Source organism: Pecten maximus, chromosome 13 (assembly GCF_902652985.1).
Source record: "Pecten maximus chromosome 13, xPecMax1.1, whole genome shotgun sequence".
NCBI lineage: Eukaryota > Metazoa > Mollusca > Bivalvia > Pectinida > Pectinidae > Pecten > Pecten maximus.
The window spans coordinates 15,501,826-15,573,914 of record NC_047027.1 but is presented as its reverse complement, the minus strand read 5'-3'; the positions used below and the strand labels follow the sequence as shown (position 1 = coordinate 15,573,914).

General features: G+C 36.1%; 1 long non-coding RNA gene across 1 annotated transcript; it reads left to right on the top strand.

The window, feature by feature from the left end:
- Positions 1-20,222: 20,222 nt before the first annotated feature.
- LOC117341321 lies at positions 20,223-49,253 on the top strand. The gene is made up of 2 exons (XR_004535611.1): positions 20,223-20,357; positions 48,938-49,253. It is a non-coding gene; the product is annotated as an uncharacterized LOC117341321 (long non-coding RNA).
- The last annotated feature ends 22,836 nt before the right edge of the window (positions 49,254-72,089 follow it).

Sequence of the window (72,089 nt, the reverse complement as noted above, 5' to 3'; positions counted from 1 at the left end):
AATACTGAAATGGGTACTAGACCTATGTAATACTGAAATGGGTACTAGACCTATGTAATACTGCAATGGGTACTAGACCTATGTAATACTGAAATGGGTACTAGACCTATGTAATACTGAAATGGGTACTAGACCTATGTAATACTGAAATGGGTACTAGACCTATGTAATACTGAAATGGGTACTAGACCTATGTAATAGTGAAATGGGTACTAGACCTATGTAATACTGAAATAGGTACTAGGCCAGGCGTATGTAATACTGAAATGGGTACTAGACCTTTGTAATACTGAAATGGGTACTAGACCTATGTAATACTGAAATGGTACTAGACCTATGTAATACTGAAATGGGTACTAGACCTATGTAATACTGAAATGGGTACTAGACCTATGTAATACTGAAATGGGTACTAGGCCTATGTAATACTGAAATGGGTACTAGACCTATGTAATACTGAAATGGTACTAGGCCTATGTAATACAGAAATGGGCACTAGACCTATGTAATACTGAAATGGGTACTAGACCTATGTAATACTGAAATGGGCACTAGACCTATGTAATACTGAAATGGGTACTAGACCTATGTAATACTGAAATGGGTACTAGACCTATGTAATACTGAAATGGGCACTAGACCTATGTAATACTGAAATGGGTACTAGACCTATGTAATACTGAAATGGGCACTAGACCTATGTAATACTGAAATGGGTACTAGACCTATGTAATACTGAAATGGGTACTAGACCTATGTCGGTTGCCAGGAAAAAGATAAATCGATCTCACACAGGAGGTAAAGACGGTTGACAGGCGCTATATGACGCCGCTCACAATAACGTAACGTTATCATTTCACGTTGAGTAGCCATGTTGTAAATGATGACGTCAATAATTTTGACGAACATTCAAAGGAGCATTGCAGATGGCGCGTTGAAAAACTTCCATAAAAACGTACATTTGTTTGCAAGTATGTGAGAAAAATAATCAAACATGAGGCTTTTCCGCGAACATGGGTTTCTCCACCCTCGTGTAAAAGTTTGGCTGGCCAGCACTCGGCAAGCCTCGTATTGTCTGGCCAAACTCTTAAACTCAGGTTGAGATTAATAGAATATTTCCCTACCTTGGGGGTGTAACAAAGAAATCTCAACCCAAGGGGAAATTCATGAATGTGCGACCCGAGGCTTGCCGAGGCAGGGGATGATTTATTTTTTTCCCCACCATTTAATTAATTGCATATCAAATCGGTGGTCAATGTATGTTGTTATATATGCACATAATTATTTTTTCTTTGTTTTCATGGTAAATACTCAAATCTGATTGGTCGAAAAATTCTTTTCATTCTTCTATAAACGAAATTCCGAGAATGGCGCGAAAAATGTGACGTCACAATACGACAATTGACTTTGCGTATTGATTTGAGAAAAAGAATCCCATTTAAAACCAGTAAAATTGTACATAAAACATGTTTTGAATTAGAAAATCATTTTCAAAAATTAATTATAAGCGTTGATGTCAATTATTTTGTTTGCAAACTTCTGTAAGAATCCGCTACGCGGATTCATACAGTTTGCAAACAAAATTTGTTTCATACCCCGATGAAACTAAAAAAAAATGACATCAATGGTCGGCGCATAAATATCTTCATTTGAAGAAATACCAATCACAACCCTAAAAAAGTAATCCCAATATCATTACACAAGAAAACAAAGGTCTAAGATTAATTCAAAATATTTATTCAAACACACACCAAAATACGGTATCAGTGATACTATTATAATGTTAACAACATCACATCTTTTCATTTCATAAAACTCTGTGTTTCATTCGCATATTTAACATTAAATAACAACGCGGAAATTATTAGTGACGTCACTCAAAAACTACTTCTTTAAGTACTTCCGGTTTTTGAAGGCTAGCGCGTGCAATCTGTCATACCCTAGGGGTTGACAGAGAAATCTCTCGCATCTAAAACTGGAGATAAACCGGTGAACTGTGAGAGAAATCACAATGGCCCCACTTGCGCACTCGCGAAAAATATCAAAATATTAGCCGAACTCGTGAAATACATTTGGTGTTTCTGAAGACACTGTTAGATATATTTCTATGTGTTTGCCAACGTGACAAAGGGTGACTTACCATCACAATTCGAGAGTGGGTTAATATGCATGTCACCCAAGGACAACGACGATATACAGATTGCATACCAGTGCTCTTTTAGGACAGAACGGTCAGATGATGTTTTGGGGTTTTTTTCCCGTAAAATCGGTTATTTTTGCGGGGATTATATTTTCGTTATTTCGCAACGGATTGACGCGGTCGCGAAAATGTGATCCGTGACATAATAAAACACATCCTATTGTACTTTAGCCGTCTCGGAATGTATGATTTCCACCTGAACGGTGTACAGGTTAACACATACAAACAAACATAAACGTATTAAACACTTGGTTATTTGACACCAGGAGCAATGCTCGCAAAAACGAGATATCATCTTTTAGCAAGATTGCGAAATCTTAATTCGTTTAAATTTTGTTGTTTGGTTTTATATGAAAACCGCGAAAAAAAATATACCGCGAAAATAACCGGCTCTATGGTATGTATACTTTAATATTTAACGCACTGAGGTATTTTTACGTTAGCACACATACAACATACTGTTCATTGTTTCAAATGTCTATTACGTTTGGTTTTGTTACAGATATGCCATACATTTGTACAAAGTTTTAATCTTGATATATTTACCATTGTATGGCACTACCACTATATAACCCTACCAATTCAGTTGCGAGTTCACCAGCTTATGAACTGCCAACCGAAATTTGAATTTGAAAATTAAAAAAAAAAAAATCGCTAGCGCGCTTCATGGAATTTGCCTCTGTCCAGTTGGCATTCATATTGACTATGAATGCCAACTGAAAGCCGTTCAATGCTTAATTAGAACAGTCATCACTGGATATTTATTCTATGAGAGTTGGCGACATTGCATGTATGTTTCTGCAAGTTGGTGGCATTGCGTGAACCAGTATGTCTCTGAATGTCTCTGAATGTCTCCGACAGTTGGCTAATTACATCAACCGTTGTTTTCTCTGACAGTTGGCAGATTACATCAACCGTTGTGTCTCTGACAGTTGACGGCATTGCATGTATCGAACAGAATTTAACATGTCCATGAAAACGTCCTCGAATACATATCCCACTATATATAACTTTCGTTGACTTCACCGAAATAATTCCTATTATCCCCGCTAGGAGGCGATACAGGTACATGCTGTATTTCCAGTAGAAATGACCCACATATGGCTTTTAGATGCTTTTCCTGTTTGTTCGCATATTTCTTATTGAACCAGCACAACATTTTTGACATGCGTACTCGGCATTCCTGGAATCTCCATACGTACAACAACGGATTGATTATGGTCGTCATCATGAAAATAATATTGGTAATGTTTAGGATATTTCCAGTTTTTAACAACAAGTCTGGTTTGAAATATATCACAGTCCGGTAGATACCCGCCGGGGTGTAGCATACAATGTACACCAACATCAGAAGGCACAGAATCATAGAAGATCGGAAAAGTCCACTCTGATTAGATTTTGTTGATGGATTTAAAGCTTTTGTTCTCTTCATGTGACTTCGAACATTCAGAAATACGCCCGTATAAGCTACACTGATAATTATACAGCACATCACACTAAAAACCATCACAACGATGAACCCTGTTGATTGGTTTTCGTTGTAGCAACCCACGCTGATAGCTAGTCCACTTTTGTTGATATACGTAACAATGGCAATTCCTGACGCTATCGTCCCACGTACTCAGTGATATCAACAATATCAGTCGTTCACTCACAAACTTCAGGTACAAGTTGGAAAAGTACAGACAAACAAACCTATCTACTGCAAGTATGGACACTGAAAACATTTTACAGAATGTTAAAAGACGAAACAGTATTAAATGAGAGTAGCAACCTACAGTAGTGTATGATAATCCAAAATCGCCAATAACAGCAATTACAGGAGAAAATCCGAGGAAAATGTCGGCCAAAGTGATATTCCGGACCATCATCCGGATTCGCCTGTCTATCCGGACACACTGTGACAATATGACGATCGACAGAACATTGATTGTTACAGAAACACACGAAATTAATATTGCCGTTGTTAACGCTGTCTTCAGTGAGTCGTTTGAAAAGTCTGTGTCGTTCATGTTTTCCGAGGACTGAAAAGGCAGCCTGGTCGACGAATTAACTCGTAATGAGAATTACATTTCTTTCTTCGCTAAATATATAGTTCCGTCTGTGATCTCTTTAGATCTGACCACCTGACCACCGTATATATTTACACTGTACTATACTGATTAGTCTTAATTACCATGTCCCACTCAGGAATTGAACTCGCTTTGAATTCGCCCTTTTATACACAATATCACCAGTACCTGAACGTCTACACTAATTAGATGACTGCCAGGAAGGTAACTTGAACATCCATCGGTTTTTCCGATTCTCAGGTTTCTCTTCATCTCCTGCGTATACTGACAGCAGCCAGGGTCGTATGACGATTGATTTGGTTTTCAATGTAGAATCCATCAGCACAGAAATCAGATTTCGCGCGGTTGACTATAAGGAATGAGCGCGAAATAGTTGCCCAATAGGTGGCGCACCTGTATGAGCATGACAGGCACGTGCAGCTGGTGGGCTAGCAAGTCAGTTCAGGACAACGCATCGGTCAGTGCGGACGGTTGAACAAATGTCCAATGATATTGTAATTTACAGTTTGTCCTTTTTTAGGTTATTTTTGTACATCTTTTAGGATGTTAATCTATTAGAAAGATGTTTCTTTGTGTGTTACATGTATTGAATTTGATAATTAAATCGCATCACTGGTACAGAGGCTGGTGTGTTGTGAACAGCCTATAGGTGTTTGTTGTTGCCACCTAGGGGTCGGTCACAGCACAAACAATTCCTGGGAGAAGGGAAACAACTCCTGCAAACACATCAGTTATAAAATCCTAAGAAACTCGTTATTCTGGAGGTTTGGGTTTCTGTGTAAAGACGAACCTTGTTATTCTGGAGGTTTGGGCTTCTGTGTACAGAAGAACCTCGTTATTCTGGAGGTTTGGGTTTCTGTGTACAGACGAACCTCGTTATTCTGGAGGTTTGGGTTTCTGTGTAAAGACGAACCTCGTTATTCTGGAGGTTTGGGTTTCTGTGTACAGACGAACCTCGTTATTCTGGAGGCTTGGGTTTCTGTGTACAGACGAACCTCGTTATTCTGGAGGTTTGGGTTTCTGTGTAAAGACGAACCTTGTTATTCTGGAGGTTTGGGTTTCTGTGTAGAGAAAAACCTTGTTATTCTGGAGATTTCGGCTTCTGTGTAAAGACGAACCTCGTTATTCTGGAGGTTTTGGTTTCTGTGTACGGACGAACCTTGTTATTCTGAAGGTTTGGGTTTCTGTGTACAGACGAATCTCGTTATTCTGGAGGTTTGGGTTTCTGTGTAAAGACGAACCTTGTTATTCTGGAGGTTTGGGTTTCTGTGTACAGAAGAACCTTGTTATTCTGGAGGTTTGGGTTTCTGTGTAAAGACGAACCTCGTTATTCTGGAGGTTTGGGTTTCTGTGTACAGAAGAACCTTGTTATTCTGGAGGTTTGGGTTTCTGTGTACAGAAGAAACTCGTTATTCCGGAGGTTTGGGTTTCTGTGTACAGACGAACCTCGTTATTCTGGAGGTTTGGGTTTCTGTGTACAGAAGAACCTTGTTATTCTGGAGGTTCGGGTTTCTGTGTAAAGACGAACCTTGTTATTCTGGAGGTTTGGGTTTCTGTGTACAGAAGAACCTCGTTATTCTGGAGGTTTGGGTTTCTGCGTACAGAAGAACCTTGTTATTCTGGAGGTTTGGGTTTCTGTGTACAGAAGAAACCTCGTTATTTTGGAGGTTTGGGTTTCTGTGTACAGACGAACCTCGTTATTCTGGAGGTTAGGGTTTCTGTGTACAGAAGAACCTTGTTATTCTGGAGGTTTGGGTTTCTGTGTACAGACGAACCTCGTTATTCTGGAGGTTTGGATTTCTGCGTACAGACGAACCTTGTTATTCTGGAGGTTTTGGTTTCTGTGTACAGAAGAACCTTGTTATTCTGGAGGTTTGGATTTCTGCGTACAGACGAACTATGTTATATTTGGAGATATTTTAAATAATTTGTATATCACTTATATTTTATTGACAATCAAACATTTCCTGTCTAGATTTAGCTCCTAATAGAAAACCCTATACATAGTCATAAGTTTTCCGTTCTTTGGCTGTTACACAAACATAGTTTTTAACAGTTGCCCGTTTACTAGATAATAGGTGAGAGTTACTTCCCTTCTCACATGTTTGGCACATTGAAGACATTTCTTGATTTATCTATATCAAGCTTTGATCAAAAGTTATTGATTTTAAAACAATTGCGAAATAAGTTACATAAACTTGTATAATGCTTGTCGATCCGGATGGAAGGGCTGAGGGGTGGAGGATGGTGTGACTTACGGTGGTTTTTCTCCGGGTACTCCGGCTTTCCTCCACCTCCAAAACCGGGCACGTCCTTAAATGACTCTGGCTGTTAACAGGACGTTAAACAAAAACAAACAAACAAACAAAATTCTACTGTTTTGTGTCACGTGGTACTCGGCAAGGGGATGTTTATCCCAGTTCAGGTGCTACTCGGGAAGGAAACTTGTTAGATGACATCAGACATAATGTGAGATTGACATCTAAATGGGTTTAGTATGATATAGAAAAGGGGAAAATGAAAAATGATTATAGCCTGGTTGCTTGTCTTCTTTATGAGTGGGTAAATGGTCGATTCTCCACACAGTTACTTAGCAGATCGTAGCTAGTCAAATCAAGAGGCGCTCATTTAGGGATACTTTATCGCTGACAATTTATATTTGGTTCGAGAACGTGTTTATAAAAGTTTCTGAAACATTTCTCGATTTTTGCTTATATGTGAATAGATTTTAAAACCTACAGAAAAAAAAGTGGGAAATATTGCTTTGAATTCGGTGACATTGTACATATGTAAAAGGAAACCGTTCCAGCCTTGTAGCCGCTGGTAACTGGGGGAAATAACATAGTTTTTCTCGCATTTATATGTAAATGGCATGGCCATTTTGATCACTAATGGTTAATAAATTTGATAAAGTTCACAGTAAATGTTTCCCTGGTTCACGTGAAATGGTTCCATATTTACATACAGTTTAAATTACACAGCCGTATTACCTATATTTATCACAGGACAAACTTCAATCGCCATATAACTAGATTCATCTTTACTGTCCCTGAGATAGACCAGTTACTCCTGTTGTTGACTCGTCCATTTATAAACAAGACACACTTTATATACCGAGAACAGCTTTCTGCTTCATAATATGTTTTTTTTATTTATATCATGAAAGGAGTTTTGAAGAAAAAAAAATGAAATCTCCGACAAAATGAAATTTCAAGTTCTTTACATTTTTGAAAAGATATCACTTGCACGGGAATTTATCTATTGAGTTAACAATTTATATTTCTATTGAGTATATTCATTTGTTTAATTATCTATTTTCCATTCATTAATATATTTGTTTATTTATCTATCTTATTTATTCACTTGTAGATATGGTTTTTACTGTGGGGGGGGGGGGGGGGGGGGGGGGGGGGGGGTGGTAATCAAATTTCGGATAACAGCATTTTATAAGAGAACATGCCTAAATAACTGCTGTATAGTAGTGTAATTGCTGTCACGTGGTTGTGTCAGTGTAGTCCATCAGGAAAGGATCTGAATTGTCTATAGGTGTAAATAACTGTTACCCTCTATCTTTCTCCAGATAGTAAATATAAATCTGAAATCCTCCTATTGTGTTTGTGTTCTACGTCATGAGGAGTAGAAGAGTATTGTTGTTTTAGATCCTTTGTCTAAATGAAGTCCTCGTCTTAACTCATTCAGATGATGGCCACTCGCTTCCCGAGGACTCCGTCATTTGCTTTTCTCGAAGTCGAGGAGAGGATATGAATTAATGAACAAACTAGATAAGACTCGTCTCTCTTTTTATTATGATGCCATAGTCTGTTGAATTATGCCTTGTATTTTTTAATTTGTTTTTTATTGTATGGATGGATGGGTGGATGGATGGATTGGTGAGTGGTTGGGTAGGTATGGTTATCTTTTAGGATTAGTATTCCACGCAGACCTTTTTTAAAAAACTTTCTAAATTCAGCTTTGATAAACAAAAACTTTGTTAAGCTCAAATATCTTATGATGAGTTGTAGCCATAGGGTGTCTTATTCTTTTAGGGACAAATTATCATAATCAAATCTTTACTTATCTCGCGTTCAATCATATGTTCATAGCTTGTACGCTTTAATCTTTTAGGATTAGTATCCCATGTAGACCTTTTTAAAAACTTTCAAAACCGAACTATTATTAAAAATTGTTCAACTCAAATCTCTTATCAACAGTTGGAGCCATATATATCTTACTCTTTCAGGAAAAATTAGCATAATCAAATCGTTACTTATCTCCCAGTTCAATCACCTGTTCATAGTTATATCTCATCCTGATGATGACTTTTCTAAGAAAAACGTAACTCGGTCCTTTTTCACTTTTTATGAAATGATAAAAAAGATAAAGTTAAGAGAGAGGTAATAATAAAAACTTAAATCAAAAGAGTATAAAATGGTTCATGTTAAGAAATATATAGAAGCTCTAACATAGGATGGATCGGGAGAAATTCACAAATTTAAGCAATTAATAAAACAAAATAGAGACATGTATATATCAATAAACCATACACCTATTTGTCGGTAAACTTTGTTACATCAACCTAATATTAGACGTGTTTCGCGTTAAAAAAAACATGGTTATTTTGAGGCAATGTCTTCTTGTAGTAGCTGGTGACTACCTCACAGAACACCATGCGCGAGGCTCGTCGCATTCAGAGTAATCGGAATAAAATGTCTGTCTAGAAGACGTAACGCAACAATAGACCGGTCCGCGATCTCAGCTCCTCGAGAATCCCATACTGTGTGTTTTTATTTGTTGTTAATTATAATCAATAGCTTTTAGACTGATCAGAAAACCAAATGGCCAACAGCCGGCCATCTTGGATTTTAACAGTTATTTATCACTAGATTATCCCTTTTAAAGTAATGGCAGAGTTTTTCTTAGTCATGTGCAACTTTCCCTTCTAGCTGCGTATCTTTAATTCTGAGTCTTGTCAGTTCAATCAAATGGCCGACAGGCGGCCTTCTTGTAATTTGACAGTTGAAGGTTGTCGCTGTTTCTCAAGCTCGACATGTCAATTCCTATCATTCGAGTTGAAGTTTGTTACATTTATTTCTCAAGCTCGACATGTCAATTCCTATCAGTCGAGATGAAGTTTGTTACATTTATTTCTCAAGCTTGACAAGTCAATTCCCCTCCTCACAGTTGAAGTTTGTAAGTACTATTTCGCAGAATATTGTCAATGGATCCTTCTCATACATGTATTACATTTATAGGTTGTTTTCACAGATCTACTTGAGAATGTTTTTGAGACAGGAATAGAGAAGGGAAACAAGTAGCGAGAAACAGGTAGCCATCTTGATTTTCAACAGTTGAAATTTGCTATTGCTATTTCTCAGAAAGTTCGCCTGAGAAATTTACTAGATTCAATATGAGGGTTCCTGTCTAGCTTGTTATCAGATGCTAAGGATCAAAAGGGAATAGTAGATAAAAAGATAAGTGTGAAATAGAACCAATAAAGATCATTAGATGGTGGACGTCTAGATTACTCCGGGTTTGTATCTGTATTATATACACGTTTCGACGTTTATATTATATCTTTATGATCATTGATTTACATTTTTATCACATAATTGGTCTGTTTTCCAGTAAATTCGCCCATGTATAATTTTTGCATATATATGACACTAGTGTTAATACCATGGATTGTTTTTCATTGGTTGCACCAGTCAGAAATTGATTGTGACGTCATGACAACAAAATGGCTGTCTCTTTTAAATCCTCGATGTTTTTACTTTAAAACATGTCAAAATGTAACTTCTCTTAGTTATGCGATAGAAAATATCTAGTTTTCCATATGAGATTTTATGACACTCGTTTTGATAAGTCAATGATCACAAAAAACTTCGAAGTAGCGTTTCTTAAAATCGAAATGAAATGAAAACCTATTTTAATCTCATAAATACTCCATGATTAATAGTTGTATTGTAAAAATTTTCTGTTATTAATGTTTTGTATTTATATTATAAAAAAACATTTCTTTATCCGTTATCATTATTGTATACTGCTACGTCTGACGTGTCGTGTCACGGCCTTCACTGATTACATCGATGATAGGCGAGAAGTATGTGTATAAGTTTTCCTTCTATTATGAAAACAAACACACGTGAAATAATGATGTTATTCCCCCGTTGAAGCCCCATAAAGCCTACGAGGTCTAGGCCTGATACGTTTTATTCTCCCGTAGGAGCCCCAGGAGGCCTAGGCCTGATATATTTTATTCTCCCGTAGGAGCCCCAGGAGACATAGGCCTGATATGTTTCATTATCCCATAGGAGCCCCAGGAGACATAGACCTGGTATGTTTCATTCTCCCGTAGGAGCCCCAGGAGACATAGGCCTGATATATTTCATTCTGCCGTAGGAGCCCCAGGAGACCTAGGCCTGATATATTTCATTCTCCCGTAGGAGCCCCAGGAGGACTAGCCTGATATGTTTCATTCTCCCGTAGGAGCCCCAGGAGACTTAGGCCTGATATGCTTCATTCTCCTGTAGGAGCCCCAGGAGACCTAGGCCTGATATGTCTCATATTCCCGTAGGAGCCCCAGGAGACTTAGGCCTGATATGCCTTATTCTCCCGTAGAAGCCCCAGGAGACCTAGGCCCTATATATATGCTTTTACTCGCACGTGTGAGATCCCCAAGGCCTACATACACCAATTTGATTTTTCCGCAGGGGCCTCACAGGGCCTAGGTCTAATGTGTTTCTCCCGTATGGGCCCCACGAGACCTATGCCTGATATGTATCCCCGTAGGAGCCCCACGATGCCTGACATACTTCCCCGTGGTAGCCCCGCGAGGCACGCATTTGATAATCTTCATATTGAGTTACACTTCCCATTAAACACAAGTGTAATATGTAAATAATCTGTAAAACGACCATTTTGATAATGCATAAGAAGAAACAAGAGGGTTGTTTTCCTCCCGGCAAACCCTCTCAGTCCACTGGAGACGTTTAGGCGTATATACAAAGCTTGTGCATATATATTTAGACCCTTAGCCCAGTTTTGTAATTATACATCTTTAGAATCCATTTCTTGTTTTAAAGTCGGGCAAATTTCCGGAGCGAACACAAAAATTAGAAAAAAAACCAGTTAATTAAATTAATCAATATAATTATATATGATGTATAAGTTGTACACACCTCACCTACTTTAAGCTCTTCCTTTCCGTAATTGATTTTGATTTTATGTTTCCCCCAAGTAATAAACGCTCTTTCCCAACACATGTTCTGATAAAACTTGATTGATAAGGATCACTCAATGATGAAGAAAACAGTTACGGTATAACGAATACATACAATAATTATACTAAATATAGACAGTTACGGTATAACGAATACATACAATAATTATACTAAATATACACAGTTACGGTATAACGAATACATACAATAATCATACTAAATATAGACAGTTACGGTATAACGAATACATACAATAATTATACTAAATATAGACAGTTACGGTATAACGAATACATACAATAATTATACTAAATATAAACAGTTACGGTATAACGAAAACATACAATAATTATACTAAATATAGACAGTTACGGTATAACGAATACATACAATAATTATACTAAATATAGACAGTTACGGTATAACGAATACATACAATAATCATACTAAATATAGACAGATACGGTATAACGAATACATACAATAATCATACTAAATATAGACAGTTACGGTATAACGAATACATACAATAATTATACTAAATATAGACAGTTACGGTATAACGAATACATACAATAATCATACTAAATATACACAGTTACGGTATAACGAATACATACAATAATCATACTAAATATACACAGTTACGGTATAACGAATACATACAATAATTATACCAAATATAGACAGTTTAGTGAATATTTTTTCCAGCTAATGCTTTTGTTTTTGCTTTTATTTCCTTTGGTTTTGATTTTGTTTTAGTTTTTACAAAGCTTGTGTGCAGTGTATGCTTGATCGGAGGATCTGTCATGAGTTTCCCTTCGTATAAGATTTATGATCCGAGGTTTCAATTTTGATATTTATGCGGACCTTTTGGCGATTTCCACATATGCTTTTGTTGCTATCGAAAGTAATATGACAGCAGTCTTATCGGGAAACGCAAATAAGGAAACGCTCGACGATTGTCTATTGGATAACAGACCGGCTGTGTCGTATTTGAATCTGCATTGAAATGGCCTTATGTGTATGTTTCCGTGTATACGTGTTGTAACTATTACATTGTATGGTATACGGATATATCTATATCCATTGTAACAACTCTACAATAATATCAGACATGTACGTATTATGAAAAATTAAATGGTATACTATTTTTTTCGGCATAGCCATATAATTTTCTTTTAACCCCGGATATGACGCGACTGGTCAAGAAGAAGTATGTGATTGGTCAATGCAGCGGTCAATGCAAAATGAAGATATGCAGTTGAAAACGAAACAAAGTTAGATTGAATGTAAGTTGAATATTAAAAAGTGGATGTATCTTTTCAAATGACCCATTGATAACATTTAATTCCTGATTAAAATGCAGTCTTATAATCACCAAAATGATTCAAACTGATAAAATTTTGTTATCCATGCTGAAACGCATTGCTCGTTAATTTATTTCACCAGTAGTTTTACAATATAACCACCAGCATTAAAACTATGTCGTTTATCTTTTTTTTAAAAGAGATTTCTTGTTATCATTATTTTTATTATCTAACTACAATTTATATATTTCTATATTAAAGAATAACTTACAAAAGAAACCATTCGTACTATAATACAAAGAAAATTATCAGTTTTATTCACAGAAGACCTTTCACATGAGTAGTGTAACATGTATATTGAGAAACCTCGGTATACTGCCATATACATCTCCTGAACCCTAGTGTTACCTGGTTATTATATTAAACGTGGATGTTCCATCTCGGATGGAGGACTTGGTCTGAATGATTGTTCCATAGTTTCTATTGTGGACAGACTATACGTTCGATATTTATCAGTTTTGTTTCTGCTTCATTTGACCGTATTAAACATTTTCATTTAATTTTGTTTGTCTTTTTTTAACATATTAAATTTATAATTTATTTTACAAAAATTGCGAAAAAAGTTCTATCAGATCAATATCAATGTATATAACACTATCTGTATACGTTTCAGAGACTTGGGATTTGGAATTTACTTAATATTAGCAATCTGTTTAAAAGAAATAAAAAAACAAAAACAAAAACAAAACAAAAAGTATTATATTTAATAGATATGTATCATGGTTCCTCGCTTCTACTTTTCCGGAAATGGAGCGTGATGTAAACAGAAAAATAGACGAAACACCAACAAATGTTAAAAAAAAAATATATATGTACTGGAAGAGTGAAAAGAGATCCTGTTTGAGAGGAAATCATTGATACACGAACCCAATAGAAAATCAATGCAAGATATCAATATGATATTACAATCAATAAACTTATCATTTATATAACGGGCAAAAAGACGAACGTATCCACACGGACGGACTGACAAACAGACTGACAGACGGACGGACGGTATCAGCCAATGCTTCAGATCACTGTAATGACGGGAGCGAAAAATTTGAGAATTTGACAGCAATATTATAAATACAAAGATATGTTTGTAACCGGAATTTTATTTGATAACGGTATTTGGGTTCTTTTTTTATAATTCACCCGGAAACGCAAGTACATGTATATGCGCGTCATCATTAATAGTGACAATTGCATGCCTCGCACAAATGTGTTTGATCGGTGTTTGCAGTTCTAGATTGTGGGAATCTGTCGGTAAGATATTAGAAATAGTTTTTATAACATTTTATCGACAGTGCTACTGTTGAATTATTTACAAATCCTGTGGGCGGAACACTAGTTGAGGCTTCAGAATATTTCAAACTTCACGTGCATCAGCACGAGAAAGATCGCACCAAGATATATAGAGCAAGGGTACGTAATTTCGCACAGTACGTAAATTCGCACACCTGACATTTTTTTGCGTTTTTCCTCCAAGTGGTCGAGGGCTGTGTTTTTTTGTTTACATGTTGACTAATGTCAACCTTTAGTGGAACATTTGCCGTTTTAAGTACATATTTTCAGATTTAGTTCGTTTTGAAAACAAATTTTAACTGATACGACTCTCGTCCGATAAAATGGATACCGGATGATTAAATATTTTATTTAAAATAATCCTAATTGTTGATTGGCATGTGAATTTACAAATATTTAAGGAAAATATCATTTGATCAGATTATAAACAAAACTTATTACAAATCCACCAAGTATAACTAATAACAGCGCTGACCTGCAGACACCCCGTCATTTTCACCGCCTTGTTTACATTACCTCCGTAGGGAGCGGTCATTATCTAAAGCTAAAATGGCGGTAAATTGACACTTTCCAATTTTACATTATTTTGTTTTTAAAGATATTTTTAATCATGGCATTGGGCTTAATCTTAGTTTAGGATGTTGTTTGTCTACAAAATGGCTGAAAACTATTTTTACCAACAAAATTAAAGAAGTTAGATGGGTGTGCGAAATTACGTTCCCGATCGTCTTCAAACCCAGCAATAAACACAAGTTAACAACAGCTCCCTTGCGCAGTGATACGTGTGCGCATATCAGGTTGCACACTTGTATGTTACGAAGCATTTGTACATCTAACAATGTGAGGTATTCTTTCTTGCTTTGAAATTGATTTGATGGAAATGTATTTAAATACATACCGAAAGTGTGCGAAATTACGTACCCCCACTCTACTCTCTGGAACGAAAATATAATATAAAGATAAATAAATGGAAGATACTTGATGTTATGAAAAGTTATAACAAATTTCATGAATAATAGAAAAGAAAAAAACGTGTTGATGTCAGGAAGCCAAGTTTTTCCTGGGGACGACCCCAAAACATAAACTTCATGTCCATTTCCGTGTAAAAATGTGGTAGTCAAAAATATAAAGTCTGTTTACAATGGGTAATGAAAATCGAAATGTAAAGGAATAGAATGAATCCAATTGTATGAGAATTGATTAATAGTTAGACTATACATCTGTACTTAGTGAAAACACATTTTTACTCTTTTAAATTTTGTATTAAAATGTCTCGGAAATCACTAAGTATTGATCTATATAAGGTTCTAAATTAAGTTTATACTTTTTTTTCTATACATGATATAGGAAATAAATCTTTTACTCTTTTTAACATCTGTAATAAAAATGTCTCAAAAATCAATATAATTACAGACTTTATTGATATAATAAAATTATAAATAGAATTAATACTTTAATTTCTATACATGAGATAAAAAATAAGTTTACTTATAACAGGGACATATGTCCCTGCTTAGAACAGCACAGATATTTTTTTTTCTTTTTAAATTTGATTGAAATAGTCTTTCCTCTAGCTGTACCACATGAACTGGAGTTGCTCATGGAGAGGCGGGCCAAGGTGGCTGACATATATATGGACCTACCTTTAGGTGTGGAGGATACATGTATATAAAGGATGGGCACCGATACTGGGGAGATACCAGAGCAATGGATGGCGAGACAAAATTATCTGTTAAAGTTAGTATATGTTTATTTGTATTACGTCCGAATAGAGTTACCTCCCTTAGTTAAATTCTCTTAAGTTACAAACCTGTCTAGATCAATCAGTCAGTCAGAATTAAAAAAAACAATTTTCAAGTGAAATTGAAATAAGTCACTGGCACTGGTCATATTATATCCCCCTTTGGTATCCTATTACCCTTTAGAATAGAACAGCAAACCCATATAAATTCTTCCTGGTTCATGTAGTACATGGTAAGTACTTTTTTTGTATATTATAGTATGTAATTCAGAATTATCTCCCTTATTAAAACTTTGGTTTATTTTTGTTTAACGTCCTATTAACAGCCAGGGTCATTTAAGGACGTGCCAGGTTTTGGAGGTGGAGGAAAGCCGGAGTACCCGGAGAAAAACCACCGGCCTCATTCAGTACCTGGCAACTGCCCCACGTAGGTTTCGAACTCGCAACCCAGAGGTGGAGGGCTAGTGATAAAGTGTCGGGACACCTTAACCACTCGGCCACTGCGGCCCCCCATTATTAAAACATCTAACTTTTGGCATTGTATAAAAAATGTTAAACATAAGCGTATTGTTGTTTCCATTCCATCTTTGTCAGAGATGTGGCACATGTTAGTTTGAATGAGCAAGTATAATTAAAAAAGATATGGTAATTTCTGATCTGAGCATTAATTTAATTTTGGACAAAATGAGGACAAGTGGCAGTATATCACATTTTTTGACTCCAACTCTGATGGTTGTTACTGGATAAACATGGTGGAGCGTAATTTAATAGTCATTTTTTTATTTAACTTTTCAATTTTGACACTTAGTACTTGGGGCATGGGTCCATGTCATTCTAAGTAAATGGCAAGATGTACTACAAACAAGAAAATTTGGTGTACACTTTTAACACAAAATATGTATCACTGTCTTTGTCAGAACACCTAGCATTGCTATAATCATCAATTTTAAGAAACACATTTGTATGTAAATCAAATAAAAAAAATGTGGTCAAATACCTTTAAAGATGGATGAGATTTTTTCTCGCCTTTATTGTTTCTCTTTATAAATGTTTTACCTCGGATCTCTGTTACATGTTATCAGTAAAATGTATGACTAAATGTATAGGGGATGACTTATGCTAGTCTTTCTGCCCATCTGTTGGGCTTCTTCTCCGCTTTGTTATTCAGTAAATCATGAAAATTATCATTCTGACATCAAACAAACGTCTCCCACAACCAGGTTAGCTGATATTTAGTGTACTCGTGGGGATGAAAATATATTTGTTATCAAAAATGGTAAAATGTGATAAACGGAACTCTTCTATCTCTTGAGGACAATAAATCCTGTCTCACTAGCTGACTTAATCTTGTTTTTGCTCCCCAATGTTTTTGTTTATATATTCATAAATGTCAACTGTCAGGATTGAAGTCAGCTTGTATTTTCATTTCCATGTTTCTTAATTTTGGACCATTTTTATCGGGAATTCTTCATTGGTGCAATAAGTCCTCCTATATATTGTAACCCTGGTAAAATACTGGCCGTAATATATCTCGGCTACAGTGAAGTTCTCTTATTTTAGCTTGAACAGTTGAACATCAGACTTGTAATTAATATAAGCCAGAGGTCCTCGGTTTGATCCCTATCTGAGGCAGTGATTCAAATTTTATTAATAATGCGCTCTGTTATATTGGCACCAATGTACAGAGAATTTTACTTAGCATTACTTGTGAAACCTTAGCTGTAACCAACGAAAACATGGGTGAGTTCAACCCCTGGTAGACTACAATATACAAATGTACCTCAGGGCTAGAGAACTTCTCTTTAGCTTGATTTGATTTGTAAGATAAATTAGCAAGAATTAAATTTTCATTGATGATCTTCAAACACATCACTCTATATATATACCCTATCAAAGTTTTAAGAGAGAATTTTTCTTGGGATAAGGTATTGTCTGTATTGGCTGTCTTAAAATTGTTTGCCCACATATCTAGCACACTCAAATTTAAGTGATGTCAGTGAGTTTCCAAGGCATTTTGATTCAACTATATGTTTTAAAGATTTTTTCAGTATTAAAACTTACAAGTAGTATTTTAATGGAACAGTTTTTGCAAGATTTATTGCCCCTTTTCAGGGTCCTAATCTTGTCAAAGAATCTCCTTAATCAGATTCAAATCATGTCTATAACACTTTTTAGACTTTGTAACCTTGCTGTGTTTTCTGAAGCAACATTTCAATTCAGCTATTCATCTTATTATTTTTAGCTCACATGTCAAAAGGGCAAGTAAGCTTATGCCATTGGGTGGCTTTTGACATTGTCTGTTGTCCAGGGGGCAGTCCTGCTGTTTACATTGTGTGTTGTCCAGGGGGCAGTCCTGCTGTTTACATTGTGTGTTGTCCAGGGGGCAGTCCTACTGTTTACATTGTCTGTTGTCCAGGGGGCAGTCCTGCTGTTTACATTGTGTGTTGTCCAGGGGGCAGTCCTGCTGTTTACATTGTGTGTTGTCCAGGGGGCAGTCCTGCTGTTTACATTGTGTGTTGTCCAGGGGGCAGTCCTGCTGTTTACATTGTCTGTTGTCCAGGGGGCAGTCCTGCTGTTTACATTGTGTGTTGTCCAGGGGGCAGTCCTGCTGTTTACATTGTGTGTTGTCCAGGGGGCAGTCCTGCTGTTTACATTGTCTGTTGTCCAGGGGGCAGTCCTACTGTTTACTTTGTCTGTTGTCCAGGGGGCAGTCCTGCTGTTTACATTGTGTGTTGTCCAGGGGGCAGTCCTGCTGTTTACAATGTCTGTTGTCCAGGGGGCAGTCCTGCTGTTTACTTTGTCTGTTGTCCAGGGGGCAGTCCTGCTGCAACACATAACAAAATAAAATGTTTGGAAACAAAATTTAAATGATAAAAAAAAGCATCATATTTAAAATGTAGCGTTTCTGAAACACATCTCAAAGCCTTTCTGTATTTATCATAGACCATTAAATAGATAAACATATTTTTCAGTAGATTGTGTTCGGAGATAAAAGGCTATATATGGTGATAATTATCGACCAAAGGTATGTATGTAATCCGCGGGAGTCGTACCTGATGGCTGGTAACATAAATCACTATATGTTACAGTCGTGAACATTTTGTGTGATTCATTATTCACAAGATTTTAAATATTTAATTTAGAAGTGTTTAAAGAAATGTTTCTGGATGTGGATGTAAAAATTTACATGTAACAGGTGTAGGCCGGTACATGTCTACGATGATTTTATTATGTATGATTTTGTAGCGTATCTCTATTCATGCTCAGGTGCTGTAATGTGAAAATTATACAGAATACTTGGCCATCACAAATGCCTATCTGCATATAAAATGTCCCACTTGTGATTCCAGATGCTTTGATTGTACAATGATTACAATACCGAAATAAAACCTTGCAAAAACCAAGCAATATCTGCTCACAAAATTTTTGCAGTTGAAGTTTTGAAGATAATGGGAAATATTGAAACGTACTCTATGTAGTGAAGATTAAGTCAGAGATGAGTTCTTTACTGAATTTTAAATTGTCCAGAAATTCATGCTGACAGAAAAAAAGTCATGAAATTTGGAAGGGATAAATATTTTGAAATTTTCTTCAGAGTAAGACTTTTTTTATGATGAATTTTGAACAGACTGAATAAATTGGAAATTATAGGAAATTTCAGTAAAGTGGATAGGTACAGAGAATCTTACACTTGTAGATTATAATGACACGGAATATGCTATTGAACAAGTTCAGTTATTTGATATGTAACAGTCCTTCAATAGGTGAGTGACATAATGGAATTATTTAAACTACTTTAGAAAATTTAATATGAAATAGCCATAAGTGTATGATTCTGTTTATCACGTATAACTCATGTTTACAAGAATATAACTTTAAACTTAAATTCATTTCTGCATAAGATTGAACAATTTCAAGTCCGACAGTAAATTTTCTCTACAGATAAAAGTATGGAATGTCATATAGTAATTGTGATGTCATCAGTTATCTATGACGTCACAACAGTGTGGTCAGGTAGCTGACAATGGTATACGTAACACAATTGCCCTTTACCTCGACACCCAGTGTCATGTGAGATTTATATCCCCCATAAGATAATCATCCTCTCATAGGAATCAAATCCTACCAAATATTTATTATAGGGTAACAATGTAAAAATTTTGATAATACATTTTCTATCATTGATATGCTTTAGAAAGTTAAAAAAATGAAGTTTTATTATTTATTTTCATAATTGATTGATCTTAAACTGTTCAATAAAATTCATGTAATTATTTCAAGAAAGCAGAATATGTTAGTAATGAGCTTCATTGATCTGTTTAAAAGGTTCTTAATGACTGGCAGCAGGGGCTACACTCAGCAGTGGCCTTTGTAGTGTCATCACACCGAAATGTCACAAACTTGACTTGATAGTATGACGTACCTCACCAGTGATGTGGAAGACCTGAGGGAAGACTTACAATATAGGTATGTCTGTCAATCTTGGTTTGCTTGTTTTGTTTATTTGTTTATTTTTGCTTGGGTGTACTGCTTAGTGTTTAAAGGTCAAAGTCATTTCAAGTGAGGGTTACCATTGTAGCAGCTGACAGGTACCTCACTGAAAAAACATACTAGAGACCCCTCTTATATATACTATACAGAAAAATGAGGGCCCAAGGATTAAAACAGGACAGCACAGGATGTCTGTGATTAATATACCTCGGTAAGATGATATACCCCGGTAAGTTGTTTCACAATTGTTGAAATAAAATCAAATTTCTTAGAAGTGCAATTCAAACCCCTCTTTTATCAATAATCCTGAAATTATGGAAATTACTTAGCTTCAGATTTTCCATAGCAAAGCATTACAGAAAACTTGAATTTAAGGAAAGTTCCTTATCTAAGGTTTGTGCTTTAAATTCAACAATACTTTCATATAGTGGAAAGTTTTCAGTCAAGGAATTTTCATATAAGGAATGTTGATAAAACGGTGGCCAGCTGTGGTAAGAGGAACAAACATCATTCCTGGGGTCTTTATCTGTGGTTATTTTGTGGGATTTTTCATAATAGAAATAGAGGCTTACAATAGAGTATTATTAGATTTACTACATCAGTGTGGATCATTTAGGTTTATCAGCTTTCATAGATTTCTAAGCTTCAGTTACTTTATGTATGCCATACATAATCTACCTATTTCCAGGGAATTAACTCAAGCATTTATTGTATATCATACTTACACACTTAATTTATAAAATGACAAAAAGTGTATATATATACCAAAACAAATATCATACTGTAGGTAGCTTATGCCCTTAAAGAATGAAATGACAAAATATGTTTTTTATATTAGATTTCTTAGAAAATTTCTTGAAAAATATAAAATAGCAAAAAATGTATACACAGTATTAAAAATAAAAGTAGGTTGATCATATAATTGTATGTAGGTTGAACAATAAACTACTGTGGTATGTGTGATATAATTATCTGCTTATAAATCTTAGTAATTCAGTTGAAAACAATAAGATGTAGTGAATTGCAGCATTATTACAATGTATATAGATCATTATGTAGTAAAAGAAATATTTTTACACATAAGATAGCTTGATCATTAATAAGTGAAATTATTTCTCTTTGTGAAATAACAAAATAACTTACTTCGTCAAATGTGTTATAAAATTTCTATTTGAAGATTACTCTTCAATAAGTGAAATATGTAAAACAGGAAAATTTTGTAGCATTTTAATGATGATTTAGTGATGGGTAAAAATTGCTCCGATGAGGCATGAGTACTGTTTTACTACCCAGGAGCTGAGTCTCAACCGCCAAATCCTCACCATGGTCATAAAACTGTCATAGAGGGAATAAAATTCTGTCTCGGCCAGTTTATAGTATATATGTGTTAGATGATTGTGTTTTAAGAGTACTGCTAGAGTATAGCAGTTGTAGTAGAAACATTGAACCAAGTCCGGGATGTGTGCTACCTGTGTGATACTGATGTGGGCCCGGAGGCTGGAACAAAACAAGGTTATAGTGTATTTCGTACCAGTTTGTGTCGGTGAATATGTGTCCACGTATTCTTTAGGATGGAATATTAGGACCAAAGAATATTTAAAAAAAAAATATTTGGAAAACATTTTGGAGAGCTAGAAGAAATAAGGACTTAATTTGGAATAACATAATTACAAGTCTTAAAATGTTTATTGATATTGATCAATTAGATCATTGTCAATCAATATAATTAATTTCAAAATGAATCTCAATAACATTGTTTACAATTTTTTTTATGTTATTTAGGAAGTGTTTTTTCTGTAGTTATCTGGTGACTAACTGGCAACAGATAGTGAAGTTCATTACAACATGAACTTGCAATAACGCCATTTATTTTGGACATAAATTATCAAAGCCTCTTAATTAATTGATATGCATGGTTCTATGCAGTGTAGTTAGGGAACTACCTTTTCCGAGTGATTTACCAAATATTTCATATTTCAGAGATTTAGTATTCATTCCAGAAATATGTTTTAACTAATATTACATGTATATGACTTTTGTTCTGTAAATTTTATTTTATTTGACATTTAATATTTGTTATTTATTTTATAATATTTAATTGACATTTAATATTTGTTATTTATTTTATAATATTTAATCGACATTTAATATTTGTAGTTATTTAATAATATTTAATTGACATTTAATATTTGTTATTTATTTTATATTATTCAATTGTCATTTTATATTTGTAGTTATTTATATTATTTAATTGACATTTAATATTTGCTTATAAGATATTTTTTTTAATTGACATTGGTTTCAAAGGTATATTATTTCATATTAAATTTTTCATTCATTCTAAAATGTTTTTTCACATTTGATATGTTTGTTCTATAAATGTTAGTAATATATATTTGACACTTAAAATAAAACTGCTATTTTAGCTATTTAGAAGAAATATATATTAAGAACTCCCATAAATGTTATCATTGTGTATCAGTATACAAGGTGTTAACGTTTGTTTGACAACATCAAAACAAATCTCACCATCAAACAAATGTTAATAGGCAACAAAGATCTAATATGTACAAATGTTTGAAAAAAACTACAATTAATTAAATGCATAAATACTATTGCCTGTACGGTAAGGGAAATCTATTACAACTTCCATGTAATGTATGACTTGTGGATAGCTTCAATATAACATTGTCTGGCTTGTGGATAGCTTCAATATAACATTGTCTGGCTTGTGGATAGCTTCAATATAACATTGTATGACTTGTGGATAACTTCAATATTAGAATGTCTGATTTGTTGATAGCTTCAATATAACATTGTCTGATTTGTGGATAGCTTCAATATAACATTGTCTGACTTGTGGATAACTTCAATATAACATTGTCTAACTTGTGGATAGCTTCAATATAACATTGTATGACTTGAGGATAGCTTCAATATAACAATGTCTGACTTATGGATTTTAGCTTCAATATAACATTGTCTGACTTGTGGATAACTTCAATATAACAATGTCTGATTTGTTGATTGCTTCAATATAACATTGTCTGACTTACAGATTTTAGCTTCAATATAACATTGTCTGATTTGTGGATAGCTTCACTATAACATTGTCTAACTTGTGGATAGCTTCAATATAACATTGTATGACTTGAGGATAGCTTCAATATAACAATGTCTGACTTATGGATTTTAGCTTCAATATAACATTGTCTGACTTGTGGATAACTTCAATATAACAATGTCTGATTTGTTGATTGCTTCAATATAACATTGTCTGACTTACAGATTTTAGCTTCAATATAACATTGTCTGACTTACGGATTTTAGCTTCAATATAACATTGTCTGATTTGCGGATAGCTTCAATATAACATTGTATGACTTGTGGATAGCTTCAATATAACAATGTCTGATTTGTGGATAGCTTCAATATAACATTGTCTGATTTGTGGATAGCTTCACTATAACAATGTCTGACTTGTGGATAGCTTCAATATAACATTGTCTGATTTGTGGATAGCTTCAATATAACATTGTCTGATTTGTGGATAGCTTCAATATAACATTGTCTGGCTTGTGGATAGCTTCAATATAACATTGTATGACTTGTGGATAGCTTCAATATAACATTGTCTGGCTTGTGGATTGCTTCAATATAACATTATCAGACTTGTGGATAGCTTCAATATAACATTGTCTGTCTTGTGGATAATTTCAATATAACATTGTCTGACTTGTGGATAGCTTCAATATAACAATGTCTGGCTTGTGGATGGCTTCAATATAACAATGTCTGACTTGTGGATAGCTTCAATATAACAATGTCTGATTTGTGGATAACTTCAATAGCTTCAATATAACATTGTCTGACTTGTGGATAGCTTCAATATAACAATGTCTGACTTGTGGATAGCTTCAATGTAACAATGTCTGACTTGTGGATAACTTCAATAGCTTCAATATAACATTGTCTGACTTGTGGATAGCTTCAATATAACATTGTCTGACTTGTGGATAGCTTCAATATAACATTGTCTGATTTGTGGATAACTTCAATATAACATTGTATGACTTGTGGATAGCTTCAATACAACATTTTCTGATTTGTGGATAACTTCAATATAACATTGTCTGACTTGTGGATAGCTTCAATACAACATTGTCTGATTTGTGGATAGCTTCAATATAACATTGTATGACTTGTGGATAGCTTCAATATAACATTGTATGACTTGAGGATAGCTTCAATATAACATTGTCTGACTTATGGATTTTAGCTTCAATATAACATTGTCTGACTTACGGATTTTAGCTTCAATATAACAATGTCTGACTTGTGGATAGCTTCAATATAACATTGTCTGACTTGTGGATAGCTTCAATATAACATTGTATGACTTGTGGATAGCTTCAATATAACATTGTCTGACTTGTGGATAACTTCAATATAACAATGTCTGATTTGTGGATAGCTTCAATATAACATTGTATGACTTGTGGATAGCTTCAATATAACATTGCCTGATTTGTTGATTGCTTCAATATAACATTGTCTGACTTGTGGATAGCTTCAATATAACATTGTCTGATTTGTGGATAGCTTCAATATAACATTGTATGACTTGTGGATAACTTCAATATAACATTGTCTGATTTGTTGATTGCTTCAATATAACATTGTATGACTTGTGGATAGCTTCAATATAACATTGCCTGATTTGTGGATAGCTTCAATATAACATTGTATGACTTGTGGATAGCTTCAATATAACATTGTCTGGCTTGTGGATTGCTTCAATATAACATTGTATGACTTGTGGATAGCTTCAATATAACATTGTCTGATTTGTGAATAGCTTCAATATAACATTGTCTGATTTGTTGATTGCTTCAATATGACATTGTCTGATTTGATGATTACAGCTTCAACATTTCATTTTCTGGCTAATGGATAGCTTCAATATAACATTGTATGAATTGTGGGTGGCTTCAATATAACATTGTCTGACTTGTGGATAACTTCCATGTCGTAATTGTTTTCAAAAGTTCTGTGATACAATCATTTGGAACTCACCTGCTCAACGTGAAAGCCAAAAGTTGTGTGATACAAATCATTGAGAACTCACCTGCTCCATGAGAAGGCTCTGTGTGTGGCACAACATCTGGTACATTGTACCTGTCCTACATCAATCTTCTGGCATCAACTGCCACCCAATTGAAGTCAAGGGTCAGGATATTGGGCCAGCAACATACTGAGATGAAGAGCAGCCAAGTTTGTTCAACTGAATGACCTTGATCCACTTTTAAAGTCATAAGAGTCAAATGTGTCAAATCCTTAAAAGAAGCTCTGAACAACAAAGTGGCCAGGGCAATATGCCAAGGGTCATTTTATTTGTCTGATATCATGTTGGAATCAACAGCTCTCAAGTTGTTCAAATGAACGACATTGATTGATATGGCAAGGTCACATTGATATGTCAAGGTCACATTGATGACATCGGTCGTGAAAACCCTCCCACTATACTTAGTCAGGACTTCCACTCAGCACATATCATGGAACACCTTGATTTACTCAGACCTAAACCCAGACAACCTACCAAGGGCTTGCCACTTGTACCCACATTTAACCACAGTGACCCCCTCCCTCACTTGCAAAAAAAGATCAAAACATATTGGCAACTTATCTGTACCATCTTACCCATTTTCCTAGACCCATCCCTGGCATCAATCACATTAATCCAGTCATTGATTGCAACAAACCAAACTGCACAGTCTGTCATTTTATAAACAAAAGCAAATGTTTCTCCAGCACATACACACATCTTACATATAGTTGTTAACTATAAGGTAGCGTCGCCACAAACAAACTTTGGCTACTTTATTGCAAGCTCTAAATGCTAACAAAAAGGTAGGAACTAAATGCGAATTTTGCCTCCACATTGGGGAACACCTTGGAGACATCAGAAAACAATTAGACAGCCCTGTAGTACTCAATTTCAACCCCAATCACACTGACTCCGAGATATAGAATACCAAATAAAATCCCCCACACTGACTCCGAGATATAGAATACCAAATAAAATCCTCCACACTGACTCCAAGATATAGAATACCAAATAAAATCCTCCACACTGACTCCAAGATATAGAATACCAAATAAAATCCCCCACACTGACTCCGAGATATAGAATACCAAATAAAATCCCCCACACTGACTCCAAGATATAGAATACCAAATAAAATCATCCACACTGACTCCAAGATATAGAATACCAAATAAAATCCCCCACACTGACTCCGAGATATAGAATACCAAATAAAATCCTCCACACTGACTCTGAGATATAGAATACCAAATAAAATCCTCCACACTGACTCCGAGATATAGAATACCAAATAAAATCCTCCACACTGACTCTGAGATATAGAATACCAAATAAAATCCCCCACACTGACTCCGAGATATAGAATACCAAATAAAATCCTCCACACTGACTCCCAGATATAGAATACCAAATAAAATCCTCCACACTGACTCCGAGATATAGAATACCAAATAAAATCCTCCACACTGACTCCAAGATATAGAATACCAAATAAAATCCCCCACACTGACTCCCAGATATAGAATACCAAATAAAATCCCCCACACTGACTCCGAGATATAGAATACCAAATAAAATCCTCCACACTGACTCCGAGATATAGAATACCAAATAAAATCCCCCACACTGACACCGAGATATAGAATACCAAATAAAATCCCCCACACTGACTCCGAGATATAGAATACCAAATAAAATCCTCCACACTGACTCCGAGATATAGAATACCAAATAAAATCCCCCACACTGACTCCGAGATATAGAATACCAAATAAAATCCTCCACACTGACTCCGAGATATAGAATACCAAATAAAATCCCCCACACTGACTCCGAGATATAGAATACCAAATAAAATCCCCCACACTGACTCCGAGATATAGAATACCAAATAAAATCCTCCACACTGACTCCCAGATATAGAATACCAAATAAAATCCCCCACACTGACTCCCAGATATAGAATACCAAATAAAATCCCCCACACTGACTCCGAGATATAGAATACAAAATAAAATCCTCCACACTGACTCCGAGATATAGAATACCAAATAAAATCCCCCACACTGACTCCGAGATATAGAATACCAAATAAAATCCCCCACACTGACTCCGAGATATAGAATACCAAATAAAATCCCCCACACTGACTCCGAGATATAGAATACCAAATAAAATCCTCCACACTGACTCCGAGATATAGAATACCAAATAAAATCCTCCACACTGACTCCGAGATATAGAATACCAAATAAAATCCTCCACACTGACTCCGAGATATAGAATACCAAATAAAATCCTCCACACTGACTCCGAGATATAGAATACCAAATAAAATCCTCCACACTGACACCGAGATATAGAATACCAAATAAAATCCCCCACACTGACTCCGAGATATAGAATACCAAATAAAATCGTCCACACTGACACCGAGATATAGAATACCAAATAAAATCCTCCACACTGACACCGAGATATAGAATACCAAATAAAATCCTCCACACTGACACCGAGATATAGAATACCAAATAAAATCCTCCACACTGACACCGAGATATAGAATACCAAATAAAATCCTCCACACTGACACCGAGATATAGAATACCAAATAAAATCCTCCACACTGACACCGAGATATAGAATACCAAATAAAATCCCCTACACTGACACCGAGATATAGAATACCAAATAAAATCCCCTACACTGACACCGAGATATAGAATACCAAATAAAATCCTTCTCACTGACACCTCATCCTCCAAATCTACCTCCCATAGGGATTGGAATACTTATTATATTACATATTGATGATATGTCAAGGTCACATTGTTATGTCAAGGTCACATTGATGATATGTCAAGGTCACATTGATGATATGTCAAGGTCACACTGATATATCAAGGTCACATTGATTAATATATCAAGGTCACACTGATTGATATGTCAAGGTACACCTTGACAAAAGCCAAAGATGGTGATACAGGGATAACTTTGATCAACTTTGAAAGTCATAGAATGAAATCTTACTATAGCTTCCTCTTCCTAAGCCTCAGATCAGTAACCTCTCCTGAGATATAAATTAATTCTAGTTATCTATTTTGAAGTTCTTTGATGATAGATTACTAACAGTTGAGCGATTCAGACCCATTGAGCCTTTTGATACTGTCCTTACTTAGATCTCCATTGTTATGAGCTACCATATTTATCAGCAAATAGCTCCTGTCCATGAATAAGCTCATGTCCATAAATAAGCTCCTGTCCATGAATAAGCTCATGTCCATAAATAAGCCCATGTCTATGAATAAGCTCCTGTCCATTAATAAGCTCCTGTCCATTAATAAGCTCCTGTCCATTAATAAGCCCATATCCATGAATAAGCTCCTGTCCATTAATAAGCCCATGTCCATGAATAAGCTCCCGTCCATTAATAAGCCCATGTCCATGAATAAGCTCATGTCCATGAATAAGCCCAAATCCATGAATAAGCTCCTGTCCATGAATAAGCTCATGCCCCCTTTTCTTCATTTTTGCAAATATTATCAATTTTAAAATAGTTAATTCAATAAAAGGGCTTACAAATAAGCTCTCCCAAATTTTAATACTCTCATTTTACACTATATGAGGGAACTTATTTCGGGATAGATATGGTAGTTTATCTTAATACAAATTGACAATACTTAGGACAAAAATATCTGTACATACAAAATAGAGCATTTCAACACTTATACAGCAAAACCGTATTTATCTGTGTGGTAACGCTTAAACCGAGGTGATTCAATAAGCCCAACCCCTACTCTCGAGTAGGCAAGCTAAAAATCAATTTTATTGTAATTTACTGTATGACACAAATATGAAAGGGCTTATTACCAGACATGGGATAGTTGTTGGATAAATACAATAAAACTTTTAAAAATTGTTGTTAATACAAATATACTTAATTGATGGTGGGCTTATTAGTGGACATGGGCTTATTAGTGGACATGGGCTTATTAGTGGACATGGGCTTATTAGTGGACATGGGCTTATTAGTGGACATGGGCTTATTAGTGGCTAAATACAAAAAAATGTTTTCAAACTACTTTCAAAAGATATAGATACATTCGATAAAGGGTGGGCTTATTGGAAGAAAGGGTCTTACTTTAGGCTAAATACAGTAAATGCAGATATATTTCATAAAAACTGAGCTTATTACCAGCCATGGGTATCGTTGAGGAGAAATACAATGGTTTTAAATTTCTGACAAAATATTCAGATAAATTTGTAAAAGGTTGCCTGAAATTATTAACAATCTTATTTTTTGCAAAGATGTTTATTTTTGGAAAAATATGGTAATTTGTTCAATGCATGATAAAAGATACAGATATTTAATATTTCATGTGTTTTGTACATTTGTGATACAAGTTTATATTAAAAGTTGGCTGAGACTATTAAACTTATTTTTGCATAGATATTTATTTTAGGAAAAATATGGTAATTGTTTTCATAAATGCAGAAAAAAAGATGCAGATATTTATTATTTGATGTGTCTTGTACATGTGATACAATTTTATATTAGATGAATATAATTTATTCAGTTTTACCAAAGCATCATGTGATTGTAATATAGCTTGTTTTATAGCCTTATTATATTAATACATGTATTTTACCATAATATCATATTTCTGATTCATGTACTCCAGTATCTTTGTAATACATGTCTTCAGATTTTTTTCCGATTTTTAAAACATCATGTGATTGTAATAATCTTTGTTTGTTTATAGCTTGATTTTATGAATATGTGTTTTAATTTATCTAATATATCATATTTCTGATTAATGCCTTCCTGTTTTAAACATTTCTCATTTTTCATTGCTGCTTACAATGTATTTTATCAAATACATACATTTTATTTGATTTTGAAATACTAATTTATGCCTGTATGTCAGTAAGGTCTGTTCATATTTTATATCTCCTATAGTTGACATAGAACTGACACATATACTCTATCAACATTTGGTACCCCTACCATTTTTTTTGGAATGATAGCATACTTAAAGGAACATTCCTTCTTTTGAAAAAAGTTTAGGTCGTCAAAATTAAACATACTGGAAAATATGTATCTTTTCAAAGTAGTAAAAGTTACAATCTTTTATTAATATGGTAGTTTTACTCTCAAGAAAAACTAAAGTTCTTTGAATATTAATACTCCTGAAAATTCTTAATTGACCCAAAGTATCGCTAATTACCGTAAAGACACAGTATTTGTATATGATAACCCTTTTTCTTGTACATTTCTGCTTTAATTTCATTACATGTAGGTACAAACACTCATATAATCATAAATTTCATCAATAGAAACTGTGTATGTTTCTGATGTCCGAACAAACGAAGGAATGGAACAAACGAAGGAATGGAACAAACGAAGGAATGGAACAAACGAAGGAATGCCCCTTTAACAAGAGCCTGGTAACAAAATCTTGGTTTAATGTTCTGCCTACATGTAATGTAGTCTACAGTTTCTTAATTAAAGAAGCCACAGTTCTGCTTGTCAACAAAATGATTAAAATACCGTCCATGGTATAGAAATATATCTAACTTATACACCATAAAAAAAACCAAAGTTGTCCTAAAAAGATTGCTTATCATATACAATGTACCGAAATTTTCAAAATTTAGAGGTGGCATGTATTGCATATGTAGTTGTTTGGTGGATGTGATTAATTATTTATTTATTTCAAATTAAAAGATTAAAACAGAAGGTTAAACTTTTTGCAGTTGGTAATAGCTTAAAATATACATGTATATATTATTTGTATAAAATATCAATATTCTGTCATACTCGTGAAATATGTTATATTAAACGGAAAACTATTCAATATCCTCTATATATATGTAACTGTTGGTATTATGTGAAAATTTACCACTATCCACTCTAGTTTCTAATCCATTATAATAACTCTTTATCGAAGGTGTAGCATCTCTTAAGATTCTGTTCCAGATCAACGAATACAAAAAATTATCTAAAAAATGCATTTAAAATTACAATGTCATTTTCCTTCCACATGGAAACTTATCTCAGTAAATGATTTTATTTAACACAACCCTCTGGTGTTATTTTGTAAGTACCATGTGTTAAAAGAAATACAGTAAGAACACTTTAATGTTTGAAATTCACTTTAAAAACAGATGTTACAACTCTAACAAAAAGTAATTATGATGGATTGGCAACAAGATTACGCTGTTATATATATATTTATATATTTATACTATTCCAAAATTTACATGCTTCATGCTAAATTAACACCCTCCAAAAGTTTGAACTTCTTCAATCTTTGAATATTAATTGAATTAATAGATAATTGCATCCCAAAGATTGCTTGGTCTGGTATGCCATCATTTTGAGCATGTTTCTTTTTTCATTTTTTGTGTTAGTTTGATATACTTCTATACTGTCGGTGCCATTTTGTGAATTTTTGTGAAGCACTTGCAGTGTGTACACAGTTCGTGGTGTTGAACATTTTTGTGACACGCAGTGTGTACACAGTTCTTGATGTTGAACATTTTTGTGACGCGCAGTGTGTACACAGTTCGTGATGTTGAACATTTTTGTGACGCGCAGTGTGTACACAGTTCGTGATGTTGAACATTTTTGTGACGAACATTGTGTACACAGTTCGTGATGTTGAACATTTTTGTGACTAACATTGTGTACACAGTTCGTGATGTAGATCACTCTTGTGATGAGTTGTGTGTTCGCAGTCGATGATGTCGAACATTTTTGTGTGTACATCTTTGGTGATGTAAACATCTTTAATGCAGCATTTTCATTATTTTCTGCTGATAATTTTTCATATGAAATGTATCATTATTTTTCCATTTTTTCTGCTTGTTCAAAAATATGTTTTATTTTTATTATTAATTATCAAATTTCTCAATATTGATAAAATTATTCCTTTTACACAGATTATATGGAATTTAAATATTCATAAGGATATTTGAAATATCTTGATAGTTTGCGTGAGAACAGGAGATACTTTATCGTACCCAAAGTTCTGAGAGTTTTGACGGCATTCATCTGATTTGAGTGACGAATGTATGATGTTGATACGTTCCTATGAAGATATCAAGATCAAGCTGATGTTTTTATCTGTACAACTTTTCCTGTGTACAAATCAGACTTAACCGCAAAGTGGTGTCAGTCTGTTTCACCTTCAGTACAGGTAATATATTTCAGTTTCATAGAAAATATCCCATTGGATTTCAAATGATTTATGGTATTTTGTATCATAAACATATTAAACATGAGTTCCTGTTTTAATAAAACAGAGCAGATATAATTCTATAAAGATATTTTTATGTCAATTCTAAGAAAGGTTTATCTTGAAGTTATTAATATGTAACAGATCAATGCTGTACAAAAATTCTTCATTATATAGATAATTACTGGGATAGCGATAACTTATGAAATTAATTGACCGAAAGTGATTTAGGTAACACGAAAGATGCTTTCATTAAAACATTAGTTAAAAGGAAGCTGTGTTAATATGAATTTGGTTTTTGCTAAAGAAAAATATTCAATTAATTTGATTTATTTCTATAAGTTTTCCAATTTATTAATAATTGTATAGTGTTTGTGCAATTTATTGCTAAAATCAAAAGAAATGTAGGAGTAGAAATAAAAGTAGAAAGCTTGGCTGATTTTGATTCTATTTTCATTGATCTTTTCCTTTGTGTTTTTATGGTTAATTTCTTTATGAATATGGTTTTAATTTAGTTTTATGTAACGTCCTATTAGCAGCCAAGGTCATTTAAGGACGTTCCATGTTTTGGAAATGGAGGAACGTACCCAAAGAAAAACCACCGACCTATAGGTCGGTACCAGGCAACTGCCCCTATGTTGGTTTCAAAGTCGTGACACAGAGGTGGAGGGCTACTGATAAAGTGTCAGGACACCTTAACCACTCAGCCGCCACAAAATAAACATCAGTAATATTGAGATATTCTGCTAAGTAAGCTATTTAAATGCTGTTCTCCTTTATTCCTGTACGCGGTATGCTTTAATTGTTTATGACATTTGAAAACTATTTAAATACTAATTAATTTTGGAGAAAATTGTTCGAAAAGCTGTGGTATAACTTGTATACACTGCTGGGTGATACATGTATGATTTTACAAAATGGTAACATTAGCAGTAAATTAAATCCATTCTGTATGCAATATTATTATTTTGAAAAGTTCCGATTCAATGATAACATAACTATGCTGCTGTTAAAACTATCAAAATAAACAGAGCTTGTTTTAAGTCCTCATGAAATTGAAGTATCTAATTAAAGTGAAATACATTTGTATTTAAACTATAAACAATCTATATTGGAATTCCATCATTTATTACATTTTTACCAGTGAAATATAAAAAATTATTCATTCTATAAAAGTGATATTTTTCACTAGTGAAGAATATCATATTTTTCACTAGTGAAAAATATCACTTTTGCTGATTTGACCAATCAAATTCAAGATTAGAAAATACCAAAATAATTGACCAATCAGAAAGCCCGACATATATGTCAGCACCTGGACAGGGGAAACTACTTTTTTTTGTTTACAAATTATCGTTGTAGTCCTAGTTAGCATACGGGGTAGGGTTTTCGTTGATAAAAAATGTAATAAACAGAATATCTAACAGTGTCTTCAGTAATACCAAATATATTTTACGAGTGGGGCTAATATTTTGATATTTTTCACTCGTGCTGCTATCTAACAGTGTCTTCAGTAATACCAAATATATTTCACGAGTGGGGCTAATATTTTGTTATTTTTCACTCGTGCGCAGCACGAGTGAAAAATATCAAAATATTAGCCCCACTCGTAAAATATATTTGGTATTACTGAAGACACTGTTAGATATCCTCTATATCTTAATTCTGAATAAAAATCCTCAATTTTGAAAAATAGTTCTTTCTCTTTCAAAAATATTTTTTTATAGGATAAATTTCCAGATACCATCTGTAGTGTTAACCAATGTTTGATAGCTGATGATAAATGAGTTTAGTTGAAAATATTCAAATCAGCCATTATTTTCTCTCTGTTGATTTTAAAGTACCATTAGGTTAACAATATACGATGACAAATGTATGTTGTAATACAACATCTGGATACAGTCGATTACAGTACTGTCAGCTTGGTTTATACATTCTATACTTAAAAAACACTGGATATTCCTCTTTTCTTGGTTAAGTTTTTTAACTGTTAAGTCATGAAAGAAAATCCCATCAATTTCATATATACATTTTTTTAGACCTTTGAATCAAGATTGTTCGTTCCTAAACTTTGAATTATGACGATTGTATTTGAACTGGGATGTTAACTTTTTACAATGTTTTTTGCTAAAATAATCAGCTGTAGAAATATAAAAAATACTTGTACTTAAACCTGTGTTTTACAATGATCTATTGCAATTTATTGATCAAAAGACATTGAAAACATCAGCATTTAAATGAAATAATACAATTATTCAAAATATTGATCACAGAAATGGATTTTGCATCTTGTGTGATCTGGAAGATTGGAAGATGAATTTCATTTTATTCAAATGCTCTCATTTTGACACATTGCACATTATCTGTTATAAAAACATATTATACTAGGAATACAAGTGACTTATAAGCTTGTACAATTACAAACGATGGATGATAAAACGGAAATAGCAAACCTGGGGAAATATATATATCTCGGTATGAAGAAAAGAAAACTGACATTAGATAATATGTAGATATGTTGTGGACACTTGAGCATGAATGTGGAGCGTGTTCTGTGTATATTGTTGTGTATTTGTGTTGTATACATGTTATGTACATCTACATGTATTTTTATTTTAAACTGATGAGTCGTATGACTCAAGGTAATAAAGAACTAGAACTTGATATAGGGTTTTGTCTGGTGAATTAAATTACTCTAATTAAAGATTGTTTTAGAAATTCATTAGAGGACACCTTATATATGTGGTCATTGCCTTCAGATCTCCTTACCTGTTAGTATAAGGATGCAAAACCCTTAACAAACAATAAAACAAATTAAAGATAAAAAAAAAAAAAAAAACCCAAGCAAACAAATAATAGCAAATTTAAACAAAACAAAAAAAATAATAAAACAAAGAACAAATTTAAAGAAAAAAAATTAAACAAACAATTATTAAACAAAACAAGAAAAAAAACTAACAAGCAAATTTAACAAAGAAAAAGTTTAAACAAATTCAAACAAACCAACAAGAAACAAATTTAAACAAATGAACAAAACAAAAAACAATTTAAACAAACAAATTTACGTACAAGCATGGATGAGGCCTTTAATAAAATCTTTAGAACTTTGATAAGAAACCACAACAAATACATCAAATGTATCAATGATGTTATTAGCTATAGATCTCATTTACATAATTCACTTTTTGTTATAGTTTCATTTCAGTTTCATGAACAATTTATTGCCTTTTCTTTTTAGGATCTTTAAAATTTTGATTACAATTTTGACAAAAATGATAAAACCAAAATTGCAGAACCTTATATATCTCCATTAGGATTTTAGGGGAGAGTTACTATGACACTTTATAATTAGTAGGCCCGCTCCCAATAACACACTATTGATATAGCTATCCATGGAGGTTGTGAATATTTAATTATAAAATACAATATAATATTGATGTTTGGTGAGAGTGAATATTTAATTATAATATACAATTTAATATTAATGTTTGGTGAAAGTTAATATTTTATTATAATATACAATATAATATTGATGTTTGGTGAGAGTGAATATTTAATTATAAAATACAATATAATATTGATGTATGGTGAAAGTGAATATTTAATTATAAAATAAAATATAATATTGATGTACGGTGACAGTGAATATTAAATTATAAAATACAATGTAACATTGATGTATGGTGAAATTGAATATTTTATTATAATATACAAGGTAATATTCATGTTTGGTGAGGGTAAATGTTTAATTATAAAATACAATGTAATATTGATGTATGGTGAGGGTGTGAATGTTAAATTATAAAATACAATATAATATTGATGTATGGTTAATATTTAATTATAAAATACAATACACTATATTAATGTGTCACGATGGGGAATATTTAATGATAAAATACAAAGTAGCGATAGCTACAAAATAAGTACCGATATGATACCTTAGGATAACTTGGAACACTAACAGACAAAAGATGACACAAAATTCTAGGACAGGAATCTAGATTAAGAATTAAGATTAAACGAAGTCGTGTGGACTGGTAATATCGCTTGACAACACTTTAGATTTGTCAAATCACCCTAAAATAATCTTATAAATACAGACATTTTTTAGCACATAAAAAAATTGTTATAACTTGATGTTAACTGTTAAGCTGCAGCACTAATTGAAATGACCATTTGGAAATGGAGCTACTTTCCAATATCGGTATGTTTTTAACACGATAATGCTGGAATAATATCTAGAGGAAACTCTTATGCTAATTTAGTTTGGGTAATGGTAGATATTTCATTTTGATGTACAGTGTTTGCGTGGATAATGTGCATAGTTTTTAGGTGAATATTCGTGTTGTAATTACGTGATGCCTGGTCTAAATCATCACCTGCTATCGTGTTGGTACCAACGTCCTATTACCAGTCTGATAAATGTTCCTTAACAGCGTCCTTTGAACTCTCAAAGCTTTCTGTTAAAATATTTGAATATATGTATCTGTATAAATTTGTTTTTTGAAATAATATGATAATCATATGTAGAAAAGGAGACTATATCTTGTGTTAAAATAAAGTTTATTTTTATCACTTTCTACAATATACTGAAAGAAAATATCAAATAATAACATTTTTCAGTTTTCTTTGAAATATTTGTGTGAATGATACATACCTATATATATATAATGTTGTTGATAATTGTAGCAGTAATGACAGTTATATAGACAAGTAAATTGTCATATTTTCAAAGCATGCAATCTTCCCTTTTATCAAGACATCAATATATTTTACAAAAAAAACACATCAAAGACATGAACATGAAAGTTACATATTGTACCCCATGACAGTGTTGTCACGTATTGTGTGTGTTTAGTTGATAATCCCTTCTGTCAAACGACAATGTTGTCATGTAGTGTGTTTAGTTGATAATCCCTTCTGTCAAACGACAATGTTGTAACATAGTGTGTTTAGTTGATAATCCCTTCTGTCAAACGACAATGTTGTAATGTAGTGTGTTTAGTTGATAATCCCTTCTGTCAAACGACAATGTTGTAATGTAGTGTGTTTAGTTGATAATCCCTTCTGTCAAACGACATTGTTGTAATGTAGTGTGTTTAGTTGATAATCCCTTCTGTCAAACGACATTGTTGTAATGTAGTGTGTTTAGTTGATAATCCCTTCTGTCAAACGACATTGTTGTAATGTAGTGTGTTTAGTTGATAATCCCTTCTGTCAAACGACAATGTTGTAATGTAGTGTGTTTAGTTGATAATCCCTTCTGTCAAACGACATTGTTGTAATGTAGTGTGTTTGGTTGATAATCCCTTCTGTCAAACGACTATGTTGTAATGTAGTGTGTTTAGTTGATAATCCCTTCTGTCAAACGACTATGTTGTAACATAGTGTGTTTAGTTGATAATCCCTTCTGTCAAACGACAATGTTGTAATGTAGTGTGTTTAGTTGATAATCCCTTCTGTCAAACGACACTGTTGTAATGTAGTGTGTTTAGTTGATAATCCCTTCTGTCAAACGACAATGTTGTAACATAGTGTGTTTAGTTGATAATCCCTTTTGTCAAACGACAATTTTGTAATATAGTGTGTTTAGTTGATAATCCCTTCTGTCAAACGACAATTTTGTAATATAGTGTGTTTAGTTGATAATCCCTTCTGTCAAACGACAATTTTGTAATGTAGTGTGTTTAGTTGATAATCCCTTCTGTCAAACGACAATTTTGTAATATAGTGTGTTTAGTTGATAATCCCTTCTGTCAAACGACAATGTTGTAATGTAGTGTGTTTAGTTGATAATCCCTTCTGTCAAACGACAATTTTGTAATGTAGTGTGTTTAGTTGATAATCCCTTCTGTCAAACGACAATTTTGTAATATAGTGTGTTTAGTTGATAATCCCTTCTGTCAAACGACAATGTTGTAACATAGTGTGTTTAGTTGATAATCCCTTCTGTCAAACGACAATTTTGTAATGTAGTGTGTTTAGTTGATAATCCCTTCTGTCAAACGACAATTTTGTAATGTAGTGTGTTTGGTTGATAATCCCTTCTGTCAAACGACAATGTTGTAACATAGTGTGTTTAGTTGATAATCCCTTCTGTCAAATGACAATGTTGTAACATAGTGTGTTTAGTTGATAATCCCTTCTGTCAAACGACAATGTTGTAACATAGTGTGTTTAGTTGATAATCCCTTCTGTCAAACGACAATGTTGTAACATAGTGTGTTTAGTTGATAATCCCTTCTGTCAAATGACAATTTTGTAATGTAGTGTGTTTGGTTGATAATCCCTTCTGTCAAACGACAATGTTGTAATGTAATGTGTTTAGTTGATAATCCCTTCTGTCAAACGACAATTTTGTAATGTAGTGTGTTTGGTTGATAATCCCTTCTGTCAAACGACATTGTTGTCATGTAGTGTGTTTAGTTGATAATCCCTTCTGTCAAACGACAATGTTGTAACATAGTGTGTTTAGTTGGTAATCCCTTCTGTCAAACGACATTGTTGTAATGTAGTGTGTTTAGTTGATAATCCCTTCTGTCAAACGACAATTTTGTAATGTAGTGTGTTTGGTTGATAATCCCTTCTGTCAAACGACATTGTTGTAATGTAGTGTGTTTAGTTGATAATCCCTTCTGTCAAACGACAATGTTGTAACATAGTGTGTTTAGTTGATAATCCCTTCTGTCAAACGACATTGTTGTTCTGTAGTGTGTTTAGTTGATAATCCCTTCTGTCAAACGACATTGTTGTAATGTAGTGTGTTTAGTTGATAATCCCTTCTTTTTTCAAACGACAATTTTGTAATGTAGTGTGTTTGGTTGATAATCCCTTCTGTCAAACGACAATGTTGTAACATAGTGTGTTTAGTTGATAATCCCTTCTGTCAAACGACATTGTTGTAATGTAGTGTGTTTAGTTGATAATCCCTTCTGTCAAACGACAATTTTGTAATGTAGTGTGTTTGGTTGATAATCCCTTCTGTCAAACGACATTGTTGTAATGTAGTGTGTTTAGTTGATAATCCCTTCTGTCAAACGACAATGTTGTAACATATAGTGTGTTTAGTTGATAATCCCTTCTGTCAAACGACATTGTTGTACTGTAGTGTGTTTAGTTGATAATCCCTTCTGTCAAACGACATTGTTGTAATGTAGTGTGTTTAGTTGATAATCCCTTCTGTCAAACGACATTGTTGTAATGTAGTGTGTTTAGTTGATAATCCCTTCTGTCAAACGACAATGTTGTAACGTAGTGTGTTTAGTTGATAATCCCTTCTGTCAAACGACATTGTTGTACTGTAGTGTGTTTAGTTGATAATCCCTTCTGTCAAACGACATTGTTTTACTGTAGTGTGTTTAGTTGATAATCCCTTCTGTCAAACGACAATGTTGTAACATAGTGTGTTTAGTTGATAATCCCTTCTGTCAAACGACATTGTTGTAATGTAGTGTGTTTAGTTGATAATCCCTTCTGTCAAACGACATTGTTGTAATGTAGTGTGTTTAGTTGATAATCCCTTCTGTCAAACGACAATGTTGTAACATATAGTGTGTTTAGTTGATAATCCCTTCTGTCAAACGACATTGTTGTACTGTAGTGTGTTTAGTTGATAATCCCTTCTGTCAAACGACATTTTTGTAATGTAGTGTGTTTAGTTGATAATCCCTTCTGTCAAACGACATTTTTGTAATGTAGTGTGTTTAGCTATTAATCCCTCAGTCAAACGACATTGTTGTAATGTAGTGTGTTTTGCTATTAATCCTTTTTTAGTTGAGCGACGATGTTGTAACAAATCGTTGTGTTTGACTATTAATCCCTTCAGTTGGTTGGACACCAAAAGCCATTTATAGTTAATATATATAGTCAATTATAGTTAATATATATAGTCAATTATAGTTAATATATATAGTCAATTATAGTTAATATATATAGTCAATTACCAATTTTCAGGTAAATGACTCCCTAGCTATATATATAGTTGATTAGTTTACCTAATATTATTTTGTTTTCATAATTAAAGACATATAAATGTTTCCTTTCTGTCAACACGTTGTCTTAACAGTTATAAAGACCTACCAATTTTAAACATACAGAAATCACTATTTCGATTTCAATTGTTTATTAAAGTGTCAAACATCTTTTAACATAAAATTCATCATAAAATATTCCTCTAAAAAGTAAGTTATGTCCAGCCATTTATGACTTATTTAGACACAATAAAACAAAATAAAGTATAAGATATTGCATGCTAAAAATTAATATGGTAAGGCTATCCCAAGCTATTAAAACTGTAATTAAGGTAGGGTTATCCAAAGCTATTAAAACTGTAATTAAGGTAAGGTTATCGCAAGCTATTAAAACTGTAATTAAGGTAAGGTTATCCCAAGCTATTAAAACTGTAATTAAGGTAAGGCTATCCCAAGCTATTAAAACTGTAATTAAGGTAAGGTTATCCCAAGCTATTAAAACTGTAATTAAGGTAAGGTTATCCCAAGCTATTAAAACTGTAATTAAGGTAAGGTTATCCCAAGCTATTAAAACTGTAATTAAGGTAAGGCTATCCCAAGCTATTAAAACTGTAATTAAGGTAGGGTTATGCCAAGCTATTAAAACTGTAATTAAGGTAGGGTTATCCCAAGCTATTAAAACTGTAATTAAGGTGGGGTTGTCCCAAGCTATTAAAACTGTAATTAAGGTAAGGTTATCCCAAGCTATTAAAACTGTAATTAAGGTAAGGTTATCCCAAGCTATTAAAACTGTAATTAAGGTAAGGTTATCCCAAGCTATTAAAACTGTAATTAAGGTGGGGTTGTCCCAAGCTATTAAATCTGATGCAGTAAATGGCCATATGATATGTTTCACGAATGAAAAGCTACGAAAAGGTGCTTTTCACTTTTCGTGTGTCAAATACAAAATAGTCAAGGTAAAAGAATTTCATATGTTTTTTTCATTACATATATATAACTATACATGCATCAGTTAAATGGACAATGTTCTTGTGAGGAAATATAGATACTGTATGTTTAAAAATGTACACAATGTATGTAAAACAACAGGTACTGTAAATGTTACACCTGATGTTAGTGGTTTATCATCTTTGGCACAGCGTAACATTTCGTCTGTCATATCTCAATAATATTATTTATATATATATATATATATTTGAAATAATTTAAATCATTGTTACATTAACAAGGAAATGCGGAATGTTTTGACACCTTGGGATAGATATTAATGAATAAAAACCAGATAGAATATATTTAACATTTAAAATGTTCTGATTAATTAAAGATGAGGCAGCTTTGTAATATACTGGCATGTCATCAAATTAAATCATGGAATTGAAAAAAATTCCAAACACTCTTATTTTTTTTATTAAATTTCTTGCAAAAATTTGCATAGCATTTATGTAACTGAATTTTGCAAAGCAGAACTGAGAGAATTTAGGATAGAATTTTTTTTAACTTCATAATGATCAATATATTTTTGATGTATTTAGCTTTACCTTAAATAAATCCCTATCCAGTTTTCATTACAGACAAATGTGTTTGTAATCATTTTGAGATTTCTTGCGGAATATTTGCGTAGCATTTTCTTTTCCCTTCATAAGTAGGTATCATTGTTATATTTTTCATCCCTAACATTTTTATTGCAGACTTTTTATCAAATGTATGAACGGTTCTTAAATATGAAATTTATTTCAATTTAAGAATTCTTTCTGTATATGATATAGAACATACACATTTAGATGGATTCAAAATAATATAAGAATTATTAACAATTTAATCTCTAGCTGATATATTTCGTTTTCCTGTTTTTTTCTTGGTAGTTTTAAATCAAAACTCAGCATAAAATTTTACAGCGAAAAAAAGAATGAAAATAAACAACTTGTTACATTGAACTAATTTCGTATTAAAGTGGGTCATGAATCATATTTATTTACAACCATATCCTAAGTTAAATTTATTTATAAATGTATCATAGAATATATTTAATAAGTATTCTTATACCAACAAAGATTATATCATTGTAGTGTATGACTAAACCTAGGAAACATAGCAGTTAGCGTTGAGAAGTTGAACGGTACAAGTTTACAGTAAAGCATGATCCTAACATCAATATCGTAAGAAATGAATCATAAAATAAAATGTGGAATGTTACACAACTTGAACAAAAATTAAGTTTTGTTAGATATTCCGACACTGTGTTTTATTTTTTTGTGAGAAACAATTTGATATGGTATTATGTTAGTTCAGAAGTAATTTCCTGCTTGAAATGATAAGATGTGAAAAAAATGTAAAAAAAAAAAAATAATAAAAAAATGTCTGGTACAATTATGACTGACAAATATGAGCTATTGTAGTAATGTATGTCTTTGTAAGGTTTTAAAATATAGCCCTAGTTCTACAAATTGTCTATAAATACATCGGACAGCTGTATAAATAGTTGGCCATAAAATATGTACTGTAGCATCAGCCTTGTGGCTGATATCACTTACGATATTTCCCGAGTGATTAAAATGTCGTTTGTCAAACATTTACTCACTGTTCAGTATCTGGGATGTCTTTATAGTGTTAAGTTTTTCTCTGTTATTCAATTGTTAAATCCTTTCTTCTGGAAATGTTTGTAATCCCATTCCTGAAGATATTATTATTAAATTATATTAATATCAAATCTGAAAAAAATTTCAATACAATAGTTGATGTCTTGAACAGGTCATGCATGGAATAAAAATAAACTTTGAATTAATTTAAGTTCTAATATTTATTCCATTTTTTATGTAACTTATTTAAGTAAGATATTTAGTCCATTTTTTATTTGACTTATATAAGTATAAATATCTAGTCATTTTTTATTCAATTCATTTAAGATCAAATATGAAGTCTGTTTTTTCAAATCAAATGTTTCAAAAGTGTCATCTTTAATTCAAATCAAATGTTTCAAAAGTGTCATCTTTAATTAAATCTGGCAACACAGTCACAGAATTTTAAATATTGGACTTATTTAGTTCAGTTAAAAATGCTTTAGTTGGATTTTTTTTTTCAATTTCCTAAATTTTGTTGAAATTTAGATTTGTTTAAACTAAAGTTTAAAAAATTTAGTGAACTATTTTATCTTGGGATTTTTAGTTTATCTTACAATAAATGACTTTAGAGATTCAACTTAATGTAATAGCATGTTATTATAGTGTTAACTTAAATATTTCCTGAAAGCACTGATTAATTCTAGTATACGTTTCAGAACATTAATATTTCTTTATTTTAATATTGGTACTGTAACATGATGATTCTGTTCATTTATTTAATTGTGTGCCTATGTTAATGTAAAGTCCACCATAATGAAATTAACATAACAAAACGTTAAAACTTTGTGTGAAAGAACATTGAGAGATTATACCGTCATATGCTGGAGTATTCAGCTACCATAGAGTTCAAGTTAAACAAATAATCCAAATTTGTTTTGATTTTTTTTCCAACTTTTGTCTTTTTGGAACTTTTTTTTTTAAAGATGAAACTTGATAATGGACCTGTGCACTGTGTGTGCAAGTTTACAGCAGATGTTTTGGTGATAGTAACACTTTATATACTAAGAACCAATTCACAGTCAAATGATTTTTTCTGTTGTGTTGACAATATAATGAAACATTTAACCTACTCTTGCTATAATGTTTGAATATCAAAAACATAAAAATCTCGAAAATATTTCCAAGATAAGTGTTATATTCTTGTTTTCTTTTTATAAACATGTACATATTTTTGAGGCGTTCATTTACTTACCTGGTTATTAATAAATCGAGTTATTCAATTACAGTAAGTCTTTGTTGTATCAGAACATAAACATTTATCTTAACGAAGTAATGACCTAGATTTTCTGCACTTATTTTGTGTACACTTAACTCAACCTCAGATGTTTTGTGTTATATTTGTTTGTTTTGTTGCTGTTTTTAACTATTGGAGGACTCACAAAAGTTTTTGAGGAATTCCTCAATAACTTCAATGTTTTTAATGATAATGAAATTGTAATCACAAAATATAGATAATTAATGGAAAAATTAAAGTTGGTATCATACATACACAAAAACATTAATTCTTTTTCTTCCAAAATTTTTGAAACAAAATTAAAGAAATTTTCAAAACTTTGAATTTGAACCACAACAATGTATTAAAGATAATCTTAATGGTATGTTGCACTTTTTTTTTAAGTTTTAAAAAAATCAGGACAATTGAAAAAAATAGTGCTTGATCTATATTTAGATGCCATGTTTACTAGAACTCAAAGTTTAAAAGTCAAGGTAAGATGTCATATGAGGGAGACTGGTAGTTGCTATCTTTTTAGAATTTCCATAGAGGAGATAGTGTGTTTTAAAAATTTCAGATCTAGTGTTTTTGTAGATCTTTTTGACAACTGCCTTCAAGCTAAAAGATATTACAAACTGCTCTGTCATATGGAATTATTTGATTTTGAAACTTCTGAATGATTAAGTTATCTGATCACTTTAATTTTTGTCTAAATTGGAGTAAAAGTATGTAATCTCCCTCAAAAATATCTTGGGTTTGCATATTTGGAGATGCATTTAAAATTTATGAAGATAACTTTTTGTAATTTGATATCCATTGTGTTCTTCCTGTAGTAAGAAATGCAAAGGATGAATATTCAGGTCAAATTAAATTGTTCAAGGTCATAAGAAATGTCAAGATGAAGGACATCACTGATATATACTGTATGTTGTATCTATCAATAAACTTCGGTAAAATAAAAGATTTGAATTCAATTTGTTTTTGTTTTGTTTAACGTCCTATCAATAGCTACTTGGTATGGTCATTTAATGATGGCCTATCCTGCATGCAAGATGCATACATAGGGTGAGAGTTAATTTGCATAATTTTGGAGGCTGCGGTAGGTACGTGTTTGCCTCCTTGTGATAGCTCATAACTGATTACCACTTTATATAGCTACCTCACTGAAGCATACTGCCGAAGACACCCAGCAGGACACCCCACCTGGTCACATAATACTGACAATTGAGCCCAACTCCCAAAAATGCTGAGCATTAGCAGGAGTAGTCACTACCACTTCTATACACTCTGGTATAGTCTCGGCCAGGGGACAGAACCTAAAACCTCCCTCACAGGGACAAATGTCCATCTAAAGGTCAGGGGACTGAACCCAAAGCCTTCCTCACAGGGACAAATGTCCATCTAAAGGTCAGGGGACTGAACCCAAAGCCTTCCTCACAAGGACAAATGTCCAACTTAAGGTCAGGGGACTGAACCCAAAGCCTTCCTCACAAGGACAAATGTCCAACTAAAGGCCAGGGGACAGAACCCAAAGCCTTCCTCACAGGGGCGAACATCCAACTAAAGGCCAGGGGACAGAACCCGAAGCCTTCCTCACAGGGACAAATTTCCAAATAAAGGCCAGGGGGAAGAACCCAAAGCCTTCCTCACAGGGATGAACGTCCAACTATAGGTCAGGGGACAGAACCCAAAGCCTTCCTCACAGGGACGAACGTCCAACTATAGGTCAGGGGACAGAACCCAAAGCCTTAATTCCTCACAGGGACGAACGTCCAACTATATGTCAGGTGACAGAACCCAAAGCCTTCCTCACAGTGCATCTAAATGTCAGGGTTCAGAACCCAAAGTCTTCCTCACAGGGGCAAATGCCCAACTAAAGGCACTCAAGGAAGACATTAGGAAAAGATAAGATCTCAAAGTTAGTCGAATCTTACAATTATGCAATCAAGGCAACAGGTACAATTCTTCCTGCAGGGTAGGATTTGAATTGAAGGCTATGTACATATATAGGTACATGTATACACATACGAACATGTGAGATCAAATGTCATCAAATGTCAATTTTTCACTCTGTCTCTGCATTGATTCTCAACAGAAGAAAACATTAAAAAATGTCAGATGAAGTATCTATTTTAAAAAGAATAACAATATCTTTCATTTTAGAAAGTTTGAATAATTAAGACTATGATAATTTAAAAAAATTTAGACATGAAAATATCATGTTTTCTCATGCAAGTTATTAAAATGTGAAAATATGCCAAAAATATAGTTTATGAAGAAAGTATAACTATTTGAGGATGAACTTTAGCCAAAACCTGATTTTGCACTTGGAGTTTCAGAGTATTATGTCAGCTAGCTGACAAGTTGTGCCTGTAATATTTAAGTGGTATGGCCTGTCATTCTGTTCCTGGTTCCAGCGATGCTAGAGCCCTGCCAGGAAAATGGCCATTATTTGTACTAGGCAGGAGCCATTACACTTGATCACGACCAACTCGGGGCTATACCAGATTTAGGCAGCCATGTCAAATCCACTTATCTTTAGGTGTATTAAGCCCTGGTAGATCTGACTTCCTCAGATTGGGGGGTGGGGCCAAAGGTTTCTGTTGGAAATAAAGATGTGCAGGTATAATTGTATTATGAGTGATTTCATATGCCACATCCAGCTATAACAGTTTACAACAGAAGTCGGGTTTGTATTTTAAATAAAATAAATGGGGGAAAAAATTAACTGAAGCTGAGAAAATCTTCAGACAGTGGCTAGATTTAACTCCCCTGTTAGTGATTATCATGTCACATGTAGGGAGAATTCGACTACTTGTTGACAAATGTAGTGTGATTTCCTTTGATGTCAGCTGCTAATCTAGATCATCGGTAATCTTGCGGATCGGTAATCAGGAAGATCGGCTAAGAACGGCACCATCTTTTAAAGCCAAGCCCAACACAACACAGACAACCAGCTTGACTACCAATTTTAGGAATGGTGCCGAACATTTAAATCCTTACATGATTTCTAGATAAGTTTTTGTTCCTTAATGTCTATGCCCCCACCATTTCATCTGGTTTGCAGTGTTACACTTGGCCGCCCATCATAGCTTTGTTTCTGCTCGTTCACTCTTTAACAGATATAAATATATATATTCATTACATTACAACTACAACTGGAAATTCTAATCTTTACCTTCGGATCAACAACACATAGAGTTTGGTTTGTTTTTGTTTAACGTCCTATTAACAGACAGGGTCATTTAAGGACGTGCCAGGTTTTGGAGGTGGAGGAAAGCCGGAGTACCCGGAGAAAAACTACTGGCCTACGGTCAGTACCTGGCAACTGCCCCACGTAGGTTTCGAACTCGCAACCCAGAGGTGGAGGGCTAGTGTTAAAGTGTCCGGACACCTTAACCACTCGGCCACCGCGGCCCCCCCTCAACACATAGAGCATATGATACAAAATGTTAATAATTAGATATATGACATAGTAAGACTAATGACGAAGAAAGACAATTTTATGACTCGTGCCCTGACCGGGCCTCAAACTCATGAACTAACTGCACCCATGCAATCTCCTATATCAACACTTTTCTTTGAACTTAAAATTGTGGGCAAATGAATAACACCCCAGCCAGATATACATATCCAATACATAATTGAAATTTGATGTGTACAGTTTATCGATAATAAGCAAATCAAGTTTTGATCTGGCTTAATGTGTTAGTTTGTGTGGACCTATTACTACCAAGGGGACTATTACAGACAGGTTGATGTGGGTGTTGTGTGGACCTATTACTACCAAGGGGACTATTACATTGAATATATACTGTTCAATTTATTTTTGTCTGAGTAAAAGCCATTTGTTTAAAGTAAATTTTTTACACAAATACTAGAGCCAAAACTGGATATCCTTGCTTAACTTACAAATTTCCGTAGGAAATCCGAACAGAATTTAAGGAAAGTTCTTTCACAGAGATTTTATTTTTAGATCTAATAATGCTTTCCTACAGTGGACATTTTTCAGGTAAGGAATTTCCTTAATATCACTATGAGAACATAAATGAAACTGGGGCTTGGCCTACTAAGGGTCCGCGGTAGCCGAGTGGTTAAGGTGTCCCGACACTTGATCACTTGCCCTTCACGTCTGGGTTGCGAGTTCGAAAGCCCATGTGGGGCAGTTGTCTTGTAATGACCGTAGGTTGGTGGTTTTCCTTCGGTTACTCCACCTCCATCACAAGGCATGTCCTGAAATGACACTGGCTGTTAATAGGACGTCAAAATTAAAAAAAAACAAAAAAAACAAAGCCTACTAGATTGAACACTAGATATTAAATGTATTAAAAATAAATTTTCCCGAGGTGAATTTGTATCTTACCAGGGTTGTGATTTTGATGATGGATTTTGTTGTATTTGCAGGAATGGAAGACAATGGACTGATGACAATGTGTCGATCAATATCTCCTCATATGGAAGAAAAATAAATCTAAGGTCATTCTTGAAGAAAAATAAATCCATGGTCATTCTTAGGTCAAGATCATAAGGTCGGCACTTTATCTCAAGAATTTCTCCAGTGACTTTTACAATGATTTTCCCAAGAGCGTTAAGAAAATGTTGGTCATCGGAACATCATGGGGTCATCAAAGTCATATGATGGTCATCGCTTCAGTGAAAAGAATTATTGAATGATGCAAATCAAAGGTACGAGTAATTACCTAAAAGTTATGTTTGATGAGTGTTTTGTTCTGTTTTCTTTTTTATTTGAATTCAAATTATTACTTTATCTTAATCTTTTTTAACATTTGTTTGGTTTATAAATTGGATAATTATTTATAGTAAATTGATTGATAATACATATTAAACTTTAAAATCTGCTGACTATTATTATGAAATGCGATCAATAAAATTGATTCCTGGATCAAATGAGATGACATAAGAATTGTTTTATGACGTCTATTAAGATTAAAACTTCCGAAAATAAAAAACATAGCCAATTGGAATATGTACTGCCCTTCTTTGATTCTCAGAATTTTGGTAGTGGTACATATGACTGGTTTGTCCGTTGTCAGTATAATGTGACTGGGTGGGGTGTCCTGCTGGATGTATTCGGCCATATACTTCACTTAGGTTGCACTATCATGTCACCATCCATTCTGTGATACCACAAGGAGAAAAAACACGACCATGCGTACCACAGCCTCCCAAAACACAACCACATGCACTACATATATGTATCCTGTACGTAGGAGAGGCCTTCCTTAATTGACCATAGCTGTTGATAGGACATTAAACAACATACAGGAGAGACTGTCCTTAAATGACCACACCTGTTGATAGGACATTAAACAACAAACAGGAGAGGCCTTCCTTAATTGACCACAGCTGTTGATAGGACATTAAACAACAAACAGGAGAGGCCGTCCTAAATGACCACAGCTGTTGATAGGACATTAAAAACAATACAAAACCCAACCAAACCATATATACCATACAAAATGTCCAAGGGGTCAACATGATAATTTACCATCACGAGGACCAGGGCTTACTGATCGACAAGTAAAGAATGAAAGATTCTGTAGGTGAACAAAGATTTTAATATGACTCACTTAGGATGCATCAATTACCAATGAACATTACTCCCTAGTGGTGTCATGGTAAAGACTTGGTGTATCTAGTAGCATACAACGATTACCCTTGGACATTACTCCCTAGTGGTGTCATGGTAAAGAGTTGGTGTATCTAGTAGGATACAACAATTACCCTTGGACATTACTCCCTAGTGGTGTCATGGTAAAGAGTTGGTGTATCTTGTAGGATACAACAATTACCAATGGACATTGTTCCCTAGTGGTGTCATGGTAGAGAGTTGGTGTATCTAGTAGGATACAACAATTACCAATGGACATTGCTCCCTAGTGGTGTCATGGTAAAGAGTTGATGTATCTAGTAGGATACAACAATTACCAATGGACATTACTCCCTAGTGGTGTCATGGTAGAGAGTTGGTGTATCTAGTAGGATACAACAATTACCAATGGACATTACTCCCTAGTGGTGCCATGGTAGAGAGTTGGTGTATCTAGCAGTATTCCAATTGTTTCCAGTTTGAAGTGTGATATTAGAAGTTGAATTAGCGTGCTGTATGTCTTTGTGTCGTCAGGTTTAATTCCCCCAAAGTATTTAAGGAGCAGGTGATCAGGTGAATGAGGATTTGGAGAATGTAGTAACCTCAAAGTCAAAATATATAGAATATACACAAGTATTTTGACATGGACAGTATATGTGTGTGTATGCAGAGAAAATGATGTGATATATATACTTACTGTGATGTTATGAATTATTAATGGCATAATAATAGTGTTGAAACCTGTGTCTTATGATATTGAAAACAGCTGTTTTAAGTTGTGAAGCATAAATATATATTTTTGACAAGAGAAAGAGAAAATGTAGCAGCCAGACTGAGGTTCGAACCTGGGACCCTTAGAACTCTAGACAAACATTCTACCAACCTAGCTACTTGGTTGCTGATGATCGACCCAGTCCAGTTCCACTACATTCCTCCCTCCTTTTTTCAAGTCTTTGCCCCCGAAGACCACAAGTTCAGATATCCCCTTGCTAAACATACTCCCAATTCTTTAAACAAGAGTTGGCAAGCTCACCAATTATTTGACCTGAGAAAAAGAAAATGTAGCAGCCAGACCAGGGTTCGAACCTGGGAACCTCAAAACTCTAGATGGACACCCAACCAAGTGAGCTACCTGGTCACCGATGATCGACCCAGTCCAGTTCCGTTACATACAGTATGATGTCATGAATTTCCTTGAAAGGTCATTGCAAATACAGTACAACTTGCATAAGTCGAATTCGACGGGACAAAGTAAAATATTCAACCTATCTGGTGGTTTGTCTTAACCTTGTTTCTATGTACACAGATGTACAATGACATAAATGAACAGAATCCTTGGGTTGTCCACTATAAAAATTGTCTGATAACAGTGTGATAAAGCAATAGATAAATACAAATATTTTATGTTTTATACCATTACAGTGATTCATCAATGAAATAAAGGTTATTTAAGCATTAAACGGCTTTCAGTTGGCATTCATATTGACTATGAATGCCAACTGAAAGCCGTTCAATGCTTATATTTACCATCTGCGATTTTTTATTTGTCGTGTGATTTTTTTTTGAAATTTTCAAATTTCAGTTGGCAGTTCATAAGCTGGTGAACTCGCAACTGAATTGGTAGGGTTATATAGTGGCAGTGCCATACAATGGTAAATATAAGTTCATAAGTACAGAATACAGAGGATTATATAATTACTGTTGCCATGTCACACACACGTGAATATATACACATGAACACTCTTAGTCATACACGAAATAATGAACATGTAGATAGGGAATGGTAGTCATCAAAATGGTACTGACATTCTTCTCACGGAGATATCCCAGGGATTAAAAACACTGTAAAGTTTTCTACCTTAAAAAAGTTCAGATTTAATGGAAACATGCAAATCTGCGATAGCTGCTTTGATTACATGTCAATTGATGGAGTGCAATGTCCGCAGCAGTCACTCAAGGGTAGGGGTGCAATGTCCGCAGCAGTCACTCAAGGGTAGGGGTGCAATGTCCGCAGCAGTCACTCAAGGGTAGGGGTGCAATGTCCGCAGCAGTCACTCAAGGGTAGGGGTGCAATGTCCGCAGCAGTCACTCAAGGGTAGGGGTGCAATGTCCGCAGCAGTCACTCAAGGGTAGGGGTGCAATGTCCGCAGCAGTCACTCAAGGGTAGGGGTGCAATGTCCGCAGCAGTCACTCAAGGGTAGGGGTGCAATGTCCGCAGCAGTCACTCAAGGGTAGGGGTGCAATGTCCGCAGCAGTCACTCAAGGGTAGGGGTGCAATGTCCGCAGCAGTCACTCAAGCATAACTGGTCACGTGGTTTTTCAAAAATGTAAAATAAGATACTCTCAATCATTTAAATAAAAAAGACTTTTTTGACTAGCCATTAACATGTGACTTGATATTTAAACAGTTTTTTGAATAGGCTCAGTATTTTTTACTTACTTTTGTCATGCAAAATGTTTTATAAGTTTGGTAATTGAATTAAGTTATGATTTAAACCAAGTGATTAATGATCGACTGATATCCACTATGACAATGGGGTCTTTAACACCAATATGACTGGCCAGTCCATTATAATTTGAACGTGATGTCCGGATGTTTGACTCAAAAAAGCAATTGTAGTATAATTTAGAAGGGATGGATCACAAGTGTGTTTGACACATCACCAGTATTTGATTATACAGTGTTCAAAATTGAGGTTTTTGTAGTAAAACCAATGTTTATGATATAATACTCACCACCATATAGATAATAGCGTATCGCCTCCGGCAGCCCATAATTTGCATAACAAAAATGAAAATAAATATCCCGTGAGAGGACCCTTAATGCCCGATACGAACGCACCGCGCATGACCCAAAACCTCACTTCCGCAACCAAATAAATTGGATGAGGAGACGAGGGGAGGAGGGTGGGAACTCTAGTATATGGTGGTGAGTATTATATCATAAACATTGGTTTTACTACAAAAACCTCAAGTTTATTTCAATAATAGCTCACCACCATATAGATAATAGCGAATTTGTCTTACCGTAGAGGAGTCTCCGAGGACAATGACCTCTTGAAAAGACCGCAACAAAGACATCAATTAAAAACCCCTTAAGGGTCTGGGATATTTACAATAAAACTCTTTAAAAACAGAAACCGCAATGGAACCTCCCTAAGGATTGACTGGGGGACAAGTGACTGACTGAGCAGTGACAAGAGGACCCAGAGAATATAACCCATCTGCATGGGAGGACAGCGACCGCAGATAGAAGTCTGCAAAGGTGTTGCGGCCTCGCCAAAAGGCAGATGCCATGACCTCATCATATGAGGTTCCATTGAGAAAAGCCCAAGAGGCAGATAGAGCCCTAACTTCATGTGCCCTAACCCGAACACTGTCACGAGTCTCTGCAGTAGACCCCTCATAGGCTTTCTGAATAGTTTCACAGATCCACCTGGAAATAGTCTGAGAAGATATATCAGACTGCTTTGCCTTGATGGACAAGAACAGACGAGGTCTAGGACCCTGCCGCCCCCCCTTAGTTTTATCAAGATAAAACTTCAAAGCCCTACAAGGACAAAGTAGCAGATCCTGATCATTGGGACCAGAGACAGCCTTTAAGGCAGGAATCTTAATAGGATCTGGTGAAAAATTGGGAACCTGGTTTTTCGCCAAGAAGGAGGGGTCAGTGAGAAGGGTCACTAGGGAATAGTTTCGTGACCACCTGAGACATGACGGAGAAGAAGAAAGAGCATGTATTTCACTTCTCCGCCTACCTGAGGCAAGTGCAATCAGGAAAACAGTCTTCCAAGAAAGGAACTTAACAGAAGCAGAAGCCAAAGGCTCATAAGGAGACCTTGTAAGAGAGTCCAAAACTAAAGCCAAGTCCCACTGGGGTGTCAAGATTCTTACCTTAGGCTTCTCCAACGAAAAAGACCTGAGGAGATTAGAGAGAGTGGAACATGTTCCAACATCTGAACGACCCCGAAAAGAAAATACATTGGCTAAGGCTGAACGATAGCCTCGAATGGTGCTAGGCGCTAGTTCCCTAACCTTAAAAAGGTAGAGGAAAAACTCCGCTATTAACTGAATAGAGGCACCGAGTGGATCAATCTTCCTGCTGATACACCAACTGCAGAAGACTGACCATCTGGACTCATAGATGGCAGATGAGGAAGATCGAATAGATCTTGTGATGCCATCGGTAACTTCTGCAGAAAAGCCTGCCTGCAAGAGACAGACCGAGATAGCCTCCACGCGTGAAGGTGTAGGTGTTCCGGATTGGGGTGAAACTGTCTGGATTTGGGCTGGCTGAGGAGATTCCACCTGGCCGGAATGGCCAAGGGGAGATCTACCAGCAAATCCAGAAGAGCCGGAAACCAAGGCTGTCTGGGCCACAGAGGTGCTATCAGGAGAACCGAGCAATCGTGATTCCTGACCTTGTGAAGTACCCTGCCCAGGAGGTTGAATGGAGGGAAGGCATATGCCAGAAGACCCTCCCAGCTCAGGGATAGAGCATCTACTTCCCAAGCCAAAGGATCCGGAACTGGAGACACGAACGTCTGAATCTGGAAATTCAGAGCTGTGGCAAACAGATCTACAAGAGGAGTCTCCCAAACCATGCAGATGGCCCTGAATATAGACCTGTTCAGGGTCCATTCTGTGATAACTGGACTCCGTGATCTGGATAGCGTGTCTGCTAAAACATTCAGGTGCCCTGGAAGATGCCTCACTGAGAGGGACAGACCCATATCCTGACAAAGAAGAAGAATCCTGATAGTGAGGGCACATAGCTTGTGAGACTTTGTACCCCCCTGATTCTCCAAATAAGCTACCACTGTAGCATTGTCTGTAGCCAGACAAATGGACTGATCCTGCAGCAGAGGCTGTAGGGACTGAATGGCTAGCAGAACTGCTCTCATCTCCAGCACATTGATGTGTTCCTGGAGTTGAGCCCCCTGCCAGACCCCTGAACGACACTGACCGTTGAGGTAGGCACCCCAACCCGTCATAGATGCGTCCGTATACAGAGTTACTGTAGGGGACGCTCTCTGAAGAGAGACGCCCTTCAAAACATTGGCCTCCAAAGCCCACCACATGGCCGAGGCCTTGACGGAAGCTTCCAATGGAATCCGAGCATCCCACTCGAGGGATGCAGGTTTCCATTTGGAAAGAAGAAACATCTGAAGAGGGCGAATATGGAGCCGACCCAGGGGTACGACATCCGAAAGGGAATTGAGGAATCCGAGAAGCCTCAGAAACCACCTGACCTGAATATAGTCCAGACTGTTGAGCAGAATAACCAACTCCTTGGCTTTCTGGAACTTGGACTGAGGAGGAAGAACGAGGCCCCGATCCGTAAGGAAACGGTTTCCCAGGAAAATGAAGTCCTGGGATGGAAGAACCTCGGATTTATCCCGTGAAGGGATAAAACCTAGGCGTAGAAGAGTTGTCAAGACCGACCTGGTACTGCAACGCAGAGAGACTGGGTCTATATGCAGCATCAGGGAGTCGTCGAAATAAATATGGATATCTACTCCGCGACTGTGTAAATAGCCCACAACCACCTGAAGTAGCTTGGTGAACACCAAAGGGGCGGTGGTCAGACCGAAGGGCATGGCCTTGAACTGGAACACTCTGCCCTGAGAAGTGAATCTCAGGAATTTCCTGACCGATTTCTTTATCGGTATATGGAAATAAGCGTCCTTGAGGTCGATTGAGGTCGCCCACATACCTGGAGCTACCGAAGTCAAGATACTTCGAGGTGTCTCCATTTTGAAGTGTGGCGAGACTACATGCTTGTTGAATGCACTGAGGTCTATAATCGGACGCCAGGCCCCGGATTTCTTCTTCCTCCACAGCACCCTTGGCTATCAAGGAATTGACCTCGTCTAAGAGGGCTTGAGCCTTCTCTACATCGCCTGGTGGAGGAAAGAAGATAGGGTCCACAGACAGAGGAGGATCCTTCAAGAGAGGAATACCTAGACCCTCGGAAACCACCGAAATTGCCCACTTGTCCTTGGTGAGCTCCTTCCATTCTGGTAGGAAGGAGGATAGACGACCCCCGACGGGCAGATCTGGCTTTGGAAGCTGGAGACCTGACCATGGATCGTCTAATGGGGAGGACAAGTGACAATGAGGAACCGAGGGACTGAAAGAGTCAGGAACTCTGTCCCTTCTTGCTGGGATTCTTCTTTCCACCCCTTCCCCCTCTGTGACTCTGACTGCCCCGACCCCGAGAAGAGTGCCCACCTCGAACAGCCGAAGCTACAGGAGGCTGAGTCTGAGTCTGAGACTGAGTTGTCTGAGCACCCCTCTTAGGCTTACCTGGACGCTGCACCCGGCCAGGTTTAGGCTTAGCCCTAAGCTTCTCAAGCCTAGCTGAAGCCGCCTTGTCATTGTTGACTCGGTCCATGACAGAGGTGAGAATACCTCCAAACATTTCTGAGCCAGACAAGGGAGCAGTCATGAGATCGGAAATGAATGGCTCACCTACAGCTAGTCTGGGCTTCAGAACTGCTGCACGGCGGGCCAAAACAAAATCAGCAAGAACTGCCAAAATGAGCGCGGTTCCATCCATGTGGGCCCGGTTCATGGCCTTGCTGAGTTCAGCCAGAAGCTTAGTCTTGTTAGGTAGGCTCTCCTCAGAATGAGAAGATGCTACGAACAAAGCAGAGGAAAAAGAATCTGCATAAGCCAGCACATGAATGGCAAGACGAAGCAGTCTTTCCATGCGACTATGCTCCTTAGGAGATAAATGAACAATATCATTTGATCTCCCAGGCCAGCGATGGTCTAAGATAAGATCCACCTTGGCTGGAGTAGGTTCAACTGAGGAATTGTGCACAGAATATCGAGAAGGACTAAACCCCTCGATATCGCTAACCCCCAGAAGCAAACCAGAAAGATCCTGCTTCCTATTAGAAGAACCTTTGGCCTGCAGAACCTTTTCAATTTGGGCCAATGCTGAAGAGACCATAGTCCCTTCAGCCAAAGACCTACCTGATGCCTTAGCTTCTGGCTCCGAGGGAAGAAAGGCACTTAAAGTTGAAGTCCTTTCTGGGAGACTAGGAGCAGAGGGAGGGGGACAAAATTCAACTCCCAAAAGGGAAGCAACCTCCAAACGAAGGCTACGAAAGGAATCAAGATTCCTCTCTGCCTGAGATGCAGCCAGACCTAAATTTGAGTCGGGGTTATCAGCCTCAGAGTGAAAAGACTCATGATCTGACCCCTCGGTAGGTAATGATGGGAGCCATGAGCGAGTCTCGGCATCCACATCAGACCCAGCATCCAACGACAGAGTGTCCCCATCATCAGGCAAAGTCAGCTGACCAACATCCTCAGTCTCGGACTCCTCAAAATCCATATCATCAGTCTCCTGAAGATCAGTTTGAGGAGACTGGCCAAAACTGGAGGTTGACCGAGACACAGTCTGGTCTGGAGCCTCCATTCTCCTACACTTAGAAGCAGAAGAAAGGCCAGCACTAAGATGAGAGAAGTTGACTTTACGCTTAACCCTGCTGGGAAGCGATGACCTGGGAGTCTCAGCCAATGTCTTCGAGGGACGGTGAACCCTTTTAGACTTAACAATGCGTGAGCGAGAAGGGGGGGGACCCAACTCAACACCTGACTGATTATAGACAGCTGAGGAAACCCAAGGTTGACCAGTGTAACCTGGAAAGGTTTGACCATACCCAGGGTATGGAAATCCCATAGACTGGGAGGGGCCCCAGTGACAAAATTGGCCGAAGCCAGAATACTGGGGAGAAGGCAACATTCCGACACCCGCAGGACCAGGAAATGAATTGCCCCCTACTGGAGACCTGCCTGGCCAATATGGCTGAAAATGGCCAAAATTGCCAGGAGACTGCAAACTACCACCTAACCCGGGTGCAGAATGAGGGTAGGGATAAGGTGGGGGATGCCCTGGAGCACCCATAAACCCCACTGAGCCAGGAGCTCTAACTGGAGGAGGAACAGATAGAGGCAAGGCAGACCTAGGAACCGACGGGTGCATAACCCCGGAACCCAAACCAGACTCAAAATACGGTAAACCAACGCCTGGGAGTGAAACAGAGACACTCCCAGCTCCTAGTGCAGCCTCTCCAGAACCACCGTAAAAACTGGCAGTACCAGCCGGCCTACTGTCAGTGGGTACGCCGGCACCCCTCAATGGGGCCCGGGTCGCATGACTGGCCTGTTCGGTAACCATTCCGCTAACGGAGATGGTACCTGGACACTCGCTCCCTTCGACCTCCAAGGAGATTCCCGGGTGAGTGCCCTTCTGATGACCGATAGAACCCAAAGGCCCTACCGCCTCAGAAATATGTGTGTGAATAGGCTCCTCTGTAGCCAAAGAGTGCCTACCACTGTGAGACAAAATTACTTCCCCTTCAGGGGGTAAAAATGCCTCACTGCCAGGTGGGAGGCTGACAACAGCACCACACTGGACTTTAGGTTGACGTTTACTGTCTGCCCCAGACTTAGCACCCTTATTACGGGCGACAGACTGATGGGACAACACCCTGTCCCACAAAGTGTTTGACCATGTCAAACAGACGGAACACATGTTGTCCCGGGAGCAGCCTCGGCAGGTAGAACAGGTGTCATGGTCATCCCCATCGAGGATGACATGACCGCAGTCTCCTGACCGAGTTTTTGGACCCGAAGTAAGTCTCTTACCTCGCATTCTGCTAGGCGGGCAGCTTCCAGCAAACGAGAAAATCCAGCCAAAAAACGGAAGAAAAATCCACCGATAAAATTACGGAAAAACGTCCCGTAAACTGGAAATAAGTACAGAAAAGTACAAAATGAAAAAGAAATAAAACAACTGAGTTGACAAAAGCAAAACGGTAGCAAATAAAGCGAGAAAAATAGACACCGAAGTGGTCTACTAGACCGCGGTACCGTAGCGAGACAGTCCACGTGTGCAGAACCACTCGACAAAAAAGACGAAATACGACACACAAACGGACTGACAGTTCAAACGAAAATGAAAAACTTGTCAACAAAGATGAGAATAACAAATTACGAAAGCAAAGCAAAAGAAAAACTAATTAAATGCAACAAAAACCCTGGGAAAACGAGCTGTCGTCAAAATCCTTCTGGGATGATGGCTGCCATAAGCGGAAGTGAGGTTTTGGGTCATGCGCGGTGCGTTCGTATCGGGCATTAAGGGTCCTCTCACGGGATATTTATTTTCATTTTTGTTATGCAAATTATGGGCTGCCGGAGGCGATACGCTATTATCTATATGGTGGTGAGCTATTATTGAAATAAACCATCTGTTTTTAAGTTACTAAGATAATGAAAAGAAAAAAATGACACCAAACAAAACATTTGACTTATCCGATGTATTCAATTCAAGCCTGCTTGACAAAAATGAGTTTAAATGTACAATAAGCCCATGTCTGATTGCCTGCATGGTAAATAAGCCTGTGCCTGGTAATAAGTCCATGTCTGGTAATAAACCCTTGTCTGGTAATAAGCACCTGCCTGGTAATATAAGCCCATGTCCAGTAATAAGCCCATGCCTGGTAATATAAGCCCTTGTCTGGTAATAAGTCCATGTCTGGTAATAAGCCCATGTCTGGTAATAAGCCCTTGTCTGGTAATAAGCCCATGCCTGGTAATATAAGCCCTTGTCTGGTAATAAGCCCATGTCTGGTAATAAGCCCATGCCTGGTAATAAGTCCATGCCTGGTAATAAGTCCATGTCTGGTAATAAGCCCATGTCTGGTAATAAGTCCATGTCTGGTTATAAGTCCATGTCTGGTAATAAGCCCATGCCTGGTAATAAATCCATGTGTGGTAATAAGTCAATGTCTGGTAATAAGTCCATGTCTGGTAATAAGTCCATGCCTGGTAATAAGTCCATGTCTGGTAATAATTCCATGTCTGGTAATAAACAAATGTCTGGTAATAAGCCCATGTCTGGTAATAAGCCCATGCCTGGTAATAAGTCCATGTCTGGTAATATAAGCCATTGTCTGGTAATAAGTCCATGTCTGGTAATATAAGCCATTGTCTGGTAATAAACTTGTCTGGTAATAAGTCCATGTCTGGCAATAAGCTGATGTCTGGTAATAAGTCCATGTCTGGTAATATAAGCCCTTGTCTAGTAATATAAGCCATTGTCTGGTAATAAGTCCATTTCTGGTAATAAACCCATGTCTGGTAATAAACCTGTCTGGTAATAAGTCCATTTCTGGTAATAAACCTGTCTGGTAATAAGCCCATGTCTGGTAATAAGCCCATGTCTGGTAATAAGCCCATGTCTGGTAATAAACCTGTCTGGTAATAAGTCCATTTCTGGTAATAAACCTGTCTGGTAATAAGCCCATGTCTGGTAATAAGTCCATGTTTGGTAATAAGCCTGTCTAGTAATATAAGCCATTGTCTGGTAATAACCCCATGTCCGGTAATAAGCCCATGTCTGGTTACAAACCTGTCTGGTAATATAAGCCATTGTCTGGTAATAAGTCCATTTCTGGTAATATAAGCCCATGTCTGGTAATAAACCTGTCTGGTAATAAGTCCATGTTTGGTAATAAGCCTGTCTAGTAATATAAGCCATTGTCTGGTAATAACCCCATGTCCGGTAATAAGCCCATGTCTGGTTACAAACCTGTCTGGTAATATAAGCCCATGTCTGGTAATATAAGCCCATGTCTGGTAATAAACCTGTCTGGTAATAAACCCATGTTTGGTAATAAGCTGATGTCTGGTAATATAAGTCATGTCTGGTAATAAGTCCATGTTTGGTAATAAGCTGATGTCTGGTAATAAACCCTTGTCTGGTAATAAGCTGATGTCTGGTAATAAAGCCCATGCCTGGTAATATAAGCCCTTGTCTAGTAATATAAGCTGATGTCTGGTAATAAAGCCCATGTCTGGTAATATAAGCCCATGTCTGGTAATAAACCTGTCTGGTAATAAGTCCATGTTTGGTAATAAGTCCATGTTTGGTAATAAGTCCATGTTTGGTAATAAGCCCATGCCTGGTAATAAGTCCATGTCTGGTAATAAGCCCTTGTCTGGTAATAAGCCCATGCCTGGTAATAAGCCCATGTGTGGTAATAAGCCCATGTCTGGTAATAAGCCCTTGCCTGGTAATTAGCCAGTGCCTGGTAATAAGCCCATGCCTGGTAATAAGCCCTTGCCTGGTAATTAGCCCATCCAATGCTAACAAAATGCTGTTTATATAACTGTCATACATTTGTTAGGCTTTGTTTTTAGTGAATGTATATATATTGACCTCCAGGTTTATTCTAAACTAAATATATAATTATTACAACTGGTGACAGCGGAGGGGAAATAATTCTAAAAGATGTGTCATTTTTGTTTTCCAGATTTTTAACTATAATATAAAACACAAAATATATGCATAACACTTTAGTTGATAAAGTGTATGTAAGACTTATATAGGAGTTTGAAAATATAATTTGAAGAAATCCTGGTAAAAGATAGATAATGATATATCATTACTTTAGTATTAAAATATGGAACATAGCATCTTTCTGCCAGGTCTAAGTGGAATATCAGCTTGTTGTCTCATTCCTTTGACAATACTGTATATTTTATGGGTTATTGTCAATGACATTGTAAAGATTGATTATTACTGACTTTTACTGGAGTTTAAAACTTCCTGGTGATCATCGTGTCTAACTGTTTGTAGTAATTTATGTCTCATAGAACATTTTCTGCAAATGGTTACTTAACAGTAAAAATCTATGCTGCGTGACTTACGAGAACATTCTGATAAACAAATGTACATAAACAAGTTTTAAATGTGTTTCACCGAATTAAACAAGATAACTATTTTTCATATAATTTTTTAAAGATTCAACCAGAAATTTTAATTGCGCATCCTGGCTTTGTGTGCTAAGCTCTACTCAAAGGAAATGTAGTATGTATGTATCAGTAGTAACATCTCAAGAGTTATGAGAAGATGATTTAGAATGTGACTAAAAAAATGTCAGATTCATAGAATCGTAAATGACGGATGTATCTGACAGGTGCAAAGATTCACTTTTATTAAGGTAACTATTAGTGGGTGATAGAGAGATAAGGTCCTGGGGAGGGGCAGGAGAGGAAGGGGAGGGGAGAGGCAGAGGAGGGGCAGGGGAGGGGCAGGGGAGGGGCAAGGAAGGGGCAGGGGAGGGACAGGGGAGGAGCAGAGGAGGGGCAGGGGAGGGGCAGGGAAGGGGCAGGGGAGGAGAGGAAGGGTGAGGGAAGAGGCTGTTAGACAAGACATACCTGGGGAGGGGCAGGAGAGGAAGGGGAGGGGAGAGGCAGAGGAGGGGCAGGGAAGGGGCAGGGGAGGAGAGGAAGGGTGAGGGAAGAGGCTGTTAGACAAGACATACCTGGGGAGGGGCAGGGGGAGGAGGTTTTTTGACAATGTTACAGGTAGGAGGAGCTTGGGAAGAGGTTGTTAAACATCTGGTACTGGGGGAGGAGACAGGAGGGTCGGAGACAGGGGATGATACTCTGTTGATAAATGGTACAGGAGGGTCGGAGGCAGGGGATGATACTCTGTTGATAAATGGTACAGGAGGGTCGGAGGCAGGGGATGATACTCCTGTTGATAAATGGTACAGGAGGGTCGGAGGCAGGGGATGATACTCTGTTGATAAATGGTACAGGAGGGTCGGAGGCAGGGGATGATACTCTGTTGATAAATGGTACAGGAGGGTCGGAGGCAGGGGATGATACTCCTGTTGATAAATGGTACAGGAGGGTCGGAGGCAGGGGATGATACTCTGTTGATCAATGGTACAGGAGGGTCGGAGGCAGGGGATGATACTCTGTTGATAAATGGTACAGGAGGGTCGGAGGCAGGGGATGATACTCTGTTGATAAATGGTACAGGAGGGTCGGAGGCAGGGGATGATACTCTGTTGATAAATGGTACAGGAGGGTCGGAGGCAGGGGATGATACTCTGTTGATAAATGGTACAGGAGAGGGAAGAGGTTTCCTGACAAGTGTCACTGGTGGAGTGGACAAAGGAGGAGACAGGAGGGTCGGAGGCAGGGGATGATACTCTGTTGATAAATGGTGCAGGAGAGGGAAGAGGTTTCCTGACAAGTGTCACTGGTGGAGTGGACAAAGGAGGAGACAGGAGGGTCGGAGGCAGGGGATGATACTCTGTTGATAAATGGTGCAGGAGAGGGAAGAGGTTTCCTGACAAGTGTCACTGGTGGAGTGGACAAAGGAGGAGACAGGAGGGTCGGAGGCAGGGGATGATACTCTGTTGATAAATGGTACAGGAGAGGGAAGAGGTTTCCTGACAAGTGTCACTGGTGGAGTGGACAAAGGAGGAGACAGGAGGGTCGGAGGCAGGGGATGATACTCTGTTGATAAATGGTACAGGAGAGGGAAGAGGTTTCCTGACAAGTGTCACTGGTGGAGTGGACAAAGGAGGAGGCTCTAACAATTGGTGTGGGGGAAGGAGAAAGAGGGAGGGGGCATAAGAGGGCAGATTAATACATGAGGAGGGGTAGAGCAGAGTAGGGAAGGACGTTGATTCATAAATGGTGTGGGGGAAGATAAAAGACGAAAGGGGCATTGTAGGGGAGATTCTTAGTCAAGTAATACCTTAGGAGGGGCAGAGCAGGGAAGGGAAGGGAAGGAAGTTGATTCACCACTTCTGCCAGAGGATAGGCAGAAGTGGGAGATAATGAGGACAGGAATCGGGCGTGTTAGTCAACTGGTATCCAGGTAGATAAGAATGTGATGGAGATGATGAATGACAATGGTAGATTGGTACCTGTTGGAGACAATGGATGACAATGGTAGATTGGTACCTGTTGGTGACGATGGATGACAATGGTAGATTGGTACCTGTTGGAGACAATGGATGACAATGGTAGATTGGAACCTGTTGGTGACAATGGATGACAATGGTAGATTGGTACCTGTTGGTGATGATAGATGACAATGGTAGATTGGTACCTGTTGGTGGCCATGGATGACAATGGTAGATTGGTACCTGTTGTTGACAATGGATGACAATGGTAGATTGGTACCTGTTGGAGACAATGGATGACAATGGTAGATTGGTACCTGTTGGAGATGATGGATGACAATGGTAGATTGGTACCTGTTGGTGACAATGGTTGACAATGGTAGATTGGTACCTGTTGGTGACGATGGATGACAATAGTAGATTGGTACCTGTTGGTGAGGATGGATGACAATGGTAGATTGGTACCTGTTGGTGACGATGGATGACAATGGTAGATTGGTACCTGTTGGTGACGATGGATGACAATGGTAGATTGGTACCTGTTGGTGACGATGGATGACAATGGTGGATTGGTACCGGTTGGTGACAATGGATGACAATGGTAGATTGGTACCTGTTGGTGACGATGGATGACAATGGTAGATTGGTACCTGTTGTTGACGATGGATGACAATGGTAGATTGGTACCTGTTGGTGAGGATGGATGACAATAGTAGATTGGTACCTGTTGGTGACAATGGTTGACAATGGTAGAATGGTACCTGTTGGTGACGATGGATGACAATGGTAGATTAGTACCTGTTGGTGACAATGGTTGACAATGGTAGATTGGTACCTGTTGGTGACGATGGATGATAATAGTAGATAGGCACCTGTTAGTGACAATGGATGACAATGGTAGATTGGTACCTGTTGGTGACGATGGATGACAATGGTAGATTGGTACCTGTTGGTGACAATGGTTGACAATGGTAGAATGGTACCTGTTGGTGACGATGGATGACAATGGTAGATTGGTACCTGTTGGTGACGATGGATGACAATGGTAGATTGGTACCTGTTGGTGAAGATGGATGACAATGGTAGATTGGTACCTGTTGGTGACAATGGTTGACAATGGTAGAATGGTAGCTGTTGGTGACAATGGTTGACAATGGTAGAATGGTACCTGTTGGAGACAATGGATGACAATGGTAGATTGGTACCTGTTGGTGACGATGGATGACAATGGTAGATGTTACCTGTTGTAGACAATGGATGACAATGGTAGATTGGTACCTGCATGTTGATGACAATGGTTGATACCAGTTTATTCCTATTACTATTTTTAAGTCACCTGAGAGAAAGTCTCAAGTGACCTATTCTTATCGCCTTTTGTCCTCATTGTGCATTGTCTGTTATCCGTCTGTAAACAATTTACATTTTCAAATTCTTCTCCCCTGAACCAATTTTCATGAAATTTTGCAGGAACCTTCCATAGCCCAAGGTCAAACAAACTTGTGAATTATATGGTCCCAACCCCCCAGGGGACTGAGGTGCTGAGCCAAAAAAGGTTAAATTGACTGAAATTTCAGAAATCTTCTTCTCAAGACCCAAATAAGGTAGAATTAAATACTCTTCATTGATGGAAGGGTCTTAAGAAGCTTTAGTAAAATTGTGAATTTCGTGACCCTTGGGTCTCATGTTGCCCCTAGGAAGGGGTCAATTTTTACTATAGTTTATATAGGTAAGTCACATTTTGACTATTATTTGTTTAGTTTCTATTGGAATTAATTCTAACTTGGGCCCATGAGCCTTTTGTATTCTTTGTTAAATCGCTGTACAAAAGAAAATAAATTAAAACTAATCGGTATTATAAGCATGTTTCTGGAGTTATAAAATAGATATATAAAATTTTACAATTCTCATATCAAATCTATTTTCCACAGATCATTTTTATAAACATATTAAAAATTCTTATAAATTCAATATACTAGACATGTTAAAGATCTTTTATTTCAGATAAGATTCATTGGAGATATAAATGTCAGCAGTATTTCAGTAAAACAACTTAAAAGCACATAAGCAATTTGTTAAAGCAATATGGTGGAATCAATTAGCCCGAGTCATTATCCTGAGCTTAACAGGATGTGGGAGGTGTAGTTGATATAGGGGTGAATGTCAGATAGAATGTTTAAGTACCATTAGGGAACAACAATGTAAATGATGATGAGACATGGGGAGGGTACAGGGATGCTTATTAAGCTGGCAGGGGAGACAACTCCTAGATGATTTTTTTTTGCTTGATAGACCTTGAAATCTGTATAAAAATTCAGAGAAGACTGCCGTGAGATTTAAATACCTTATTGACAAGTCGAAGTCATAGGATCCGTGATATTCGTGCATAAAACTGACGCCTAGTTTTCTGGGAAAATATTTTCAGGTTGAATAAATGAATAAAAAATACCTTACAGTAATTTATTTTCGATGTCATTCTCTTTATAGATGAGATATCGATGATAGTTTTTAAACGAACATTAATGTTCGGTTATTGCAATCAAGAACTGGACTAAGAAATATGACCATATTTGGTAACCACATTCACCAATACGCCATCTACTGTCTGTTTCAATGAAATATGGCTGCCCCCATTGCCTTGCGCTTCAAATAATTTACTTGCAAAAGCATCTTCATTTTATATAGTAGTTTTACCGAAAATGTTGAAATGTATTCAGTGAGATGTTTTCAAGATGCATACGATTCGAGAAATGCATAACGCTAGCGAAATGTGAAGACTAAATGAACCTGAACTTTGCGATTAACTCCAGGTCAATATATTTTATGTAAACAACTATTGCGCAGGCGCATTCGTCTCCGGATGTTTAGAAAGTTTTGCTCTTCCGTGTTCATTCCACAACGGCTGACATTATAGCAATAGGTCTGCAAATATGTCCGCGATTTACTTAAATGTGTAATATATATATTCTAGAATGTTACATCATTATCAACTAGGTGTGTATTTCTATAATTTAGAGAAAGAAATATATCAATAACGGCATACGAGACGATACATTGTATCATACTATAGGTTACTGAATACTGTACAGTACGTGTTTGCGAGAAAGAACTGTACATATGTATAGGCTTACAATTAGGTGGCATTTGTGGTCAGGGTGACAGGTCATAGCGTTAACGTTGTCATCGATTTCCATATACCATTTTCCTATGACGAAAATGACCAATAAATCAAATGCAAATGATAATTTCTTGTTGTTATGTGCACAGGATTGCTTGTTGTAGGCGATACTTGGAACGTATTTACTGTTGACAGTGTTGCAAGGGAGGTAACTGCAAGATTACGGAAATCAAAAGTTAAACCAATTTGATTGGTTGATTCTTCCATGACTTTGACATGGGGTTTACAATCGAAGTGACAGATAACTACGGCAATATTCAGATGATATCAACAATAACATTTTTGGATACGTGTGGTTGACAGTTCTTGTCATGTTTAAAATGAACAATTATATAGCTTGTTTTTATTTCGGCAAAGACGAGAATATTTACTGAAACAGACCACAGGTGAAGCGGTCTTGGAAATACCGAAACTAAGAAAAATGGGGCTTAATTATAATATAAATTGGCATTATTTTTAGAGAATTGACCCAAATATATGTTCTTCAATGCCTAATTGTATCATATGTAAAATATTAGAGGTTTATTTGACCGAATTTTAAATTAATTTTTCATTTGCGAATCGCGGCCCGATTGACGTTAGAGTTGAATTACACAGAAATGGCCGATAGTGGACCCAAAATCGATATTTTTACAAGAGTATGGACCCAATATAGTAATCTTTGGTGTGTGTATAGAGACTATATGATTTTTTTTTCATTTACCTGGAAGTATTTTGAAATAATTTGCAAAATACCGAATTCACGACCAAATTTTCGATTGTGACGAACTGAGACGGTGTTAAGTTCATGTTAAGTCAATCTGATTAAAATCAGCTGTTACATGGCTACGTTTACTATGCACTACGTCTACGTAAATTTTTTTAAAGCCGGAAAACGGAAATCCGTATTATCTAAAAACAAATGCAAAAATACTTGTGATATTCACTTAATTTGATATTCAGCCGTTAATTGTTATTTGTATAGTTTTATAACTTCTGATATATTGTGATTGATTCTCTATATAATATTGCTGTGGAACTTGTGCTATTTTTCAAACAAATTCATTTTAATAATTTGTTAATTTAGAATTTTCATCCAGTCATGATCAAGACTTGAAATTCTCACTACACCATACTTCAAACACGGAGTAATCAATTAATTGATAAACTGAAAATTGAAGTCAAGCAAATGAGCTAATATTTACCTTAAATATTTTTTCAATATACAACAAATGTTCAGATGACTATTTGTGCCATGCTGTTACAAGATTTCAGTTACAATTCTAAAATTGAATTAGTATGTAAATATATGTTATCCTGTCAATGTCCACAAAGCGAGTGTGGTCTACTGTAATCAAAGTCATGCCAGTAGATAGCGGTACATATACGTACTGCTTACATCTAGTGCTTACTTGTGTGAACTATAAATAAATAACAAAATGGTTCATATATTTCTATATATGACTTCACAAATTATGTGGTGTCTGAAGATCTGAATGAAGTGAATAAACTATGTATTAAATTATTTTTTATGAAATATTCAAGTCATAGATCATTCTCTTTTAAAAATATTGATTTCAGGTCCATTTTAGTAATTAAACTATGACGGCAATCAGGCCTCGAATGGCGAATGATTACAAAAATTTAAAATACATCTCGGTCAAATAAACCCCTAATATTTTACATATGATTAATTTTGACATTGGAGAACATATAACTGCGTCCATTCTCTAATATAAGCACTGGTAGAAAGTACAGAATAGAGCTTCACAAATATATTCTCAAAATTACTAATAACCCGGTAAATATAACACTTTACATAAACCTCCCATGACTGATGGTGAACTTAAACTTGCAAATCTCCTTTGTCATTCCAATTTTGATATGTGTAAACATATACACGTACGGTATATATATAGATATAGATATGGAATGCTTCACAAATTTGCATAGTTATGGAATCTTATAACACCCCCAAAAATGTTTTCTCCACATAAAGGTGTGATTTGTGCAATTACATTGCTGAATTGTGTGGTTCAGTATGATTGGATGATCACCATTGGAAAAGGACAATAAATAGGGAATGTGTCATCCCATCGAATGGACTGTAATCTTTGTGATCAGGTTTGAAGTTGAAAATGAAGCTTTAAGTTTTCTTTTCCTGTTTGCTGAATTATTCGATGAAGATAGTCTTTATCTGGTTGTTATTCTTTATCACATTGTTTACAATACTGTAATTATAACCGAAGTTTATCTTCTCATATACAGAATTATTAACATCAAATGATTCCAGAACAAAAGGAGTGAAGTTTTTTGTTTTGAAGTACCATACATGCTTGAGTACAGTTTCAATAGGATACATTCCTAATCCGGGCCTTGATTAGTAGCTCTGGTTTTGGTTTTCAGTAATTCTTTATGTGTGTTTCATCATATTAAGTTAAAATATGCCAAACTAACCATGGAACTAGCCTAAATTTAGTGCATATTAGAAGTTGGCATCAATAAGGTCACAGAGTCCTGGCTGTATTATAACTGATGATGCCTTCCCGAAAGAAAGAAGACATATTTTATTTTCATCCATCCAAGATAGATCAACAAACTTCCAATTTCAATTAGGACCTTACAGAAACATGCATTTGTACAATCATATCAGAACAGCTGCAAACATTTCAAATTATTTGCAATTAATTCCTAAACCGATATCAGTAAATTGATCAACTTTAAACTTAGAAGATTACTGATTTTGCATTAAACAATAATGTTCGTTTACAGTACTTACAGTACTTTGATTGACAGAATTGATGTTATCCCAGAACCAAAATGCTGATGTTAATTGATAGCTAGACATGCATGAATTCTGATGTAACCATGTGTGTTATTTATACTAATATGTGCTTAATTAGTTTCCTACCAGTGAAACAGGGGATGCTATAGGTTTCCTCCCCGTCTGTCGGTCCGTCGTCCACTCAGTTTTCCACACTTTTCTCAGCCATGCTTTATTAAGTTCAAGTTTAAGGGTTTTGGGGTCAAGGCTAAGGTCACTGTTGCTATTTTTAGAGGGAGCCGGTAGGGGACATATTATTGCTTTAGCAACACTGTAAATGTAGAAATTTAAGCGAGGGGGAAATTAACGCTAATTACACAGAAACCTTTTGATCGCAAAAATGTCCCCCTTGAGTATTATTTTTATATCAATTTCTGTAATCTCCAGCTACAAACAAAGTGGATCGATCGCCAAAACTATATATCCCCATGCGTATAGTTTACATATCAAAATCACGAAATTAATTCCCAGCGAAAATAACCACGTTTACAGTACTGAGCATGCTTGTTCAAATATGATCAGTGCTTGTCATGAAATAAGGGATAAACATTTTCTCTTGACTGATGATTCATCAGAAACATAAAATTATCTGCTTAAATCTTTAATTGACAAATATCCAACCGGAACATTTCTGAATGAAAGATACCGAATTGTTCCAGGTATTTTTGTTTCTCCTGAGCTTACCTGCGACATCCTCTATAACGGGTTTTTTTCTGCATTATTAGTGTCAAATATATTTAGACAGAAAATAGGATAGGGATATGACAGGGAGCTTTGTTGTCAGCTAAATTATCAAATATAGTGTGTTCTTCTGTCACCTGCTACAACCACTCGAGCTTCATGGGTTTTTGTTGACATCTTGGGTCATGTTTACCAGGGGTGCACACACACCTATTTGGTCAGTTTGAGTCAATTTGAATGTAGACGGAGTTCCATTTTACTTTTTGTTGTACCAATGATTTTTCAGACAATTTTACATTTTTTTAGGTTCTGTTAAAGATAAAATCTGATTTTTAGCTCACCTGGCCAGTCTGTCGTCCGGCATCCCTCAACATTTCCTTTAAATCCCTACTTGTCCTGAATGACTGAATGGATTTTGTTGAAATTTGGTCTGGAGCATTATTAAGCAAAGGGGATCAAACTTTGTATAAACAGAGGGTTTGGTTTCCCTGGGGCCAGAAGGGCGGGGCCCAATAGGCGAAATTTGGGTAAATCCTTCAAATTGCTTCTAGTTTAAACCCTTGAGATCCCCACCTTATAACCATATATAGCATTGCTGGACATCAAGAGATAAACACAATCCCAACATGAATATAGGCTCTGAGGTCTTTCCTCACCCGAGGGACTCGGGTAGCATCATTATTGGGTGTTGGGACTGGCCCCCTGGAGAGCCTGAGGGGCAGGGCCTAAAGGGGTCCATTTGGATATATTGATATTATAAATGACTTCTCTGGAACTAATGTATGACATTGATATTTCAGTGGTAACATCCCTAGGAGTATGGGTTTCAAATTTATACAAATGATGGGGCTAACAGCCCAATCAATGATATATAAAATTTAAACTAAAAGTTCTAGTGAGCTACATATTATAATACAAGATAAGATGCAAAAAATAAAAGCAATTGACATTCTAACTGCACTACCCTAAGTTTTGTAAGGAATTACCAAGCTACCCATACAGTTTTAACCAAGATTACCTCCCTTTGTTTTAACCAAGATTCATACATATCCCAGAGACCAAAAGCATAAAGATCAATGGTGACCTCCCACTCTCTAAGATATCTTACAGCTAGGCTTAATGGAAAATTCCTGCTTTCCTGAACAAGTCGGGTGACCTATGCTCTCTTCTTTTTCATTACTCCGTCTTCACAAAGTCCGAAGACAGCCACAACCCAGGTTTTTTTAGCTCCGAAGAAGTCTCTCAATCTCCTTTAAAGCTTACAAATAGAATGGTCAATGGCATAAAATCTGTAATATAAAGGAGTAATGAAAAAAAATATCCTGCCCATGCTGATGCTTCAGGCTGGAACTAGCAAACTCTTACATTCTAAAAGGACATCCTCTACCACTAGGGACATCCTCTACCACTAGGAACATCCTCTACCACTAAGGACATCCTCTACCACTAGGGACATCATCTACCACTAAGGACATTCTCTACCACTAGGGACATCCTCTACCACTAGGAACATCCTCTACCACTAGGGACATCCTCTACCACTAAGGACATCCTCT